General features: G+C 55.8%; 1 protein-coding gene across 1 annotated transcript; it reads left to right on the top strand.

The window, feature by feature from the left end:
- Positions 1 to 13496: 13496 nt before the first annotated feature.
- On the top strand, positions 13497 to 67533 carry PLXNA1 (plexin A1). The gene is made up of 32 exons (XM_080686911.1): positions 13497 to 13629; positions 19064 to 20321; positions 22587 to 22769; positions 34057 to 34197; positions 35120 to 35220; positions 35524 to 35647; positions 35747 to 35900; positions 36238 to 36337; positions 37580 to 37694; positions 40790 to 40990; positions 42845 to 42941; positions 43012 to 43205; positions 43318 to 43469; positions 43552 to 43672; positions 44022 to 44158; positions 45351 to 45518; positions 46106 to 46199; positions 46403 to 46642; positions 46730 to 46873; positions 47193 to 47427; positions 49932 to 50074; positions 51459 to 51715; positions 52071 to 52137; positions 58072 to 58218; positions 58322 to 58481; positions 59293 to 59396; positions 59884 to 59980; positions 60343 to 60533; positions 60652 to 60821; positions 61992 to 62204; positions 62284 to 62434; positions 64162 to 67533. Exons 2-32 carry the CDS (start codon positions 19086 to 19088, stop codon positions 64255 to 64257), a joined length of 5733 nt encoding a protein of 1910 aa, XP_080543037.1. The 5' UTR covers positions 13497 to 13629; positions 19064 to 19085; the 3' UTR covers positions 64258 to 67533.
- Positions 67534 to 69518: the final 1985 nt, after the last annotated feature.

Here is a 69518-nt window from a genome sequence, read left to right as displayed (position 1 = left end):
GGGGGGAGGATGTCAGAGAGCCAATTTGGGCCCAATCCCCACAGGCCAGGCTGAGGGACCCCACCAGTGCGTGAATCTGTGCACTGGGCCTCTAGTGGCTTTATAACAGCCTAAGTGTCCCCAGACAGTAGAATGGGTAGGTGGTTGTTTATTCATACAACAAAATACTACCAAGCAATGAAAAGAACAAACTAGAGCTCCCATAATGACAAAGACGACTCTCACATCTCATGGAGCAAGAAAAGCCAGATAGAGAGGAGTCCACGCTTCTCAGCTTCCTAACAAGTGACCACAAACCAGCTGCTTACACCCACATGGTCCTGGGTCAGCCCTGCTCGGGGCTCACGAGGAAACAGCCGAGGCGTAGCCAGACTGGGCTCCTCTCCCAAGTTCCCCTGGCTGCAGGCAGAGCTCCTTCCCTTTGGCCGTTGCACGAAGGCTCCCCAGTGCCCTGCCACATGACTCGCAGGCCCTCCCTCAACAGGGCACAAATTTCTTCAAAGCCAGTGAAGGTATTCTCATATGACCATGAGAGAGAGAGGTCCCTGACCTTTGACAAGGCATATTGGTTAGAAGCGAGTCACACACTTTTGGGGAGAGTTGCACAAAAGTGTGACTCCCTGGAGGACAGGCCTGCTGGAGTCCATTTCTACCAAGTTTAAGAGTGAGGGGGCAGTATCTTGAGGTAGCTCTTGTGGGATGATCTCCAAAAATCTGTTAGTAACAGAAAAGAAAAAAGAAAGAAAATGAAGGAGCAGGGTGTGCAGTTTGTGTCTTTGGAGAAAACAGAAAGGCAAGAATATCCATGGAATGCCCTGCGGGTGGCTCGGTTGATTGAAGCGTCATCCCGTACACCAGCAGGTTTCAGGTTCGAGTCCCTGTCAGGGCACATATCCAGGTTTTGAGTTTGGTCCCTGGCCGGTGCATGTATGAGAGTCAACCGACCAATGTTTCTCTCTCTCTATCTCTCTGTGTGTGTCTCTCTCTGTCTCTCCCTCCCTCTCTCTCTCTAATCAATAAGCATATCCTTGGGTGAGGATTAAAAAACAAAAGAATATCTGCGGGTGTCTGCATTTGCATGTAGCAGAGTACTGTCTCTGAGCTGAGGGGCCCGCAGGAGACTGAGTTTTCATTGTGTACCCTTTTGTACACTACTTGCATTTTTTTTTATCATGAGCATATATTTTAATAATTAAAAGGCCTGTTTTAATTGTTAAAAAATAAAAAAAAGGTCAGACCTCTTGGGAGGAAAAGGGATCTGGAGACAGCAGCAGCTGCAACAACAGTGGAGTTGCCTCCACCTAACCCCACCTTGCCGTGGAGAGGTGGGGGCTCCATCACCTGAATTGTGGTGGTCAGACTCAGGGACTACAGCATTCTCAGTGTGACCCTGGGCTATGTCACCTTACTTCTTCTTTTTTAAAATATTTTTTATTGATTTCAGAGAGGAAGGGAGAGGGAGAGAGAGATAGAAACATCAATGATGATAGAGAATCATTGATGGCTGCCTCCTGCATGCTCCACACCAGGGATCAAGCCCACAACCCAGGCATATGCCCTGACCAGGAATCAAACCGTGACCTCCTGGTTAATAGGTCAGTGCTCAACCACTGAGCCACACCGGCCTAGCCACCTGACTTCTTCATGCCTGATCCCAGTCAGTCCAGAAAGCCACCAGGTCTTCACCAGCAGATAGGGAGAGAACACTTGAGGATGCACACAGAGGAAGGTGGAGCCAAGAAATGGATGCCTGGTGACATCATTGGGCCCTTAAGCAAAACCTCCCTGGACTTTTCAGAGAAGCAAGTCAGTGAATGTCCCTTTGTATGAAGGAAAGTTAGGTTTTTGTTGAGCCTGGTCCGATTCATGGTTCATGTCACGTCCACTATGATTGGCTGTTAAATATTTTGAATATCACCCCTGGTGTTTGTCCTTGCCTGCACTAGAGGGGTTTCCAGTGAGTGGGACTTGAACCAGGTGACATGTGTTCAGGTCCCAGCCTCTCACTGGCCTTGCTCGGCTGCCCCCTCTTCCTGTGGGACCAGGGCCTGTGCCCTCAGGGCTGATGCCCAGGATGACCAGCTGCATGGCTGGCTGTGGCCTTACCCATCAAAGAAACAGGAGAGAAGGGCTGGTCTCATCCACTCCCCACACATTCCTTGTCAGGGACCCGGTGACACCTCTGCTTCTGACCTGCTGGAGGCACAGGCCCAGAAATGGTGACATCAGGGCCCATGAGCCCAGGGCTGCTCCTGACCAGGCAGGTGGGTGGGTGCTTCGGGACAATCTTCCCAGAGAAGGAGAGCCTGTGCTGTGTCAGGAAAGATCAGCAGGGTGACTTCATGGGGACAGAGGAAAGCAGTATCACGTGCAAAGCTCATGGCAAAGGGAAATCACAAAGATCCCTATGAGGAAGCGTGGAGAAGGCATGACAAGGGAGTGGAGGGGGTCACTGGCAAAGCCAGGGCTGCTGCAGAGGCCTGGCTGGTGGTGGTCAAACTCAGGGACTTCAGCATCTCCCCTGGGCTATGTCACTTACTTCTTCATGCCTCCATTTCCTTATCGGTAAAAAGGGGACAGGCGTAGCCCCTCTGTGACCTGTGATAATGAGCTGAATGAGAGCTCTCTGCCTGGGGGGTGCCCCGTGTTTTCTCTGGTCCTCACAAGGACCCCGGGAGCAGGTGCTATTTGCCACACGATTCAGAAAAGACACTGAGGGATGCAGGTGTAACTAGAGTGGAGCCCAGAGGGACTGGGCCCTGTGTTTCTGCCTTCGAACCCAGGGGAGGGTTTTCCCAGGAGGGGTGTCACAGAAGGGAACACAGAAATTTTAACTTCCTTTTTCTTCTCCACTCCCACCCTTAAACCCACCCACATCCATACACAGGCAATGCACAGCCACAGAGAGGTGTGCATGGGGCAGCCAGGAGATAATGAAAGCTCGGCTGGAATGGCTGGGAGAGGGCGTGTCCCAGTCAAGGCCTCAGATACTGTGGGACAGAGACAAGCTTTCCCTATTGTACCCTCAGAATCCCCCACCAAAACCATGAGAGAGAATAAATGGTTGCTGGGGTTTTTTTTCTTTTTAAGATTTTATTGATTTTTTTTTTTTTTTTAAGAGAGAGAAGGAGAGAGAGAGAGGAGAGAAACATCGATGTGAAAGCAAAACATTGATCTATCAGCTGCCCCCTCACCCCTCTTCCCCCAGAGATAGAGCCCACAGCCCAGCATGTGCCCTGACCAGGAATCAAACCAGCAACCTTTCAATGCATGGGACAACGTTCACCAACTGAGTCACACCAGCCAGGGCTATGGTTGCTGTTTTAAGCCATTAAATGTTGGGGTGATTTGTTATGCAGCGATAGGTAGTGAATACTTCCCACAACCCTTATAGACTGTCTACCTTAGACAGCTTTAGAGCAGAAGTCCATCATAATATAGAAAGATGAGGTCACTGTCTTCATGGGGTGTGCATTTCAGGGGTTATGGATAATAAACAGCTTAGAAAATATCAGGGGATGGGCATGAAGGGGGCCTGATTTATGGGGGGTGGGGGATGGGGCATCTCCAGGATTCTACTTGGTGGCCTCTGTTGCTGCAATGTTCTTCTGGTCTGTGGGGGACCCAGGCAGAACTATCCTATCCAACCAGCCGTCACAGAGGACAAGGGAACCAAAGAGGCAAGCTCTGCTTCGAGAGGTAGTGCCAGCAACAGAGCGGGGCCTGCTGCTGCTTTTGCACGGTATTTTTAAACTTTTGATTTTGAAATAAGTATAATCTTTAATAATGATAGCTTCACAGGAAGTTAGAGACAGTAGAGAGAGGTCTCACATATCTTCGTCTAACCTCCCCCAATGGTTATGTCTTATGTAACTATAGTGCAACATGGACACCAGGGCACTGACATCGATATAACGTATGTGTCTAGTTCTGTGTCCTTTATCACATGTAGATTTGGGTGATCATCCTGTGGTCAAGCTAGAATGCTCTCTCCCTCATGCTACCATTTAGCATCACACTCCCTTCCCCCACCATTCCTCACCCCTGGGAAACTCTAATCCATTCTTCATCTCTGCAGTTTTGTCATTTGGAAAAATGTTACATGGTCACACTATTTGCATTTTCTGTGATTATTGATACATTAGGGCCTTTTTTATTTTTTGCTTTATTGATTCCTTTTTTTTTCTTTTTATTTCTTTTTCCTGACTTCCTGTGAGTTACTTGCGTACATTTTATAATTCCACTTACCTACAGTATTTTGAGAGTATCTGTTGGCATAGATTCGTAAAGTTGCTCTAAGGATTCCAGTTTACACGTGTACTTATCACAGTCTACTGTTTTTAACAGTTTCAGTGATGTGTAGAAATCTTATCTCTCTACATTCCTTTACCCTCCCCCATATATAATATGATTATCTGAGATGTTGCCTCTAACTACACTGAGACATGAGGCAGTGGTATAATTTTTGCTTCAACCATCCAGTGTAAATTCAAAAGCTTTAGAGCAGAAGTCCATTGTTCTTTCTTCCTTCCTGGTGTCCCAACATCCCTTCTTTTAGCATTTATTTTATCTGTTTAGAGAACTTTTTTTAAGCATCCTGTCAGGGTAGTTCTGCTGGGGACAAATTATCTTTTCCTTCATATGAGAATGCCTTGACTTCCCTCATTCCCTGAGTAGAATTTTCCCTAGTCAGAGAATTCATGACTGACAGTTCTTCTTTCAGGAGTTAATAATGTCATTCCATTTCCTCCCAGCCTGCATGGTTTCTGACCAGAAGTCCACATTATTCAGACTGTTTTTCTTTCCCTCACAGGTAAGGAGCTGTTCCTCTGTTGCTGCTTTCAAGGTGTTTTTATCTTTAGTTTGGGGAAGTTTGATGATTATGTACCTTAGCACAGATTTCTTTGGGCTTATACCTTTTGGAGTTCATTCAGCTCCTTGAATCTATAGGTTTATGCCTTTTGCCAAATTTAGGAACTTTTCGACCATTATTTCTTTGACTACCCTCTTATCTCCTCTCCTTCTGGGGCTCTGCCAATGGCAGAAATGTTAGACCTTCTGTTGTATCCCACAAGCTCCTGACACTCTTTTGTATTTTCTTCTCAGTCTATATTCTGTTTTTCAGACTGGGTAATTACTATTATTCTATCTTCACGGTTTCTTTCCCTTCTCCTCTGTTCTGCTGTGGAGCCATCTATTGAGCTTATTCTGCTTCTTAATTTAAAAAAAAACTCTAGCCGAAACCGGTTTGGCTCAGTGGATAGAGCGTCGGCCTGCGGACTGAAGGGTCCCAGGTTCGATTCCGGTCAAGGGCATGTACCTTGGTTGCGGGCACATCCCCAGTGGGGGGCGTGCAGGAGGCAGCTGATCAATGTTTCTCTCTCATCGATGTTTCTAGCTCTCTATCCCTCTCCCTTCCTCTCTGTGAAAAATCAATAAAATATATTTTTAAAAAAATAAAAAATAAAAATAAAAATAAAATAAAAAAAACTCTAAAATATCTATTTGATTCTTCTTTATACTTTGATATTCTTGCTAAGAATTTTTACATTTCCATTTGTTTCAAGCACATTCATAATTGATCATCAGCATTTTTTAATGATGGCTAGTATAAAATCCTTGTCAGAAAATTCCAACATCTTTGTCACCTTAGTGCTAGCATCTGCTGACCATGTATTTTCAAACAAGCTGAGCTTTCCCTGGTGCTTGCTATAATGAGTGACTTTTGATGGGGTCCTGCACATTTGAGGTACTGTGTGCTGAGACTCTGGGTTGCATGTCAATCTTTGGTTTCACAGCTTGACTCCTCAGACCCCACATGTGTAGACAAAGAGGGCACTGCCCATAACTTTTGGGGGTGGCAGGTTCAGCTTCACCACTTCAGTCCAGGGGATTTTAACACAATGGGAAAACCTCGGCTGCTTCCCTGATTCCTGGGGGTTTGATTCTTGGGGCTGTGGGGTGCAAGGGCAGGGGGTGAATTTTCCAGAGGCCACAGCCCCAGAGAGGACTCCCATCCTTGGGAACATCATTTGGACCAAGCCAGAGATTGCAAACTGGAGACCTTGTGGCTGGGCTCTTCTCACTGGTGTGTCTTGTTTACTCAACACTTGACCAAGAGTAGATCCATGCTTTCCACAGTTACCCTCCAGCTCACTGCCCACTCCAGCCCTAGATTCAACCCGCTTTACTCTTTACATCCATCACCTACCTGGCCCCCAAAGTCACTGAGTTTGCAGTCCAAGGGCAAGGTAATGCTGAGCCCCTCCAATGGTCTTAGGAAGTGTCTGTGGAGTGGTGGGTGGGGAAATCTGCTACCATGTATTCTGTGCAATGTAGTGTCGATAGAAGCCTGGCTGCATCCCCAAGGCCAGGGGAGAGCTGGTGACAGACCTGAGCCCAGACTGGTCAAAGCTGGCACCGAGAGGGACAGGTAGCCTGAGGAGGGCTCGTGGGTGGAAGGGGCTGTAGTCAGAGAGGCTTTCTAGAGGAGGGGGAGTTAGGAGCATGGGCCTTGAAAGATGAAAGGTAGAGATGGGGTTACTCCTGGACAGGGCATGGCATGTGGAAAGGCCTTATGTGTGAAGGTATCTTTGGAGCAAGAATCTTTGCATGGAGTTTTGGGGGACCCAAGATGGCAGAGTAGGTGAAAGTTATACTCACCTCCTCCTAGGACCAAACAGGATTTACAACTAAAGTATATAACAAACAACCTGAATAACCAAATGAAGACTAGCTGAACAGAAGTCTTATAACCAAGGATTTATAGAAGATGCCATATTAAGATTCGTAGGAAGGGTGGAGATGGAAAAGTGTTGGTGCTGGACCCACACTTGGCAGTTGCAAATCCAGAGTGGTATCTCAGCTGCAAAGGTCCACCCAAGGAGTGTGGGGTCTCAACGCCACCTGGGCACCAGGGCTGGGAAGAGGAGCCCACGTAATATTTGGCTGTGAAAATCCGTGGGGATTCTGTCTACCAGGGAGAGACAGGGGTCTGCTAGAAACCCATGTGCCTTCTTAAAGGGCCAGTGTACAAAATATTGTTTGTGGCCACTCACCCTGGGCTCCAGTAGAGGGAAGGCAGCTTAGAGGGCTGTGTGAGTTTGGGGACAAGGCTAAAGGGACAGCTGCCAGGATCCCTGTACTGAGGCCCTCACCCATGCTACCCATAGATGCTATTTTTCCAGTCAAGCACTCCCCTCCATACAATAGCAGCCTAAGGAAATACACTAGCCCCAAGCTCCCAACTCCCTGTGGCCCTGCCCTACCAAACTTGTGCCCTGAAGAGGTGTTTTCCGGATGCCACTAGCCTGGGACCAGCACTTCCAACTTTCTTGGAAGCTCCTAGGAAGATCTGGGAAAGCTCTTAGGAAGATCCAGGTATCAGAGAGGAACGAGAAAAGACAGTTCTGTGGCTCTAGGGCAAGGACCATTTTCCCTCTCTTGCTGATCAGTGTCACCCCTTGGCAGGAGATCCCTAGCCCCATCCTCCCAACTCCCTAAAGCCCCACTGTGTGGAGCTCTACCCCGTGAAGGAGTCAGCTGGCTGCTAGCAGCCTGGGCTCACAGTGTAGACTTTCTTGGAAGGCTCTTGAGGTCTGGGCAGACTCAGAGGAGTAGAGACTCAGTTTTGTGGCTCTAGAGCAAGGGCCATTTTTTCCTCGCACACTGGTACCCCCATACCTGTGTCCTCCCTCCACATGGCCAAATCTTGGTCTGCTTTAGCCTAATGAACTCTGCTGGCCTTACCCTGACAACTCCCTAAGAACCAGTCCCATCACAAAGGTCCTCAGTCCCCAAGTGAGTGTTGGCTAACTTTTGCTGAATGGCCTCCGACCAATTACAACTAATGAAATTGAAGAAGTAATAATAATAATAATAATAAAAACTGTCAACGAACAAAAGCCCTAGACCAGATGGCTTCACAGGTTAGTTTTACCAAACATTCAAAGAAGAACTAACACCCATCCTTTTAAAACTACTGCAAAAAATTCAAGAGGAATGAAGACTCCTAAATTCATTTTATGAGGCCAGCATTTTCCTAAATCCAAAACCAGATAAAGATACTACAAAGAAAGAAAACTATAGGCCAATATCCCTGCTGAGCATAGATGCAAAAATCTTCAACAAAATATTAGCAAACTCTATTCAATAATACATTAAAAAGATCATACACCATGATCAATTTGGATTTATTCCTGGGCTGCAAGGTTGGTACAATATCCATAAAGCAATTAACATGATACACCACATAAACAAAATGAAGGATAAAAATCATATGATCATATCAATAGATGCAGCAAAAGCATTTGATGAAATCCAGCACCTATTTATAATAAAAACTCTCAGCAAAGTGGGACTAGAGGGAAGATACTTCAACATAATAAAAACCATATATGACCAATGCACAGCTAACATATTCAATGGGGAAAATCTGAAAGCATTTCAAAAACAAGACAGGGATGTCCAGATTTCACCACTCTTGTTCAACATAGTACTAGAAATACTAGCCACAACAACCAGACAAGACGAAGAAATGAAAGGCCTCCAATTAGAAAGAAGTAAAATTGTCATTATTTGCAGGTGACATTATACTGTATATAAAGAGTCCTAAAGATTCCACCAAAAAAAGTACTAGAACTGATAAATGAATTCAGTAAAGTAGCAGGATACAAAATAAATACCTAGAAAATGTTTACAGTTTTATATACCAATAATGAACTACCAGAAAGGCAAACAAAGAAAACAATCCTATTTACAATTGCATAAAAAATACCTATGAATAAATTTAACCAAGGATGTAAAAGACTTATACTCAGAAAATTATAAGACACAAAAGAAGAAATTGAAGAAGATAGAAGCATATACTGTGTTCATGGATAGTAAGAATATCATTAAAATTTCCATACTACCCAAATCAATCTATAGATTTAATGCAATTCCCATCAAAGTACCAATGGTGTATATCACAGAACTAGATAATCCCAAAATTTATATGGAACCACAAAGGATCCCATATAGCCACAACTATCTTTAGAAAGAATAACAAGGTTGGAGGTATCAAGCTACCTGATATTGACCTATACTACAACACTGTAGTAATCAAAATAGCATTATAGAGGCCTAAAAGCAGGCATAGATCAATTCAACAGAATAGAGAGCCCAGAAGTAAACCCATGCCTATATGATCAATTAATATTTGACAAAAAGGGCAAGAACATACAGTGGCGTGAAGATAGTCTATTCAATAAATGGTGTTGGGAAAATTGGACAGGTACAACAAAAAAATAAATAAATAAACTAGGCCACCTTCTTTTTAAAAAATATACTAGAGGCCCGGTGCATGAAATTCTTGCACTGGGGAGACGGGGTCCCTCAGCCTGGCCTGTGCCCTCTTGCAGTCCAGGACCCCTCGCTTCTTACCGCCTGCCTGCTCGCTGTTCCTTACCGCTCGGCTCACTGCTCCTTAGTGTTCCTTAGTGCTGCTGCGGATGCCACCACCACTGCGCTTGCCAGCCACGAGCCCAGCTTCTGACTAAGCAGTGCTCCCCGTGTGGGAGTACACTGACCACCAGGGGGCAGCTCCTGCATCGAGCATCAGTGTGCATCATAGCGACCGGTAGTTCTGGTTGTTCCCCCATAATGGTCACTTAGGCTTTTATTATATAGATGTTTTTATTGATTTCAGAGAGGAAGAGAGAAGGAGAGATAGAAACATCAATGAGAAAGAGAGTAATTGACCAGCTGCCTTCTGCACGTCCCCTACTGGGGATCGAGCCTGCAACCCAGGCATGTGCCCTGACTGAGAATGGAACTGTGACCTCCAGGTTCACGGGTTGATGCTCAACCACTGAGCCACGCCGGCTGGGCTACACCACCTTCTTACATCATATAAATGAATAAACTCAAAATGCATTAAAGGCTTAAATGTAAGACTCAAAACCATAAAACACCTGAAAGAAAACATAGACAATAAAATCTCAGACATTTCTTGTAGTGCTATTTTTTTCCGATATATCTCCTCAGGCAAGGGAAACAAACGAAAAAATAAAAGGGACTACACAAACTAAAAATGTTTTGTATAGTAGAGAAATCATTAAGAAAATGAAAAGACAACTTACTGAATGGGAGAAGATACTTGCCAATGATACTCAACAGCAGTGGGGGCCCATCATGGGGAGGAAAGAAACACTCGAGTCTACTTTTGCTCAAGCTCCGAGTCACTAGAATGCAGAAGTGGCCCCTGGAGCTGCTCCTGTGTTGAGAACTTCCCCCCAAATCCTGACCAGAGTCATTCCTAGGAACTGTTCCGTGCCACCCAACAACCCCCATGCCCTCCTGAACTGCTTGTCCAACAGAAGCAAAACCACAGAGGAAGCCCAGAGAGGAAAAGCCCAAGCTGTCCACTGACTCATTTACCCCCATGATGCCTGGTGTGAATCCAGCGGAGCCTCTTGCCTCTCCATCTGCATTGGGGCGGCCTCCTTGGAGGGTGCTGTCAGGACACACACACACACACACACACACACACACACACACACTCAGGCATGCGAAGATGAAGAGCTCCCTGCTAAATTCAGGGCAGACGCCCCTGGGTTAGACAGAGCAACGGATACTGTTGCACTGGGCTCATTGGAGCAACAGTTATTTCCCGTTTTCTCAACCAATTGCCTGTTGGGGATCTTCTCCCCATGTTCCTATTGGATTGTTGTTTTTTCCTTACTGATTCTTGGGAGTTCCTTCTATATTCTGGGAGTTGCTTCTATATGCATCTTTGGTCAAATATATGTGTGTTGTAAATATCTTTTCCTACATCCTGGCTTGTCTGGGCATTCCCACTTTTATAACTCTTAATGAATTCTAATTTTAATAAACAAAAACAACCAATTGTAAGGTAGTTAAATTGATTCATATTTTCCTCTATTTTTGATGCTTTGTTGAAGAAATCTTTTCTAGCCCACAGTCATAAAGATAATCTGCTCCATTGTCTTCTGAAAGTCTTGTGGTTTTCTTCTTGGTGCTTGGGCCTATGGCTCTCCTGGAATGGATGCTTGCATGTGATGCTTGAGCGTTGTATAATCAAATTGCCATCTTGGGAAGACCTTGCCTTTGCCATATGGGGAGTGGACAGAGCGGTGATATGAGCCGGAGCAGGGGACAGAGTGGGGATGTATGGGAGCAGTGTAATCGGCTATAATAAGTTTTTGAGGAGAATCCATGGGGTTCAGGGATGCAGGGGCCCTGTCGGGGGGAAGGCTATTCAGGTGAACACTGGGGTTCCTGGTTGGGCAACCATAATATGTGAGGGTGCCATGTTAACCATGAGCTGGCCAGCACCCAGAGTCCAGCATCTCTCTTGAACCACCCCAGGGACAGTGGAGACAGAGGGCTGGACCCCAAAAGTGTGGCCCTGGCTCTTGGGGACTGTTGAGCACAGAGTGAGAAGGAGGGCCTTGAACAGTGCCTGCCTCACTGGCTCCACAGAGGATAGGGTAGCAAGAAGCAGACAGAGAGATGGGGACAGCCCTGGTGCCAACACAGGGATGGACATTTTCTCAGGCCCACTGTGGTGCTAACACTCATTCCTCCTCACCACACTTCTTATGGGGGTCTCCAACTCCATCTCAGGAATGAGGAAAGCAGGGCTTGGAAATAGATGGGACTTGCTGCACATTAACCAACCATGTCAGAATCCACACCCAGAAGTCCACATGGAAGGGAGGTGCTTGGGTCTTGTCTGGTTCATGTGTGTGCAGTGTAGCAGAGTGACTGAGTTGAGACCACAGACTATGGAGCTCGACTGCCGGGGTAGCCTACCAGCTAGGCAACTTGGGCAAATCACTTCATCTCTCCCCCCTCACTTTACTCATCTGTAAAATGTAGCAGAGTCCTGTGTTGAGTCAGTGCTAGATTAGTGCTTATTCAACAAAATAGTAAATAGGATTTTTGAAAAAGATTCTCACCCTCATTCAGGGACATGCAACTTAAATGAAAAACCGTGCACATCACCAGATAGGCAATGAGTGACAAGAGTGGGTGCGGATAGGGGCTACTGGGGCCCTCCCAAAGTGCTGCCAGGACTGCAAACCTAGCTGTCATTTGGGAAACTGTTTTGGGTTATCCACCCAAACTAAACGCACACCAACCTGGTGACCTAACAGTCCACCCCAGGGTCTAACTGCTGCCAAGAGCCTACAAAGATATATCCACAACAGCTCACTGCACAGTGGCCCTAAACCAGGGCGCTGGTCCATCAGCAGAAGGGATGACCAGTACCACATGTAAGGACACTACAAGCAGAGTGAACAAACTGCCCATCAGCAACCCCACTGGGATGGGTCCTCACGGCAGGCTGATCTCGTTTCTGTGATGCCCTACGACAAGCACAGCAAAGCAACAGACCATACTGAAATGCTCAAAGGATCCAAGAGAAGGATTAACCCAGAGATAGGATAGGGGCTGCGAGAGGGGAGGGAGGGGATGAGGCGGGAGAGGGATGAGGTGCGAGGGATCCCTTGGCCAATCTAAGTCCTTACCCCGGGCTGTAGCTGTTTTCTGTGGAGATGACAGCGAGATTCTCACCAAGCATGAGCATGAAGGTACTCTGCTGCTGTCATCCACCAGCTCGCCTTCCCACCATGAGGCTCTCTGGCCCTATCGGTTCTTAGATTTTCTCCTGCGCCTCTCCTCGCTTCCCCTGGGGCATTGTGCTAGGAGGACTCCCCAGGTCCCCACCTTGGGGCGGTTTTCAGAATGTGCAGGCAGCAGGATGAGCCTTGTCACCGGTTAATGCAGTCTGCCCCCATGCTGGGCAGCCCGCGGGAGTGCGGGGGACGGTCCGGGATAGCCCGGATTCCCGTCCCACCACGCCCCCACCTCAGGACCCTGGGACTAAACTTTCCTCCAGGGTCGCAACCACGTCAGTGAATGCGCAGCAGGGAGGGGGTGGGCGGGTCTTACGGCCCGGCCGAGGGCTCCATTTTGCTCACTGGAGAGAGTACCCATTCCACCTAAGAGTTGTGTCGTGGAGGCCAAGAGCCGAGGACACACGGAGCCTCACGACCCTGGACAGGGCGCTTTCCCTCCTCGGGCCTTGGTTTACCCTTCCGGAAACGAAGGTTGTGCTCCCACCCCAGGCCCACGGAGGCCGGGCTCTGTCCCTGGAGACGGGAACTCAGGACAGCCCACACACGGGAGCTACCCGGGACGTCCTGCGCAGCCCCCGCATGGAGCCATTTAAGGCCAGCAGCTGCATCGCTCTGAGAAAGCGCGCAGTGGGCCCAGGAGGGCGCGCGGCGCGGGGCAGAGCGCCCCCTGGAGGCCGCGGACGGCCCCGCCCCCATGCCGGCCCCGCCCCCGCCAGCCCCGTCCCGGCCTCAGGCCGCGCAGGCGCATCGCGTGGTGCTCCGCGGGCGGCGAGATCGAGGCTGGTCTGCAGCCGCGCGGCGCTCGGCGCCCCATTCATGCTGGGCAGCGGCGACGCGGCCACGCAACGGAGCCGGGGTGCGGCGGCGGCCTGGGGCTGGGCGACCTGCGCGGCTGGGGCGGCCCCGCGGCTGGGCAGGCGGCAGCGGCGCGGGCGGCGGGGCGCGGCGATGGCCGGTGGCGGGGCGTGCCCCGGGGCAGCCGGTGAGTAGGGGCGCAACTTTCCCCTCGGCGCGGCGCGGGGGCGCGTGGTCTCAGCGAGGGCTCCCCGGGTGGGAGACGCCCTCGGGCCCGGGGCGGCGGCCTCCGTTGGGCAGCGGCGTGCGACCGGGCGGGCAGGGGGTGTGCGTGGGGAACTGCGGCGCGCGTGTCCGCGTGTCCCTGCGGCTGCGGCCCGTCTCCCGCGTGTGTCCGGGCGCGGCCGCGGCGCCGGCGCTTAGCTCGTCGTGTCCCCGCTGGCCCGGAGTCGGACCCGGCCCAAGGCCTCGCGCCATTGGCCTTTCCCCCGGCCAGGCCCGGCCCGCGGAGCTTCGGGAGGCAGCGCTCTGTGCGGGCGCCGAGGCTGGGGCCGCGCTGCCCTCTCCTCAGAGGCAGGAAAGAAAGTTTGCGGCGGCCCCGCGGGGAGGGCCCTTGTGGGTGCCCAGGCCGCGCCCGGGGCTGGACCGCGGTCGGACATCGGGCCGCCGGCAGGGCCGGGCCGGGCTAGGCAGGCCCCAGCAGGGCCGCGGGAGCCGGAGGAGGGCGTGCGGGGCTGCGCCCCCAGTTGGCCCTCAGGGCCCCGGGGTGGAAGCTGGAACCGCTTCCTCCGGACTCACGACTCCCCCTCCCCCCGTTGCTCTCTCTGGCCTGGGGCACCGGGAGATGGGTGCTATGTCCGCCCAAGGCCCACAGGGCCGCGCACCCAGGCTGGGAGGGGGCGGTCGCCCCGCTCGCTCGGGCCTCCTAGGACTCCCCCCTCTCAGGGCCTCTCCAGGGTCAGCCTGCTTCCCTCGGAGGCTTCCGATTGCTTCCTGAAGGGTCCGGGCCTGGTGTGCACCATGGCTAGGGCAGCGTGGCTGATCGCGGGCTGCCTCTGGGAAGGGGAGCGGGGCTCCAGGGAGTCCCCTGCCTGCTGTGAGATCCAAAGTGCAGTCGGGGAAGGGGGGTGAGAGGGGCTCCAGTGACTGCTTAGAGCCCGGAGCTGCCATTCCTCTTTTGTGGGGTGCTGGGGCCACGCCCCTTGAAAGAAAGGGGTGTGTGTGTTGGGGGTGATATGGACAATGCCTTTGCTCCCTGAGCCTTAGCTTGCGCACCTTCTTCTATGTGCTGGGGCCGGTTTTCTGGGTCTGTGCAGGAAAAGGGGGGTAGGGCTCAGCCTTTGCTCCTCGCCCCTGTGGAGCACCCTCAGTACCCTTGGCTCCCTGTTGGTTTTGGGGTGTACAGGAGAGACCAGGTGTTGCACCAGGCAGCCAAGACTCTGCCCAACCCTTGAGGAGCAGCACCCAATCCCAATGCTAGAGGCAGCCCATTCTGCTTCATGGCCAGGCTGCAATGCAAGTCAGCCTGGGAGGGTGGCACAGATAGGCCCAGCAAGGGCATTTCAGGCAGGTGACGGCATGGACAGAGGTTTCACAAGCTCCTATGTGTTGAGGTGTGTGCTTGGGAGGGGGGGTGGGGGGACAAGTGAGATGCCATGGACAAAGCAGATAACCCTTTTCTGGCCTCCTGTGTCCCCGAGGTCATTGCCTCTGCGTTTGGGTCTGCCAGGAGGAGAGGGTACCACCCCCAGGGAAGGCCAAGTGGTGGGCACTTTTTCTGAGAAGCAGGACTCCAGTGCCCTGTCCAGATCTCTGTAGGTCTTGGTTCCTGAGGGCTGGTCTGTTGGGAGAGCAGGGCATCTCAGGACCACCTCCCGAGGTCCCTGTTAGGGGAGGTGGGGTGGCAGGCAGCTCTTTGTCCTGATTGATAATGGTGAACCACCGGGTAAGATGGCAGTATCGTCTCAGTCCCCTCCCTGCTCCAAACTGTCCAAGCCCCAGAAGGACCCACAGCCGGGGATGTGGGGCTTGGGCTCTCCCTCTGTGAAGAAGGTTCTGAGTGAGTGAGGGTCTTTGTTTCTCAGGGTGAGGAAGAATGGTGGAGGGGCCACTGGGAGAGGGACAGGGGACATTGCTCTCTGTTGCATAGCTGAGCCTATCCTGCCCAGGAGTGGAGCATCCTGTGCCAAGCCTGTCTGCTTCTGTCCTGGCCTCTCTCACCCTTGCTCACCCCCAGTTGGCACACCCTATACCAGTTCAGCTTCATCCTCCCTTCTGGCGCTGACTGGGCCCCAGGAAGCTGCAGTCATTCTCACTGCCCCCTCCAGGAGGTTCCACCCCAGGCCTTTGCTCTTGCTGTCCAACACCCAGGACACCTCCTCCCCCACCAGCTCCCACTGTGCCTGGTCCTAAAACTGGTGAATAGGCTCCATGGGGAGCTTCCCTAGGCCACAGTGGCTGGTTCTGCTCCTTCCCAGCAGCAGGGCACAGCATGTGTGGTGCTCCCTTCCCCTGGCCTAGCATGGTCCTCCCCAGCACCCAGGCAGCTTCGGAATGAATGCTTTTTTTCCTGGGCAGACCAGAGGTATGTGGGAGTCCCAGCAAGTCTGCTGGCTATCCAGATCTCTGTAGGAGCGTGGGAATCCGTCCCTGTCCTGCCTGGACTAGCTGCGTGACCTTGGTCTATCTGAGCCCTGGGCACCCTATCTCTAAGATAGGAGAAGTGACCCAGACATCTTTGCTGGCCCTTATGAGATGGTGGTCATGAGGGACCCATCCCTGGGTCCTGGATCCCCTTTTCCTGGCTGGCAGCCCCATCCCATTGGCCTGTCCCTTCTCTTCCCTTCTGGGCGGTCTCTGTTGTGGGAGAAGAAGAGGGGGGATGAGCCCATGGGGTGTGGGCCCAGGGTTTGGATGGTGGCTTCTTCAGCTGAGTCTCTCCTGTTTAATATAAAAAGTAGGGCCCGTAATTGCATTAAGATGTGTATAATTATCCCGGAGGAGGGGAGAGCCCAGCCCCTGGTAATTGCAGGTCTGCTTTGAACTGATAAACGGTGAGTGATTCATGTTTTCTTTGGAGTTCACATGCACTCAGCTTTCAACCCAGGCCTTGCTGCCACTGTGAGAAGCCTTTTCTCTGATCTGCCTTGGGCTTCTGAGCTGGGGGCAGGGTGTAGAGGGTTGGGGACTCCTCTCCTGGCTGCCAGCAGAGGTCCCTGGTGACTGTAGTTCTTGGGGCTATGTCTGGGCAGAGATCCTCAAGGAAAGGCAGCTGACATCCTGCTAGGAGGGTCCTGCAAGGCAGCACAACCTGGTTTTCTTGCTAGTGGGATCCTGGCTAATGCCTCTCGCTTCCTGAGCCTCAGTTTCCCTACCTGAGCAGTGGGTGTGGGCATTCACTGGGCAGAGGGTATGAGGAGAGGGAGGACAAGGTGAGGGAGCCGGTCCTGCTCTGTCCAGGACCCATTCATTTATTTATTCTTTCATTCACAAGTATTGGCTCCTGGGGTCAGCTTTGGGGATACCATGGCAAATCACAGAGCTAGGCCCTGCTCACAGGGAACTGTCATTCTAGTGGGGAGAGTGTCTGAGAACAATAAGTAACAAAGCCATTAGCAAGTCTTGTGCTGCAAGTTCAAACTGGGTGACTGGTTGTGAGGGAGCACTTGCTACCTTTAGCTAGCAGGTTAGGGGAGGCAGCTGAGACAGAGCGGGGGTGTGGGAGCAGGAGAGGGGACAGCAAGTCCAAGGGCCCAGGGGAAGGCAGACATGGCAGACCTCTGGGCCTTGTCTGGCAGTCAGCTGCCCTGTGCCCAGCTCCCAACATGGTCTTGGCAGAGGGTCCTTTGGGCCTCAGCTTCCCAATCTGTAACATGGGGCTGTCAGGCTATGTTAGAGGCATTCTCTGGGAGCAAAGGATGTGTGCAGCTCTCGCCAGCACCTGCCTGCAGTTGGTGCTCAGCATCTCTGCCGTCATTCTCCAGCCAGGAGTTGGGTGAGAGGCCCCAGCACATCTGGCTGAGCCAGGATAGGGCCCTTGCTGGCATGGAGAGTGTACTCCTGCTGGTGGCACCTTGTGGGAGTTCCCTGACCTTCCCCTCTTACCCATGAGAAAGAAACTGTTGTCATTCCATTTTACAAATGGAGAAATGGGGCTGCATGGCTACAGCAACAGAGTCTGGATTTAAACTAGTACCTGACTGTAAACTTCTGGGCTGGGGGAAGATGAGACTTTTCCAGAGAAAGGGGGTGCCATAGCAGAATTGGGGAGCGGGGCTGGTGACCTTAAATGTGGTTCAGAAAAGTGGCCTGGGCTACTGGCTGGAGACTGGGCTGTAGGTGGACATGAGCAGAGGGGGCCAAGTGCTATGGTCATCCACGTGGGAGAGGGGTGGGCAGATTAGGAGAGATTTAGGGGGTGAGTGTAACCTGGGGATGGAGGCTGAGGATCATGGGCATGCCTGGGCCTGTTATGAGAGTGGGTGGTGCTGGGAGCATGATGAGGTAGGGGAGGAGAAGCGGGTGGAGGTGAGCCTAGGGGCTGGCCAGACTGGGTCTGGGTTGGGGTAGAAGGGCTGAAGGTTGGGGAGAGAGAGCCACTGCTGAGAGATAAGGTTCAGGGAGCCTCTGATCTTTGAATGAATTTCTCTTTACTTGGAGTTGGGTTAAAGGTTTTGAAGGGGAACTCAGGCAGTTCACTAGGGCACCTGGGAAGGGTTAGGTGGGGGGCATCTGGGAAGGGTTAGGTGGGGGACAACTGGGAAGGGTTAGGTGGGGGGGCATCTGGGAAGGGTTAGGTGGGGGACAACTGGGAAGGGTTAGGTGGGGGGGCATCTGGGAAGGGTTAGGTGGGGGGGCATCTGGGAAGGGTTAGGTGGGGGGCACCTGGGAAGGGTTAGGTGGGGGGCACCTGTTGGCTGGGGATACGGATGATAGATGAGAGATGCACACAGCTTGGTTTCTGGATCAGTCTTCAGAGTACAGGGGCTTGAGGTCCAGTAAGGGGCTGGCCCCAGAGCGAGGGTGACCCAGATTGCCCTCTGCCCTCACTGAGAATTCTGCCCGTATGTCCTTGTCTGCTGTGGGGGTAGTGCCTGCAAGTAGGATTGTCCAGGGCCTGCAAGGGAGCACTTGTCCCCAGAGCCTTGAGTATAGGCTATCACCCTGGGAGCTTGGAGTTTGGGGGACTTGCCCCTAGGACATGGGGAGGCTCTGAGTCAGGCGGTGATGGCTCCCAGTCTAGACCCCCAAACCCTTCTCACCTGCTTCCTCGTTCCTGGGTCCATTACTTTCTTCCACCTGGCTGGCAGTGGTAGGCCTAGGCATTCATGGTGCGTGTCTGGTAGCCAGACAGGAGTCCTGTGCTACATGTTGGGGTCACAGGCTTGGTCTTGATGACTCCTGGTGCTCCCCTTGCATTTGCAGGGTTTTAGGCCAGGGAGATGTCCTCTCTGCACCTCTGGCTTCTCCAGGGTTAGATCGTGCCTGTGGAGGTGGAGGATGGGATGCCCCAGCCTAGACAGGCACACCAGAGAGCTCAGCAGCTGGTATGTGGGCGTGTCTGCCCTCTAGGGGTAAGGTCTTGCTTACACTCACACCTTCTCTCACTGTTCTCCCCACAGGGCTGAGGCTCCTGGCCCCGTGATGCACATCCCTGCAGGACCTGAGCACCGAGGCCTGAGGCCCAGGCCTGCCATGCCCCTGCTACGTCTAAGCCCGCGGGTGCTCCTGATGCTCTTGCTGCTGCTGGGGGTCATTCGGGCAGTGGCAGGTGCCACTAGGGCTGGCGGGGGTCGTCAGCCTGTCTTCCGCACCTTCTCAGCCAGTGACTGGGGCCTCACCCACCTGGTGGTCCACGAGCAGACCGGCGAGGTGTATGTGGGCGCAGTGAACCGCATCTACAAGCTTTCGGGGAACCTGACACTGCTGCGGGCACACGTGACAGGCCCTGTGGAGGACAACGAGAAGTGCTACCCACCACCCAGCGTGCAGTCATGCCCGCATGGCCTGGGCAGCACCAACAATGTCAACAAGCTGCTGCTTTTGGACTATGCTGCTAACCGCCTGCTAGCCTGTGGCAGCGCCTCCCAGGGCATCTGCCAGTTCCTGCGGCTGGACGACCTCTTCAAGCTGGGTGAACCGCACCACCGCAAGGAGCACTACCTGTCGAGCGTGCGTGAGGCAGGCAGCATGGCAGGTGTGCTCATTGCCGGGCCGCCGGGCCAGGCCCAGGCCAAGCTCTTTGTGGGCACGCCCATCGATGGCAAGTCCGAGTACTTCCCTACGCTGTCCAGCCGCCGGCTCATGGCCAACGAGGAGGACGCGGACATGTTCAGCTTTGTGTACCAGGATGAGTTCGTGTCGTCACAGCTCAAGATCCCTTCAGACACACTGTCCAAGTTTCCGGCCTTCGACATCTACTATGTGTACAGCTTCCGCAGTGAGCAGTTTGTGTACTACCTCACTCTGCAGCTGGACACACAGCTGACCTCGCCCGATGCTGCCGGCGAGCACTTCTTCACTTCCAAGATTGTGCGGCTGTGTGTGGATGACCCAAAATTCTACTCATATGTTGAATTCCCCATCGGCTGTGAGCAGGCGGGGGTGGAGTACCGCCTGGTGCAGGACGCGTACCTGAGCCGGCCTGGCAGCGCCCTGGCTCGCCAGCTAGGCCTGGCTGACAATGAGGATGTGCTATTCACCGTGTTTGCTCAGGGCCAGAAGAACCGTGTGAAGCCGCCCAAGGAATCAGTGCTGTGCCTGTTCACGCTCAGGGCCATCAAGGAGAAGATCAAGGAGCGCATTCAGTCTTGCTACCGTGGTGAGGGCAAGCTCTCTCTGCCCTGGCTGCTCAACAAGGAGCTGGGCTGCATCAACTCGGTGAGTGGGCACTCTGCCTCCTTAGGGTGGCTGCTCCCGCCCTGCCAGCCTCACAAACTGAACAGCCTTGGCTCCGTGTGACCCCATTCTCCTCTGAATAACAATGTGCCACTTACCCTGTGCCAGGTGCTGCCGCTTGCCCATTGTTTCCCAGAGGGTAGTGGTCGGCCTCAGAGCTTGCTTGCAGCTCTAGGCTGTCCTCTTCCTTTAGGAGGTGTGGGGGGAGGAACAGGACATGTCCTTCAGTCCACAGGTCCCTGTTGGACAGAGTAATGACCACGTGCCTGGCACTGTTCTGGCTGCTTGCTGGCCCCTTCTAGTCTCTATTTTACAGATGAGATCTCTGAGGCTCAGGAGATGAGGCACCAGACAGCATCTCCCCCCACAGTACCCTGTCAAGAGCTCTGCTTACCTTTGTCCTGGGTGCCTGGCCATGTGGGATTTGATGACACCAGCACTGACATTGGGGCTGCCTGAGCACATAGATACTGGGAGCTCAGTAGCTGGCAGCCATAGCTCCTGTCTCTAGGCCCTGATGGGGCCGGCCTGGGACCAGCTGCTTTTGGGGAGCATCTCGTGTGCTCAGGTGGTAGCAACAACTTTTTTTCCAGAGGAAGACACCAGGCTTAGAGGGGAACTTGTTCAGGGTTGCAAGTGAAAGAGCCGGGAATTCACCCAGTTTGGGGACTTCCAGAGCCAGGCCTCAGCCCCACTGCTCCTGCTGCCTGGGATTTGCTGGGTGGCCCAGAGAAAGCCTAACCCCACTCTGGCCTCAGTTTTCCCATATCTGTAATGGGAGTGACACTTGTTTGTCTCTAGGGCAGGTGGGATGGTGAGGGTCCCCTTCTCATGTCCAGTGCAGTGGGGGCCTCATGACAGGGCCACCCTCCACATCAAGGCTCTGGGTACACTAGACCTGTGGTTGGCAAACTGTGGCTCGCGAGCCACATGCGGCTCTTTGGCCCCTTGAGTGTGGCTCTTCCACAAAATACCACGGCCTGGGCGAGTCTATTTTGAAGAAGTGGCGTTAGAAGACATTTAAGTTTAAAAAATTTGGCTCTCAAAAGAAATTTCAATCGTTGTACTGTTGATATTTGGCTCTGTTGACTAATGAGTTTGCCGACCTCTGCACTAGACAGATGCATCATTCATTCTCCCCTTGGTCTTTCAAGGAAGGCATTCTATCTCCATTGTACAGATGGAGAAACTGAGGCTTGGAGGGGCAGTGCCTGCTGAGGTCACACTGTGATTTTCATTCCTTGTGCCCATGGCCAGGTCTGCCCCTTTCCTGGGCATTGGTCCTACTTCCTCATATCCCCTCCAGGACGCCAGCCCAGCCCTGACCTTGCCTCTCCTCCTGCCCATCCCCTTCTGGCTCCCAGCCCTGGTGGCTCTCTCCCTCTACAAACCTCAGACTTGAGCCTGCTACCGAGGGGACCAGCTATCCCCTTTTATCCACCTAACAGCCGTGGGCAAACTACGGCCCTCGGGCCGGATCTGGCTGTTCTATCCGGTTCTCTTGCTCTCCCCTCCGCTCCTTTACTTTGAATTTATATTAGTTCACACAAACACTCCATCCATGCTTTTGTTCCGGCCCTCCGGTCCAGTTTAAGAACCCATTGTGGCCCTCGAGTCAAAAAGTTTGCCCACCCCTGACCTAGAACCTGCCTTGTTCACTCTGCCCTCCTCCCTTTTGCCTTGGAACAGCCCGCAAATTCCCTGTCCTCTGGTCTTCTCTGTAATTTCACACTCAGTCACCTCCTCAGCTGGGCCCCTCCCCTTGCCTTTTGTGTTGACCCTTGTCTCCTCTCTTGAATAAAATCCTGCAAGACAGTATGTTGTCCACAGCCCCCTCCAGGGCTGTCCCCTGCCTCCGTGTGGCTATCACTGGGGTAGTGCGCCTGGTCCCTGGTTGGCTGCTCCCTGACCTTCCCCCAAGCTGCCTCCTCCTTCATGCCTCCTGATCCAGAATGTGTGTGGGGCCTGTGTGTAGTGTGCATGTGAGAAATGGGTCTAGCCCTGGGCCTGCTGGGCCTCAAGGAGCCTTGGTTTCTCCATCTGTCGAATTGGTTCCCACTCTCAGATCTGTGTGGGGGTGCCCTGGGCCACATCCCTTCTGTATGGCCCTGTGCTTGCCTAGGAGGACCCTCCGTGAGTCCCTTCAGTTAGTAGAGCTGGCTGGTCCTGGCTTTGAGGCTCCACTCTCAGGGAGAAGGTGTTTGGGCAGGCTGGGCAGCCTAAAGTCTCACCTCTCTTCTCCCACAGCCCCTACAGATCGACGATGACTTCTGTGGGCAGGACTTCAACCAGCCACTGGGAGGCACCGTTACTATAGAGGGCACGCCCCTGTTTGTGGACAAGGAGGATGGCCTGACCGCCGTGGCTGCCTATGACTACCGGGGCCACACTGTGGTATTCACTGGCACTCGAAGCGGCCGCATTCGAAAGGTCAGGCCTGGGAGTGGAGGTGGGGATGGGATAATGGGGTGGATGGAGCTGGGGGTAGGAGACACCATTGCTCTGTGACCTGGAGGCCAGATCCAATGTATGAAGAGTTGGGGGCGCCGCCCCTGTGTTAGGCTCAACAACCGTGGGGACTCAGACAAGGGGTAAGCGTGGGCCAGGGTGCCTCAGTGGGCCCCTGCCTGCCTTCCCTTGCTCCTCCTGTGGGTCAGTGTTGCATTTGATACTGTAAAGGCTTTGGCTGGACGGATCAGGGTTTGTGAGAGGCCTGGCCATTCCACCATCCTCCTGGGGCCTGGAGATGCTGGCCCTGCTTGCTGAGGATACACGATAACTTGGGAAGTCTGTGTGTATGGGTGGTGGGGGCAGGCACACCTTCCTGGGCCCCCTCCCCTCCTGGGGATCCAGTGTCTGCTGAGGTCGCCCTCTGCTGTGTGGGAGGCCCACCCACCCCCCACCCTTTGAGGAGGCAGCAAGGCCAAGGGCAGGGCAAGGGTAGTGTCCCTCACCCCCACCTGCCATTGGCTGGGTGAGTGGAGTGTGGTGGCTCACTGCAGAGTGACAGGGACCAGCTCCAGGACCATCCCCTGGGCTTCTCAGGACGAGAATGGGGGTATTGTGGGGCAGGGCCTGTCTGGTATTTCCAGGTTTCCTCCTTACCAGCAAGTGTTGGGCTGAGCGGAGCTGTTATGGAACTGGGCTGGGAGGGCTTCCTGGAGGGGCAGGTGGAGTGAGCCACCTTGTGAGTCAGGCTGACTTGGTGGGGCCTGGGTAGGGCTGGCCTGCTGTGGAGGAAGGTCCCAGGGCGTCTATAGGATGGGATGCCTCGGAGCCCAGGGAGTCAGTGCAGGGACAGTCTGGCTAATGAAATAATAGCTGTCCCGTGGCCTCGTGCTGACACAGCTCCCTGCTGTGCACCATGGCTGGGGGCTGGACTTGCCTGTGCTCTCAGCTCCCATGTGGGGTATGGAGGAGAGGTCTCCCCATGTCTGCATGGTGGGAATCATGTTCCACTCCTCACAGACTCCATGACCTCGGAGAAGGGACACCCCCCGCCCCAGCTTTGGGCTGCTGACTGAAGATCACCCTGGGGTGCTGAGGGTTTCTGCTCACAGTGACTGTGAGGCTGAGTGCCTGCCCAACTAGCTAGTGGGGACACAGGGAGGCCAGTGCAGACCCTGCCACCTTCCATGTAAGCCCCTGTGCCCTCGTGTTGAAGGTACTGCCTGTGGCCTAGTGTGGGGCCCTTTCCCTTCCTATGGGTGAGGCCCCCACTCAGCATTCACTCCTTCCTGCCCCAGGGAGGACACACAGGGCTAGGGGAGCAGGGACGAGGGCCATCAGAGCCTCTGTGGGGTGTGTTGCATAGGTTGTGCCAGGAAGGGACCAGAGAACCTCCCCCTGAGGTGGGTGCGTGGGAAGTGCTGGGGAGTCCCTTGGACACATTCCACATGGTGTCCCAGAGCCTGTTACCCGGGGCTGGGAATGCCTCTCTCAGTCTTTTGATGGCTGATGGCTGGCAGGCAGCTGGCTGAGGTACTGTCTATGCCCACAGACCACCCTGCAAGTCTGGGAGAACAGGTTAGTACACCCCTATTCTGCCCACTCCCCCCACCCCATACATACACTCCTCACTCTCTGTGCCCCAGGGCCTCTTCTGGGTGGGATCTGGGTGGGAGCTTTTGAGTCCAGTTAGTCTTGCTCTCCTGCCTCTCTGACCACTCCCACAGAGGAGAAACAGACCCAGCATGTGGACTGTGGAGTTGGACTTGGGCCCATTAATGAGAAGGGGCTTAATTGGGCATTGGAAAGCCAGAAGTCCCCTTCTTCCTTTCCTCACCCCCTCACCCCCCATACCTGTTTTACAGAGCCCCAGGGGTACTGGCTCTTTTCACCCATGGACTCATCAGCTGGGCACCACACACTGCGCATGAATGGACAGTGCCCTTTCTGTATGTGGGGTCAGTCATGTCCAGGCTGTCCCCCCAGTGGTGGCAGTCTGCAAGTTTGGGGATCCTATTGCATTGATTTTGAGGCTCTCAGAAGTGTGCCCCTGCCTCACCCCTAGACTTGCTACCTGCACCCCTTCCATCCAAATGTACCTGCCCCAGGAGAGGGTGGCTCAGTAGGCTGTTGCATTGCTGTTCACACCCCAGTCTCACACAAATAGCTGAGCGTGGTGTGCTCTCGGCTCTCCCCCTCACCAGCTGTGTGACCTGGAGCTGGCCAGTCCAGCTCCTCTGAGCCATGGTTTCCTGAGTGCAGCCTGAGGAAGGAGAGAGGATGTGCAGGCAGGCCAAGAGCGTGGTGTGCTCCTGCTCTCACTTGGGACATGCAGTGAGTGCCTGTGTGCTGGCGTCTCCTCACAGCAACCCTATCATCCGATTGACAGACGAGGAAACTGAGGCATGTAGGTGGAAGTTGCGGGCATACAGGGTTGTTGGCTCCAGGGTACTAGCTGTGACTTCAGCCTCTCTACCTTTGTATGGGTCCCTGGAGGACAGGAAATGGGGGCCCCTACTTCAGTGACCCTCTCCCGCTCTGAGTAAGCCTAAGGTGGCCCCTCTTCCAGGGACACCTCCCCCCCACCCCACCCGCTCCTGCCCTGAGCTGCCAGCCTGCAGGGCTCTTTCTTTCCACAGCCCAGGGCATCAGCTTAGGACCAGGCCGAGCTCCAGCTCCTGTGGCCCAGCCTTCCTCTGTCTGCCTCCCCCTCCTAGAAATTGGCTCAGATCCCACCCCAGGGCACATCTACAGGTGGAGGATAGGAGCAGGGTGGTGGGGCTAGGGGGAAAGGGTGCCCCCCTTTGCTCCTCAGCTCGGGTTCCAGTCCCACTCTGCCACCCCAACTCTGTGACCTCCCCTAGGTTCCCATGCTAAGCTTCTAGCCTTGACCCACTGCAAAGGATGCCTGCTCCCTGGCATATGCCTTCTGGGCTAGGGACCAGCAAGCATCAGCGGAATTCACTCTCCCGCCTCAGCCCATGGGGGTGGCTGTGGTCCAAGGGCTAGGGCCCAGGCAGGAAGGGCCATCGGATGCCCTCTGTTTAGCCCAGCTCAATGCTGTGCCACCTTCCTGCTCATCTACCCAGCTACCTCTCCTCTAGGCCTTAGTGAGGGCTGGGCCCTTCCTGCCCTGGAGGTGGGACCTCAGGCCTGGCCTTACTGTGTGAGTGCAGTGGGCACTGCCTTCCTGCCCTCTGTTCTCACCTCATGCTGAGGCCTGGGGTCCCCACCCGCTGCTAACCCAGGGGCAGTACATTCTATGCTGGACACACCTCTGCCTTCCCCAACCCTGGTCCTTCTTGGGCTCTCTTTAAAATTTTTCAATCCTCACCCAAGGATATGTTTTTATTGATTTTAGAGAGAGGAAGGGAGAGGGAAAGAGAAACATCGATTGGTTGCCTCCCATGCATGCCCCAACTGGGGATCGAACCCACAACCTAGGTATATGCCCTGACTGGGAATCAAATTAGCAACCTTTTGGTGCATGGGATGATGCTCCAGCCAACTGAGCCACCTGGCCAGGGCCTTCTTGGGTTTTAAGAAGCCACTGAAGAGCTCCAGGGATGTGGTTGGCTCCTAGGAGAGACTCTTCCAAATGTATAATATTGTAGCTGATAAATTTAATACTTGCAAACTTCAGCTGGTCAAGGCTTACTGGGGGTGCCCCCTAACTCCCCTCCTTTTCCCTAGAAGTCCTGCCTGCCACCTGCTACCCCCTATAGGCAGCCTCCCCTCCTGGGCTGACATGCCCCCAGAGCCCCAGCCCTGCATATAGCCCCTCCCACCCTCACCCGTTCTGTGGCCTCTGGGGACCTCCTTGGCCTTGTAGGAGTTCCCAAGATAGATCCTGGTTTGAGTTCTTCATAGTCAGCTCAGTACCTGCCCCCTCCCCAGCCTGGTGGCCTTCTCTGACTCTCCCTTTCTGCCAAGTCCTGTGGGCCTGGTGAGGGGTGCCCTGGGGCCAGCCCTGCACAGGCCCTATCAAGACTTGGCTGAGGAATTCAGTTCTACCCTCAGTGCAGCCTTGCCCACTCTGGTGGCTGTGGACCCTGTCTTCCCAAATCTGTATTTTGTGTGCGATCTCTTGATGGTTAAGTTTTGGCAACTAATATACATTTTTAGAAAGTGTCATAGATCAACTCAAGGGTGCTGTGAGCCACCAGTTTGTGGCCTGGGGATATGGGCCATGACATTGTGGGCACCAGGGTACTATGGGTAGGCCTCAGAGTGGGGCCCAAGGGACAGCTGTCCAGGTGGGCGCTGTGGCTGCTCCTGTCCAGAGTGAAGCCCCCTCCTCTCAGGTTCTCAGTTTCCTTCTCTCCACACTGGGCAGGCCCTGCCTCCCCTGGCTGTTGGGTGGCCCATGGGCATGTTGATATTCTTTCCTCTGTGGTGATCCCTGTATGGAGGAGAGACCGAGGGCTATGGCTGCAACACTCATCCCCCAGAGCCTGGGCCAGGCTGGCTGGGCTGCCATTCCTATGCACATAGCCTCACATCTGGAGCTGCCTGTTCTCACCTTGCCCTCGGGCATCACTGCTTTGCCTGTGGTTGCTGCTCTGGGTCTAGACTGCTGGGGACAAAGACACCTCTTACTGGGCCTGGAGAGCTGAGGACAGGGATACCTCTTACCCTCCAAAGGCCTTCACATCTCTAGAAACTTCCCTCTAAATGCCTTTTTCCATTCCCCTGGTCCCCCTCCCTCCCCCCCCCCCCCCCCCCCCAGCCAGGATTCTGAAATTCAGAGAGTCAGAAATCCTGAAAGTCAAGTGGCGCATTCAAGACCTATGTGGAGTGATGGGTAGCAAGTTCCTGCTGCTGGGGTGGCCAGTATGGATCTCTTCTCAGAATCTTTGTGTCAGGTCCTCCCTGCCCTGGGCTGAGAACCTGTTCGGTGCATCCATCAGGGACCCCTGTTCCCCAAAGCCCAGGTCTGTGCAGGAGGCAGGTTGGGGAGCCTTGTGAGGTTGGGAGCAGGGGTGAACAGGGATGTTGGCCCCAAGAGAGATGTTGGGCAGGACCAGGCCCCAGCACTGTTTGTGAGACTCGACCTTGCTGTGTGGTAGCCAGAGTAGTTCTGTGTTATGTGGTGGCATGTGCTCCGCACATATGTACATGATGTTCTACTTTGGGGGCGTGGTGGTGTGTTCCTCGTGGGTCTGTGACAGCAGTGTTGCTTCACGAGTTTCTGTGCATGGCTTCCGTGACCGAAGAGCCTTGTTTCTGTTAGGCTTCTCCCTGGGAGTTGGGCTGCCAGATCTGCTGTGGTTTTTACATCCTGAACCTCCAGGTGTTTTCCAAGACTAGGTGGGGATGTGTGGCAGAGCCTGTCAGGGTGGTTGGTCAGCATGCACTCATGCTTATGCCAGGTTACTGGTCCTGGTGGTGGTCATTCCCCTGGGGATTGTTGGCAGGGAGTGGAGCGGTCCTGGCTGCCAGCTTCCTTGTCTTAGGTGTTTTGCCTGTGGGCCCCACAGGTGTACTGCCCCTGCCCACCAAGGACAGTAGTCACTAGAATCTTTGGGTGGCATCGCATTGTGCCCTGTGGATGTGTGCGTGTGACCTTCTCTTTGTGGCTCCCCTGGTGCAGCTGTCCATGGTGCGCTGAGCTAGAAGGGCACAGGGACCTCTCATTCATCCTACGGGTCTGTCTAAGCCGTCCCAGCTCCTTGTCCCAGAGCACATGCTACATGAGCATTGCTTCTGCTTCCCATCAGGTGGTGGCCAGTGGAGTTGCCCACAGATGTGCATGGAGGATCCTGTATGGCCCAGCACTCCAGGCCCCCTCCTCTTTGTGGGGTCTGGCTAATCAGGCCTCATCCCTGGCAGAGGCACCTGGGTACCTTTGATAAGTATGACCCTTGCAGGTGCTGGCTAGCATTGGCCTCCCTGTGTTCATTCCTTAGCATGTCCAGGGCCAGCCTGGGGGCAGCTTCATGATGGCCCAAGGTTACTGCCCACAATGTGCAGTCTCCCCCCACCCTCCCACCCATGGTAGACTGGGCCCTGCCCTCCAGGACATGTCCTCTTGGGGGTCAGAGTGTGGGAGCCCTGGCAGCACAGTGAGATGGGTACAGAGGCTGGAATAGTCCAGGGGATTGGGAGTCTGCTGGGAAGGGTGTTTGGAGGGAGATAACAGCATGGCCAAAACTCAGGGTACCTTAGTGCATGCTGGGAACTGAGGGGGCCTGAGGAAAAAGAGGTGTCAGGTGATGCCTCAGGCAACTCTCATTCCACATGTGGTAGCCAATTCACTGGTGATCTTGCAGTGGTCAGTGTTGTGGGGGCAGGAAGATATCCCACAGGATTCTGAGACTTTGGAGTGCTGGCCTTGGTGGAGGCAGGGAACCAGAGGATTGTGGTGGCTTCAAGAAAATGGAAAGGGCTTGTGTCTACTTGCTTGTGCTGGGGACCCAGCAGGTGGGGGTAGGGTGGGTAATATGGATCTGTAAGGGCCCTAGCTCTGTGGAGTTCTGGCGTCATAAATGGGAGGGTGGGCAACAAATGCCTTTTGAGTTTGAGATGACATTGGGCCAGTCATCTCAAACTCAAAAGGCATTAACACCTGGTGCCACAGCATCCTTGGTTGCACCAGGTGTTAAATTTCGGGCTGCAGGTGGGCACTGTGACCACATCCCAGCTGAGGACAGTCCCAGACAATGGCGTGTGATAGAAGGCCGTGTAATCTACACTGCCTCCTGGCCTAGCTTTGTGCAGCCTCCACAGCAGCTGCAGATTCTCTGGACGAGCTTTGCACCTCCGCCCTATGGCAGGGTTGAGCCTTAGGAGCCCAGTCTCCAGGCAGCTTCCAGCAGGCTGGCCTCCCCAACTTTTGGAACCTTGACCTCTTCACTTAACTCTGTTAGAGGTGGTTGTCTGTTGGCAGATGAGACTGAGGGTCATGGAGGACCACTGCTTGTGTTGATTGGTCCCTGTTCTTCTCCGTCTGTGAATTGGGAGGTGGGAAAGATAAGATTCCTGGGATCCTCTCCCACACACACTTCTGCCAGGTGTGTCTGGCCCATTTACAGCCATCGGGTCTCTTTCAAATCATGTTTTAATTATTCAGTTACTGCCAAGAGGAAATTGCTAGTTGCTTTTCCAGTATCAAATTCTTCCTAGTCTTTCTGAGAATGTTCCCAGGAAGGGGCCTGGAACCTTACCCCAATCAGAGGAGGAGGGAATCCCATGGCAGCCCATGAGGGGGAAAGAATAGTCCAGGAGCTTGTGTCTGTCAGGGCCTAGCCATTTGGCCCTGATTGGGAAGGAGAGGGAAGACAAGCTCTGCTCCTTGGGGAATCCTTGCACAGCCCCTCCTCCGGCCACCCTCCCTCCCAGGGGGCTGGGAACAGGCTTGGCAGCTGCATCTCGGGAGGAGGAGGATGCCTGTGAGGTCCCAGCCCTGTGTGCTGGCTGCTGCTCCTGTCCTCTGCCTTTCCTCCCACCCATGGTCCTGTTCTTCTACCCCCAACCCCCGTCTGGAGACCAGGAATGAGCTCAGTCAGTGCACCCTCACTTCACAGACATAAGGGCTGCATCTTGGGGTAGGCATAGCAGAGAACTCTCTTCCTTCCTTTTGGGCTAAGCTGGGCAGTCCCCTGCCTCCGGGCAGCTAGGGCGCGTGCCGGTCTTGGCAAGCAGCCTGAACAGCCCAGAAATCCACCCAGTGCCCCCGCCTGCCCTCAGCCTGGAGAATGGGCCCTTTGTTGGTTTCAGGCTGGACAGACAGCTGACCTGGTCAGGCTGTCAGCTGCCTGCCCGCAGCAGTTGGCCAGGGCCATACAGTGATAGGTGCAGGGGAAGCCAATTGGGCCAGCCTGGGCCTGGGGCCTCTAGGGCCAGGGGCCACCCACCTGCCCCTAGCTGCCTCCCCTTGGCCCTGGACAGGGCTCCTTCTGCAGGGACCTGAGAGTGAAAGGGTGAACCTGTTCCCTGGCCCATCTGTGGGGAGGGCAGACGGTGCCCCAATGGTGGTGGTATTAGGTGCTCAGCCCATGATCAGTGCCTTGCCTGGCCCTGGCTCCAAGAGGTGTCTGGTGGTGCTGATAGCCCTTTGCCTCAGCTCAGAATCCAGGGAACTCCCAGTACAGAGGAGTACTCAGGGAAGACTGAGGGAAAGTGGACAAGGCTGGGAAGCCCAGGCAGAGGCTGGTAGCTATGCCCCTCTGGGCCAGAGCTGTGGGTGGGTGGGTGGGTAACTGAGCCAGGTGCAGCCTGGGATGTGCTCAGGGAAGCTGGACAGCATTGCTAAAGCCATCTGGGTAGATGGAGGGCTCCTTTCTCAGCAAGGGCGGGGAAGGGCACTATGACAGAGGGACCTCTATGGCAGAGCTGGATTTGGGCTCTGAGCTTTTTGTGATGGGAGATAGAAGGGAGGGCGGTCGCAGCCAGTCCTGGAAGTTCTGGTGGTCTTTCAGGAAAGGTTTGCCAAGCACAGAGGTGACAGCTGGAGGTAGGGGGGAAATACCAGGGGACTCCGGAAGTCTCCTGTGTGCTCTTGCAGGCCCAGCTGTCCCAGGGTGGGCCACCTCCAAGTAGGTGGCCCTAGAGTGGACAGCTGTGGGTGTGGGTGTGGTGTTGGCATGTGCACTGCTGGTGGCATGTTCCCGATGTCCTGCCAGAGGTCTGGCCCTTGCCTGCCCTGCATGCTCATTTTCTGTGGAATGCACTCCTGGTGGCACATTGCATCTATCCTCCCACTTTTGGGGCAGATGCTCTGTCCCCAAGTGCAATTGACAGTCCAGGGCCTACACAGGCCCCACAACCTGAAAACCAGCCAGGACACAGCACGCATGTGCCCAGGACTGGTCATTCCCAGCTGGACCCCTGACTATCACATGTGTGCATGTAGGGGCCCTGGTGACCCTGGACCATGGCTACTCAGTGTGCAGTGTGGGGCTGTTACCCACTCTCATCTACCCTCTGGCCTGTGGGCTGGGCCTCCCAACACCCTCCTCGCTCTGTGCCCTTTAGGAATGTCCTGTCTCCTTGGGGCCTGCCTGTGTGTGTTTAAGGGCTGGGGGCAGCCCAGTGTCGGGCAGGTGGATAGACAGATGATGTGTTTGCTCCCTGTCGCAGCTGTTGGGTGCCACCTGTCAGAGTCGGCATGCTGCCGGCCCAGGGGCGGGGGGCATTCCAGAACCCATGCCTGGCCTGCATCCCCTCTCCCACCTTCTCCAGGACCCCTGGGAGGAGGCCCAGCTCGCCCCCTACCATGACTCAGAGCTCATGTGCCCCCCTGGATGTGACAGGCTATGCCTCAGCCCATACCCTCATCCCTGAGAGGGAAGGTGGGGTTCAAGAGTATCCCCTGTCAAGGACCTGGGGGCAGGTGTTCCCCAGTGAGAGACTAGGCTGGGGTGTTGGAGGGAGGGGCCGTAAACTTGGCACTGAGAGATGGGGTCAGGCTTGGACTTCTGAGTGCTGCTAGAGGCATCTTCAGGGATGGGGGCAGGGGAGTGCCAGGCCTTGGGGAGAAATCCAGAGTCCTGATTCTAGTCACTTGGGTTAGGACAGCCTGAGCTCAGGGTCTCCACTGGGGCCCTGCCTTGCCCTCCTATTTTGCTCCCTGGCTGCTGTCCAGGCTGGCCTTGTCAGGTCTGTGTAACTGGCTGCTGAGGTTTGGTGATTGCCATGAGGCCTACCTTGTGGCCCCCTTTGGCACACTGGCATGTTCCTCACTTAATCCTCAGAAAAGCTTTGGTATGGGGAAGGCTGGCTGTCATTCCCCTTTGACAGGGAGGGAAACTGAGGCTCAGAGAGGTTCACCCCCCTACCAGGGTCACACATCTGGTGGGTATCTGAGCCAGGGCTTGGGCCCAAGCAGTGTGTGTCCAGAGACTGGACTCGGCTTCCTGGGCCCTCTCTTGTGGCTGATGTCTCTTCTGGGCCCAGCAGCTCAAAGAGCTGACCTCCAGCTCCCTGGGAGTAGTGTCTGCCTGCAGGCCGCCCACCCAAACAGGGCAGGAGGCTTGTGGGAGTAGGCTGGATGTAGGTTGGGGTCCTATCTGGTTTCCACAAATAGGGGCTCTGAGGATGGTGGCCCCCTCACTTGGTATCTTCCTCCCAGAAGCCGGGCTGGAGCCATTTGGGCAGTTACAGGCCCACCCCGGGTTCACCACCCCCTGCCCAGCACTGGGCGGTGCTCTTCCTGGTCTGGTTTGACTTAAGCCTGCCTGCTTGGCTGAGAGGCAGCTGAGAGGATGTGCAGCTGAGCAGAAGTGGGGGGTGGCTCCGGGCTCTCAGGAATGCGGCCTTCCCAGTCTCTCACAGCCAGCAGCCTCTGGCCCGGAGACACAGCGCCACACCCTGGCTGGCTACCCTTGTCCAGCCCCTGTTGGAGCTTTTCCCTGCCCCGAAGCCCACCCCAGTCAGTCAGGCCCACCCTGTTCCATCAATGTGGGGGTGCAAAACAGGGACTGAGCCCTGGCCCCAGCCCTGGCCCTGAGGTGGAGGTGGAGAGGTGGGCTTGCTGCCCTGGTATAGCCAAAGCTGGGAGGGGCCTGAGCAGAGCCAGAAGCTCTGTGCCCTGGGAGCCTGCCCAGACCAGCTGAGCTGGGCTGACGCTGCCCCATGAGTCCCATCTCTGGAAAGCCCCCTGGGTCTCTCTGTTAATTAAATACATTTGTTTGGTAAAAGCAACTAAAAATACTTGTAGCATTGCAAGCTGCAGAGAAGAGCTGGCTAATTAATGCCTAGTTTGTTTGGTATCTGAAATACAACTTCCTCTGAGGGTGAGCCCCAACTCCAGGATGCCCTGGGGCATGCCCCTCACACTCAAGCAGTCTCCTCACCCTCGAGGCTTCAGGGGTCTCACTTCTTAGCCTTCTCAGCTGTACTGGACCTCCCATGCTCCCTGCAGGCCCCTCTTTTCCTCCCTCCCAAATAGCCTCTCCTCTGGGAGGTCCAGTCTGTCCCAGGGAAGGTGGTGTGTTTTCAGGGGTTACCTGCCACCTTTGCATTGGATATGGTTGTGTGGCTCCGTGATAAGTGAAGGGTGGGGGCTGTGGTTCTCTCCAATCCCCAAAGACCTCTACCCCTGGGCTGTGGCCTTTGTTGACTGAAGAAGGGTCTAGGCCAGGACCAGCTTACTGGTATGCAAAACGTCCTGCGCGTGCCACTTGGGTTGAGGTGGGGGCCTCAGCCTTGTTCTTGTAGGGCTTTGGGGGATGGCTAGGGGAGGGACTTGGGACCCCCACTTTATGTGGGTGTAGGACTGGGGCACAAAGACATCGGCACAGCTTCTCTCAGGCCTTCAATGCCACAGATCCTGGTGGACCTGGTCAACCCTGGCGGCCGGCCAGCCCTGGCCTACGAGAGTGTAGTGGCCCAAGAAGGTAGCCCCATCCTTCGTGACCTGGTCCTCAGCCCTGACCGCCAGTACCTCTACGCCATGACGGAAAAGCAGGTGGGTGCTACACTAATAGATGCATGTGGGTGGGCCTAACCTGGGGGGCTGCGCATGGCCGCCGTGGCCCACACTGCCCATGCTGCCTCTAGGTTCTCCTGGACCAGGTTAGGCATTCCCACCCCTCCCTGAGTGACTTCATATCCACAGGAGCAAATATTTGAATGAGAACATTATCAGAGTATTGGGGTCATTGCAGGGTTTGGGGCAGGCATCTGGAGCCCGGAGTCCTCAGACTGTGAACTGGCCCAACACTGGCCGCATGTGCCTGGTGGGGACTTTGGGCAGCAGCCTCTATGGGGCCTGTGGCTGGCCTGGCCCAGCTTGTCAAGGCCATGTGCTGTGTTCCAGGCCTGGCCTGCTTGCAGCCAGCCTCTGCCTTTCTGCTCTGCCTAGTGAACCATGGCAGTTGGAGTGAAGGGGGTTGGGAGGAAGGTGGGAAAGACAAGACCTCTCTTCCTTGACCAGCTCTCACTTCTCTGCCCCTCTCTGGCTGTCTGGTTCTTCCCCTTCTCTGGGGACCTCAGAGCCAAGCAGATGAGGTCAGGGCAAGTGGGGCCCAACCTTCCTCTGTGCTTAAGATATGGGCCAACAAGCCATGGATCCCCTGGAACCTTGGAGTCCAGGCAGATGGGAGAATAACTCTGGCTGGAGCAGTCGGTTCTCTGGATGACTCACCTGTACCACTTGCTCGTTCCCTGGCCATCACCATCCTTGGCTCCCAGGGAAGAGGCCTAACTCAGCCAAGGCTGTGTCCCCCAGGACTGGCTTTTGAATAGTCCTGGCTGGAGGAAGTCCCAAGATGGGGGTGTCCCTGGATTATGGGGTCAAAGGGGCACATGGTAGTGCTGAGGAGGTGAAGCTGGTAAGGGGTCTCTGGGATGGGCCTGGTGGAGCCTGACACAGAGTCCCCTCCTGCCAGGTGACACGAGTGCCCGTGGAGAGCTGTGTGCAGTACACTTCATGTGAGCTGTGCCTGGGCTCTCGGGATCCCCACTGCGGCTGGTGTGTCCTGCATAGCATGTGAGTCTGGATGGGGTAGGGTGGGCAGGAGGGCCCTGATGGTTGTCTCTGCCCTGGGAGGGCCCCAGATGGCCTTGCTGTGCACCTCAGGTGGTCACAGCTCACCTCCGAGCTCCTCTGGGTCTTCATTGGGTTTGGCAGTTTCCTGTGACCAGCTGAATGACAGCCAGTCCAGCCACATCCCAGTCAAGACGGGGTGCAGTGAAGCTGGTGGGCTTCCCCAAGTACAGGTGTTGGCTCTGCTGAGCATAGCCTAGGTGCTGGGTTGCTCCTTGGGCTAAGCCCAGCCTCCTCTGCCTGTAGCTGCTCCCGTCGGGATGCCTGTGAGCGGGCGGATGAGCCTCAGCGCTTTGCCTCAGACCTGCTGCAGTGCGTGCAGCTGACTGTGCAGCCTCGCAATGTCTCCGTCACCATGTCCCAGGTCCCGGTGAGTGTGGCCACTCGGCTTGGGCCGAGGGATGGGGCGGGGAGGGGGAAGAGGTGACAGGACTCCATTCACCCACACCTCCTGCCCTGGGTGCCCTAGCTGGTGCTGCAGGCCTGGAATGTGCCTGACCTCTCCGCCGGTGTCAACTGCTCCTTCGAGGACTTCACTGAGTCTGAGAGCATTCTGGAGGACGGCCGTATCCACTGCCACTCGCCGTCCTCGGGGGAGGTGGCGCCCATCACTCAGGGCCAGGGTAAGTGCACCACAGCTGGGTCTGGGCAGCGTTCGAAGGGGTCTCCTGCTGGGGAGGTGGACTGTTGTTGAGGACAGAGAATGGGTGTTGCATGGTGACCAAGGAGGATGGCAAGGTAAAGAGCAGATGCCAAACGGGAGCAGTGTATAGACAGGAGACAGGTGCAAAGATGCAGGGGCCCACCTGGTATGCTCAGGTGTCCATCAGCCGGAGGGACTGAGGTGCAGCCAGGGGCTGTGTACCTGGTGGTTGGGATGGTCCGTGGTGAGACCATTTCCTGTTCGGGGGTTGCCCTACATGGGTGGTCCTGGTGATTTGAGCATGTGCTGCCCTACAGGAGACCAGCGGGTGGTGAAGCTCTACCTGAAGTCTAAGGAGACGGGCAAGAAGTTTGCATCTGTGGACTTCGTCTTCTACAATTGCAGTGTCCACCAGTCGTGAGTGTTTCGAGCCTTGTGCACGGGCAGGACATGGTGCAGTGGTCAGGGTGGGAGGCGAGTTCTGCTGTGAGAGCAACCCCCTGGACAGAGGGGCCAGATGAACCTGAGGCAGGGGCAGCGGTCAGAGCAAGCGGGTGGTGACCTGCACTGGTTCACACTTGGAGAGTCTTGCTCTTAGCCTTGGTATGAGGAATGGCCTGTGGGCACCAAAGCAAGGCAGGGAGCTCCAGAGCGGGGGGAGGACGCTGCTAGGCTGTCTAGATGGGCAATGGTGTGCCATGGGACAGGCTATTCAGTACCTGCTATTCTGGGACAGGTAGCAGTCCAGGTCCTCTCTAGCTCATGTTGCCCCAGATGTGGATTGGGGGGTAGGGGATGGAGAGGCTGAGGCACAGAGAACCAGGATGGAAGCTTGATGCCTGGCCTTGGAAGGGCCAACATGGGTGTGGGGACGGTTGGGTTCAGCCTCAGCTGTGCCTGCCTTTGTTGATGTGGCTTGGATATCGTTACTACCAGGGTATGACCTCTGTTCTGGGCCGGCCGGGATCCTTGGGGGGCTGCACTCCAGAGCTGGAGGGTATTGAGGGTCTCAGGAGAAGCCCAGTGGCTGGCAGGTTGGTAGGTTCTCAGAGAGCCAGTGGTATATGCCTGGGGGTGGTAGTGAAGGGGGCCACAGAGGCTGTAGAGACGAGGTAAGAGTCATAAGCTATGGGGGCAGAGCACTGAAGGGGCCCTGTCTAGGCTCTGGGGACGTTTCAGAATGACTGGGACAAGCTCTTGTCAGGCAGAGCCTTCAGGGTGGTGGATATCTCCCATAGCTCTATCCACCAAAATTTAAATCTAAGTTAAGACAAGACAGAATTTAAAATGTACTTAGTGTCACTAACACATTTCCAGTGGTAATTGTCATGTGTGTCCTAGTGTGGACGGTGTAGACTTTAAATGTGTCCGTCATCAGGAAGGCTCTGTAGGCTGGTTCTCGGGTGGACTGTCAAGTTATTCAGGGTCTGGGGGAAGAGCAGTGAAGGAGGGAGGGAGCACCAGGCAGTTCAGTGGGTAAGACCAGTTGACAGGGAAGGTCTCTCTGAGCAGGTGGAGGATCAGCCAGTGCAAAGGCCCTGGGGTGGCCCCATGATCAACCACGGGAGGAGCAGCAGGGAGATGCTGTGGTGTGGCCCTGTACGGCAACTGGTGGAGGCAGGTGATGCCTGGCCTCATTGTCCCACTCCCTCCTTGCAGCTGCCTGTCGTGTGTCAATGGCTCCTTCCCCTGCCACTGGTGCAAATACCGCCATGTGTGCACACACAATGCTGCCGACTGCGCCTTCCTGGAGGGCCGCGTCAATGTGTCTGAGGTAAGGCAATTTCAGGGGAGGGGGGGTGCAGGGTTTCGGTGTTGCAACAGAACCAGGTGTCGCCTGCAAGTGTGCCTGGGAGAGCACCTATGGGTAGCTGAGATGCCAACCAAGAGGTCTGTGAGGTTGGGGACATCCTTTATGGCTGTTCTGGCCTGAGGCCAGCCAGTGGCATTTATTGGTGGTCACTGAGTCTCTTGTGACTTTTAGGGGAGCTGCAGAAGCCTCAGACCACATGGGGCACCATGTGGAGAGGGATCTGACCATACAGGACAATGGGAGCCTAGAGTGTCAGGTGTCTGGCTAGGTGGGCCCAGTGCCCTGAGTTCATGTGGACAAGGGGACATGTCAGATTGATCTACAAGGAGCTGGTCAGTTCCTTGGAGCCATCTGAGGTCCTGGGTGGTAATTGATGGTAATTAGGTCATAATTATTTGGAGTCTGAGCCAAGGTACTGACTTCATGAGCAGTATGGTCACTACTCCTGGAACCCAGGCTCTCAGGACCAGGATGGGCAGACCTGGAACCTGCTAGGCAGGGAGGGAGTGGCCAGGGGTCTCCATGTCCAGCCCGCAGATCCAGAGCCGGAACTTGAAACCAAGGCTCTGTTCTTTGCAGTGACACCATGCCTGTTGGTGGGACAGGGCAAGAGGGTGTGGGTCCTGCCAGCCATGGGGACTTGGCCTGAACTTCTGTGAACAGTCCCGGGACAGAGGAAACGCATCACGCACAGGGCCCCTGCCATGCTGTGGGCTTCTCCTCACAGAGCCTTCCCTGGTCACCCCTCACATCACCCTCTGGACCTTTGTTGCACACCATGGGACAAGATGGCAGTGGGGGGCAGGCTGAGAGCAGGCAAGGACTGAGGGCATCTGGACCTGACAGTGTCTGTGAGAGTGAGAGTGTGAGGACCAGGGCCATAGAGGGTGGGCATTGAACTTGCTGGGAGTTGGGCCTGAGTGAGGAAATGGGCCAAGGTGTCCTGGGGGTGGGCAGGGGCCCTGGGGCAGCAGGAAGCTAGTGGGGCTGATTCCAGTGGGGTTAGTGACTGTGGAGTCTAGGAGCCTCGGCGGGCTGTTGTGGGCCTCGATGGCCAGGGGAAATAGAGCAGCAAGTGCAGACCCCTCCTGAAGAATCTGCTCATGCAGGCCGAGCGGGGAGTGATTGTGGGTCCAGGGAGGGTTATTGGGGGATGGATTTATTCCACATAGATGCCGTCATAAGCTGTAGTCCCAGGTTTTATGGGTACATTTATAGGGAGTGTAACATCCGCAAACAACCAATCCTATTGTTTGGAAGAACTTGGGCTCCCAGCCCATGTCTCTCCTTCCCATCTCTTGTTTGGATTTGGCTCCTCTGGGGCCACCCCTCACTCAGGAGCTTGCTCATTCTGCAGTGTCTTGGTTCCCTACCCCACTGGAAGGAGTCCCCAAGAACCCCACTACTTGCCCCGTCCCTGTACTCTCACGTTTGCTTAGGTTGTTTGAAGTGGAAGCCACCAGAGCATGTTAGGGAAGGGCGTTGAGGAGGCAGCTGGTGCAGGTCTAATGCCTGGCAGGGGTCCCATGTAGAGCACCCCTGAATCTGAGTCCACACGCACTCTGAACCCAAATCTAGAAGCTAGGGCTTTCTGCTAGGAATGCTGGGTCTGCCTTCTCCAGGAATGGGAGGAGTGGCCAGCATAGGACAGTCATGTGCCCTCTGTCCTGGTGGCCTCCTTACCAGGAGGGACTTGCCCTGGTCATGGTATCCCTGGAAGTGGAATGGAAGGGCAGTCTCCTAAAGTCTTACTGTGTGTAGGCAGAAGAGTTCTAGGTCAGGTGACTAAAAATCTAACTTGAGTCATATGAACAGTTGTGGCTCCTCACTCACTTCGTAGACTTGAGCCGGCTTACAGACCCAGAGCCCCCTGAATGGGTAGAAATGGGTCCCCTTAAGGAAGAACTCTGGTCCACATTACGCATCTTTCTCCCAGCTCAGCCTGGCCTCAGGCCACTGGTGGTGTCTGAAAGGAATGTCAGAATCCTTTTGATGGCTGAGGTGCCAAGGCCCGGCCAGAGAGACTAGCTGGGGATCACAGGGCCTACACTCTGAGACTGACAGTGGCGCTGGCTTCCTGAGCAGCCAAGATAGTGTCCGCAGAGTGGAGGTGTGAGGTGGAGGAACAGTGAGAACAGTTCTGGTGACCAGGATGAGCCAGGGGTCCAGCAGGGACAGACAAGGTCTAGGGAGGCAGCAGGAAGATCCCTGAGCCTTGTGGCCGGGCTGGGCACCCCTTCAAATGGCAAGGAGAGTACTGGCATAAGTCAGGGCCCCTGAGTGCAGGGCTGGTGGCCCTTGGTACGCGTCACCATCATCTGCCTCTCCCTGGTGGAGATGGGGTCACCCTGTAGACCCAGGGGAAGTGGTCAGCCTGCCTGGTTCTGCTCCCCCAGTGTCACTTACAGGCCCCAAAAACCTCTGCAGAGCCAGGCCTGGGCCCACACTCTGCTGGGAGATACTGCAGGCCTTGGGGATTACGGCCTGTTTTCAGCATCTCTATTTAAAGCCCAGCTCAGTGGCATGCCCCTGGGTCTGTCTCCTCCTGTGGCTGCTGTCAGTGTGCTGCAAGGGAGCTGGGCTGTTGCATCAGTTATTGTTGCCAAAATGCTGGCCCTGGGGGCCCTGGCTGTTTTTCTGCCTGACTATTTTTACATGCTTTCTGGGCCCCCAGCAGAGCTTACAGCCCCAGCGCTCACTCTTGGCTGCTTCTGTCTCAAGGGCCTTTTCAGCTATGGACCAGATGAGACCTCTTGGTTGCTGAATGGTGGGGTCCTAGAACATTAGACAGAGCACACTGAGCCCAGAGCGGGGAGGGCCTGCCCCAGGGCACAGAGTGCAGCCACATAGCCTGGCAAGTGTAGAACCCAGGCTTCCTGCCTCTGGAGCAGCTGGCTGTTCCTGAGGTCCTCAGTCTTCCAGTGTATAAAGTGGGCACAGTGGTGCTTGCCCAGGAGAAGCACGGGCTCTGCACATAGATTGCAGTCAGGGCCACAGAGGGATACACCCTGCTCACTGGCCCCCTCTACGCTCAGCTGAAGCCTTGTCACCCCCAGGACTGCCCGCAGATCCTGCCATCCACTCAGATCTACGTGCCAGTGGGCGTGGTGAAGCCCATCACCCTCACTGCCCGGAACCTGCCGCAGCCACAGTCGGGCCAGCGTGGGTACGAGTGCCTCTTTCACATCCCGGGAAGCCCAGCCCGTGTCAATGCTCTGCGCTTCAACAGCTCCAGCCTGCAATGCCAGAACTCCTCGGTAAGGCTGGTGGAGCTGGCAGGAGGCTTGGGGAACCCCTTCTGCTGGACTGGGCTGGTCACATTCACAGCCTTAGGATCTGCTTTCTGCTCATGAGCAAAAGGATAGGGCACAGCCAGTGTTCTTCGAGCTCCCAAGGTGACTGCCACGCCCCTAAGGCATGCCTGGGTGTGTGGGTGGGGCATGGCCAAGAGCCACCCAGATATTTGGAGGAAGCACATCTCAGAAGTGGGAATGGGCAACTTAGATGTGGCAAGATATGCAGACAGGGCTTTGCGTGGGGTCTTGGGAGCGTGGGTGAGGAGGCCAGGTTGAGGGTGTGGAAACTCCCACATGCTGCAACTACCCAATGCTTCCAGAAGGCCAAGGTCAGGGTGATTTGTGTCCAAGTACTCAGTTCCTTTTACATCTCTTGCGGCCAGACACAGAAACTGTTCATAGTGGCCCATGCGTTTGCATGCTAGTAGGCAGGTGTTGCCCCAGTGCCAAGAAGCAGCCACATTTGGAGCCTTGAATCTAATAGGATGACATTTTCAAAGCTTGTTATCAAGTTTAGTGAATTTAGTAACTGTGATCTCTGTAGAGCCAAAACCTTTCCTTGTGGGTTGAGGGAGTGGTGGTCCCGAGAGGCCTTCTTGCAGCTCTTTCTGTGACTGCTAGCAGGCCTCAGTTTCCCCATCTGTTCAGGAAGAATGTAGTCAGGAGAGGAGGGGTTTCCTGTGGTGGCCAAGGCCCTGTTGGCTTCTGAGTTCTCTGCAAGGCCTGTGTTTGGCCCCCACCCTGTAGAATCCCAGTGTAAGGGCCCCTTTCCAGTGGTGGCAGACCCTTCACCAACCTCTCCTTTTTCCTAGCAGGGTGTGCTGGCGTCGGGGGCGGGGGTCATAACAGGCTCCTGGGGGCAGGTCAGCCAGCTGGCTGGTGCTGGAGTTCCTTGTGCCCTGCTGCCTGTCCTGTCCTTTCAGTTCTGTCATTTCCTTACTGTATCACTGACTCTGCCAGCCACACCTTCCACTTGCATCTCTGTGTGGCTCCCTGGCCTAGCCTTGTCCACCTTCTTCCTCTCTATCTAAGGCCGTCTGTGTGTATGTCTCTCTCTATTTCTGTTTCTTCTCCATCCCCGAGCCTCTGTCACCTCCTTCCCTGCACTCCTCCTCCCCTCTGCCTCTCCTCTCACCAGGCCCACATTTATCTTTTCTGTCACCATTTTTAAAGGGAACAGGAGTATCAGGGAATGTGATAGGATCCAGCTAAATTCATGCAGATAAAATGACGATGGATTGCTCTGGGATGGAGTGGAGGGCCTCCACTGCAGACAGTGGGGCACAGCTGGGAGTGCTGGGCCTGAGCTCCCAGGAGGGGAGAGAGAGGGGGCCGAGCCTCACCTGGCAGTGCTTTTTACCAGCCTATGCCCAGGGCATGGGGGCACACAGCTTGTACCTCAATTCACAGAGCATCCCTGACAGGCATCCTAGGGGTCCAGCTAGGAAGTCCTGAACTCCTGGTGGGGGAAGTAGGGAGGTCATCCTGGAGGATACACGACATATGCTGCTGGGTCAGAGGTTTGTCTGGAGAGCAGGGGCCAGGGCCACTGGGAAGGAAGACCTGGGGTTAGGGGCTTGGAGGGAGAGCTGGGTCTGGCAGGAGAGGATTAGTCCCTAGGTTGGTTGGCGGCCAGGTGTTTCTGTTGGGTACCCAGCTCTGGATTGGAAACACCAGTCTGGACAGGCAAAGCCCCCAGACCCTGCCCCACCAAGCTCGCTCCCAGCATCCAGTCCCCGTGGCCAGGAGGGGTACACAAGCCCTGACCTGCCTCCTGGGGTTTTGGCCTGACTCCGCACTGCATACTGTCCGCAGTACTCCTACGAGGGCAATGACATCAGCGACCTGCCTGTGAACCTGTCGGTGGTGTGGAACGGCAACTTCATCATCGACAACCCTCAGAACATTCAGGGTGAGCCGAGTGGGGTGGCACTGGGGGTGGGGCCGCGGCGTGGCCCAGCTGACTGTGTTTCCCCCTACAGCCCACCTCTACAAATGCCCGGCCCTGCGGGAGAGCTGTGGCCTCTGCCTCAAAGCTGACCCTCGCTTCGAGTGCGGCTGGTGTGTGGCTGAGCGCCGCTGCTCCCTGCGTCCCCACTGCCCTGCTGACTTGCCTGCTGCCTGGATGCATGCCCGCCATGGCAGTAGCCGTTGCACCGACCCCAAGATCCTCAAAGTAGGTGCACCTCTTGGGCCACCGAGGGGAATGGGGTCTCTGACTGCCTAGCTGCCTCCCTGTGCAGCTCCTCATGGCCCTTACTGGCCTCCCACCCTCTGTCTCCCCACAGCTGTCACCAGAGACAGGCCCACGGCAGGGAGGCACCAGGCTCACAATCATGGGTGAGAACCTGGGCCTGCGCTTCGAGGACGTGCGGCTGGGCGTGCGAGTGGGCAAGGTGCTGTGCAGCCCTGTGGAGAGCGAGTACATCAGTGCCGAGCAGTGAGTGCAGCCTGGGGAAGGTGGGGAGGCCCCGATGCCCAGCTGGACTCTGCAGCCTGCTGAGGCCTCTGGTGCCCCATAGGATCGTCTGCGAGATTGGAGATGCCAGCACGGTGCGGGCCCATGACGCCCTGGTGGAGGTGTGCGTGCGGGACTGTTCCCCCCAGTTCCGGGCCCTGTCGCCTAAACGCTTCACCTTTGTGGTAAGCCCCACCCCACTCAGCCTGGAACCCTTTCTTCCCATGAGGCCTCAGGGGGCTGTGAGGCCTGTCTCTGCAGGGCCTGGCTTGGCCCAAAGGCTACCTCAAGTGTGGGGCTCCTTGTCCTCCCATGGGCCCCCTCGTGCAGCAACACCTCTGCTCCTAGTCTCCATCTCCCCTCCTCATCTCTGGGGTCTGACTCCAGGTTCCTCTGTACACTTTGGGCCCTGCCTCTGGGCTCTGTCTGAGAGTCCATGAGCACAGGGCCTGGGCAAAGCTGGAGATGCAAGCAAGCCTCTGGGCCAGTGGGTAGGCCTTTCCTGGAGCTCCAGCAAGTTCCTTCTTCCCATAGACTCCAACCTTCTACCGCGTGAGTCCTGCCCGGGGCCCTCTTTCGGGGGGCACCTGGATTGGCATCGAGGGCAGCCACCTCAATGCAGGCAGTGATGTGGCCGTGTCTGTTGGCGGCCGGCCCTGCTCCTTCTCCTGGTAAGGGGTGTGGATGGGGTTGAGGGTGGGGTGGTAGGTATGGCCCACCTTTCCCTGGCGGTGGTTGGTTCGCATGTCCCCTCCTGTTGCCTGGGAAACAAGGGGAACCTGGAGAGCCTGGCCAGGGTGATCACTATGGAAACCAGTGGTAAGAAGGTTACCATGGAGACAGGCTACCTCAGAATGGGAAGGACAGGTAGGCAGGGCTGGCCGGTGGGCAGGGCCTGGGCTCAAGGGGCAGGCATAACCACCCTGTCCTGGGATTGAGGGATCCCTTGGGAACATTAATAAGTATTTTTTAAAAATTTTAAGAGAGAAAAAATGCTAACAAAAGCCCTGAGGCTTGAAATAGATAATTTTAGATTAGGGATGATAATGGAGCGGCCCTTTAAATATTTTCCTGTGGTAATTACCCGTTATCAGACTAATTATTGGTGTTTGCAGTCTTGCTGTACTCGCAGGCCTGGTGGCAGTGGGCCTCCCAGCTGTACTGAAAGAGCTGAGGAGATGGGGACCCAGGTGCAGGTAGTGACTGGCTGGCTGCCCAGTGGGGGTGACCCAGTTCCCCCATTCCAGCCAGCTCGTTTTGCCTACTCCAGGCCCAGGCTTAGCCCCAGTTTCACATCAGGGGAAGTGTGTGCATCACTCATGTAGCAAGAGTTGGCACTGAGCTTGGCACTCTGGTTCTCCTAGCAGCAGAAGCCCAGGCTGAGTGGAGGCAGTGCCACAGCAGGTGGGAAGGTCAGGGTTCCACAGTCTCTGTCTCGCCAGTTATCCCTGGGCCTCCTTGAGTTCCCTTACCACTCAGCAGCCTGCTTGTGGTGCCTGCCCAGGCTGGGCTCTCAAGTCTGGGCATGGGCATGGCTGGGTCACCTGGGGAATGAGTCAGGATTGCCCCTTAGCTGGTGGGCCGGTCAGATAGGGCCTCGAATATCAAGCAGGGCAGTTTGGAAGGAGAGGGCCAGGATGGGGTCCAAGATAGGCAGATAAGCGCCTGACCCCTTGGAGGGGCTAATGGGAAAGTGGCTGTAACAGTCCTCAGGTCCTGGTGTGCCCCGTTTTACAACTGGGTAGGTAAGGCCTGGGGAGTAACTTGCCCACATGCCTGTTTTCAATGGAACCTAGAAGCTTAGCCCACCTGGGAGGTGAGCTGTAGCACCCACATCCTCACTGTCCCATGGGGCCCCTCCAGGAGGAATTCCCGGGAGATCCGGTGTCTGACACCCCCCGGGCAGAGCCCTGGCAGCGCCCCCATTGTCATCAACATCAACCGTGCTCAGCTTACCAACCCTGAGGTGAAGTACAACTATACCGAGGACCCCACCATCCTGAAGATTGATCCCGAGTGGAGCATCAACAGGTGGGGCTGCCCCAGCCTGCCCTGAGCCCCAGTGATCCCCTCTGTCCCTTGTGATGCTGTGAGGATGGAGCTCTTGCACTGGTTTCTCCTCTTCCTCTTCCCTGTGTGGTCCTGCCACCAAATTTTTTGTTTGGAGGGACCAGTTGAATTTCTGGTGGTTTCCTTACAGTGGTGGTGCCTTGTGCAGAGCTGGGCAGGGTGTGGCCACACCCTTCATATGCTGCCCGGGTCTGTCTCTGTGGGTGGGAGTAGAAATAGCAAAGTTTAAGACTTTGGTCACTCCCCTGCTCTAGATGCAGCAACCTGGAAAATTGTGTTACACAAAAATTTCTCTAAACTCTGATGTTACACTCTTTAAAAAAAAAAAAAGAACAAAGAATAAAGATGTTCCAGCCACAGCTCTCAGGATAATGGATCCCTGTCCTCAGATGTGGTTGATTTAATCTGAATTCTGGTGCTGAAAGATTGTAACCTGCGTATGTCTTCTGGGAAGCTGGGTAGTGTGTCTGGACCCACCTGTTTGTGCTGGGCTGGGATAGAGAGCTTCACCCCATGACCCCTCATTCCCTCATCCCCTCATCTTCTAGTGGAGGGACCCTTCTAACAGTCACAGGCACCAACCTGGCCACTGTCCGAGAACCCCGCATCCGGGCCAAGTACGGAGGTGTCGAGAGGGAGAACGTGAGTCCTTGCCCCTTCCTGTACCCCTCCCCCTCCTCGTGCAGTCCAAGCTACCTTGGCAGTTGCTGTACTTGGAGGCCCCAGGGAAAGAAGCCATTCCCGGCCTCTGGGTGTGCATATGTGGCGGCAGCCCCTTGGCCCTGCGAGGGCCAGGCTCCCTGCGCAGAGCAGCTGGCCCAGTGTCCTCGCTCCTGTGTCCCCAGAACTGCCTGGTGTACAACGACACCACCATGGTGTGCCGGGCCCCATCGGTGGACAACCCTTCCCGCAGCCCGCCCGAGCTGGGGGAGCGGCCTGAAGAGCTGGGCTTTGTTATGGATGACGTGCGTGCCCTGCTTGTGCTCAACTCCTCCTCCTTCCTCTACTTTCCCGACCCCGTGCTGGAGCCACTTAGCCCCACAGGCCTCCTGGAGCTAAAGCCTGGCTCCCCACTCATCCTCAAGGTGGGTCTCACTCAGTGGGCAGGAGTGGGGGTGCAGGTGAGGCAAGGGCCAATGGGGCTCTAGCTCATCCCCACCTTCCACCTCCAGGGCCGGAATCTCTTACCACCTGCACCTGGCAACTCAAGGCTCAACTACACGGTGCTCATCGGCTCCACGCCCTGCATCCTCACAGTGTCGGAGACACAGCTCCTCTGCGAGTCACCCAACCTCACGGGGCAGCACAAGGTCACGGTATGTCCATAGGCCAGAGATCTGTGCCTCAGCCCTGGCTCTGGTCTACTGGGTCCCTCCTGTCTTTGACCTGCTGACGTAGTCCCACCTATGACAACCCCAACTCTGTGACTGAGCCCAGCCCCAGGCAAGCCCTAACTTGGCCCTCATCCAATCCATGTACGCCGGGTGGCCTGGTACCTACCCTGGGTCCCCAGTGCCCCCATCCCCACTGAGCAGTCCAGGCCAGGGGCAGATGCTGTGGGGATCTTGAGTGTGTGGGCCCAGGAGCTGTGAGTGGGCATGTCACCTTCTGAACAGCCTGCACCCTCACCTCCAGGTTCGGGCTGGTGGCTTCGAGTTTTCTCCGGGCATGCTGCAGATGTACTCAGACAGCCTGCTGACCCTGCCTGCCATCGTGGGTATCGGCGGGGGTGGGGGCCTCCTGCTGCTTGTCATCGTGGTGGTGCTCATTGCCTACAAGCGCAAGTCTCGCGATGCTGACCGCACCCTCAAGCGGCTGCAGCTCCAGATGGACAACCTGGAGTCCCGTGTGGCCCTCGAATGCAAGGAAGGTCTGTTGGAGCTATGGGCAGAGAAACATGAGGGATTCCAGGGATATGGGGCATGCTGGGGTGCTGCTACCTTTGAGCCAGGGGCTGTCTGCCTGCCAACTAGACTCAGTTTGCAACATTCTTGATGGCCTCACTGTGCTGGGCTTGTTCCCAGTGAGGCAGGCAGGGGCCTCACTGGGGCCTGGGGCCTTGGGGCCTTAGGGCCTTGGGGCAGGTATGGCTTCTGTGGGGTGCTGCTTATAATGCAGACTCTAGCCATCTGAGCCCATCTTGGCTGTAGAACCTTGGACAGACATAATCGTGGGTGTCTCGGTTCCTTCTCTGTAGGATGGGCGTAGTGCCAATGCCCACTTCACTGGGCGCTATGAGTGTCCAGATGGCCTGTGCAGAGCCTGCAGGGCAGTGCTGCATGCATGCTCATGCTAGCGTGGTGGCTCCATGCCTGTGGCCAAGCATCGTGCTGAGTGGGGCCTTTTCTTTACCCCTTAGCACATGCAGACCCTGGCCTGGGGTAGCCTTAGTCCTTGAGGAGCCCTTTCTCAGGGAGTCAGGCTATAGTCTTCTGAGGATGGGCATGTGTACGTCTTGACCCTGGGGTGTGAATGGCAGAAATCAGGGAAAGTGCAGAGTATGCTGGCTTCCGGAATGTAAGCCTGTCAGGAATCCCTTCATCTTGGGGCTCCTCGCTCCCTGTGGTGACAAGATGGCCATAGTGGGTGAGCTTAGCTTCCCTGCTGTGCCCAACTCCAGCCAATTCCTGATGTCACACCTGGTCACGTGTTCCCCAAGCCTGTGACCCTGAAGCCCCTGATGGAAAGTGGGTGGACCCCAAGGGCAGGTGAAGGTGGTCCAGAGAATGGGGTGGGTTCTGGAGGCAGAGGCCATAGATGTCAGAATTGGGTGAGCAGTGGGCTAGCGGGTCAGCAAGCTGGAACAGAGTGCATCCCCACGGTCTGCCTGTCACTTCCTGATGTTTCACAGGAAGGCCAGTGTGCCCGAGGTGCCATGGCTCATACCTGGCAGAGTTGAGGGCAATGCTGCTAGCTGGGTGGGTGGGACTGAGTACTGGCAGCAGGGAAGTGGGGCTGGGGCTATGGGCGATGGTCTGCACAGTGGTCACTTGAGGGTTAGGTTCAGCTACCATAATGTCCGGCTTCCTCAGGGCTAGGGCCCCAGCAACAGGCCAGCCCCTACCCACTCATGGTCTCGGGCTCTGTGCATGTCTCTGAGCAATATCTAGGAGTCTGGGGCTGTTATGAGGGGTGAACAGCAGCACTGGTGATAATCACCAGTCATTGGATGTTTGTGAGGAGCTAGGCACAATCATAGCATTTTGCTGATATTGATTAGTGAATGCTCACAGTTCTAGAAGGCAAATACTAGCAGTGTTCCTAATTTTGAATGAAGAAAAGGAGCTAAGTGGTAGGGTGGGCCTAAGGGCCTCAGGGTCATAATGAGCCTGTCATCAGGTTGTTAACTTGAATGGGACCAAGGTATCCCTTTGCCGAGTACCCTGCCAGTCCTGGGAGCCTCCTCACTCCCTGACAAACCTGCCTGCCACTGATGGGACATAAGCAGGTGTGCAGGGACCAGAGCAGAGTTCTGCAGGCGGGAACCTCTACTGGGGCAAGGACGGCTGCCCACTGAGGTGGGTGTGCATGAAGCCTTAATCTGCCAGCGTGTGTAGGTGCAACAGCTGGCGGGCACTCCAGGGCAGCCAGGTAGAGATAACCAGATGCCCAGTCCTGAGGAGTTGAAGGCCCAGCTCTCAGTTAAACTTGCCAGCTGTTGCCCAGAGCCCGCCAGGCACTCCTCTATCTCCTGATCAGATAGCTCATTCCTAGGGCTGCTGCAGGGTCAATGCCTCACACCTCTGGAATATTTCCGTCAGGGCCGGCACCTGCCTGCCTTGTTTCTGAGAGAGGCTGAGCCGCCTGGGGTGGGCGGGCAGTGTAGCAGCCTGCAGGCCTGAGCTGTGCATTTGGTGGTTGTCAGTGTGGAGGGCTGGGGGGCTTGCACAGCCCCTGGGTCCTGGCACCTCTGCTGCCCACCATCTCCCTCATCTGGACATACCCCTTCTCTTTCCAGGCGGCTGAGTCCAGGGGAACCAGGGTGGGCGGTGGGTGCCCTCTCAGGTGGCAAAGAGCTGACATGCATTATTACTCCACCCCCACATGCCAGTGTGCGGTATGAGGGGTGAACGCCTGTCTTGGGCCCAGGCGTTCCCTAGTATTGCTGCATGTTGGGAGTACCCCTCGGGGCCTGGGCCTTGTCCAGTACCTTCTCTGCTCTCATCTTGGCTAATCCTGTGACGACTCAGAGAAACAAAGGGATTTTATCCCTGTGTTAGGACTAGGGAAACTGAGGCATAGGCAGGTGCAGTAGTTTCCTAAGGTCACTCCACCAGTGAGCAGCAGAGCTAGGGTTTAAGCCTGGTCCTGAGTGGGGGTCGGGGAGCCTGGAGGCCAGTGGGGCACCTGCCTTGATTCCTGGTCTGGCCATAGCCTTTGCAGAGCTGCAGACGGACATCCACGAGCTGACCAATGACCTGGATGGTGCTGGCATCCCCTTCCTCGACTACAGGACGTATGCCATGCGGGTGCTCTTCCCCGGAATTGAGGACCACCCAGTGCTCAAGGAGATGGAGGTGGGCTGCTGGCCAGGGCTCACCCGCATCCACCCGAGGGGCTCCTGGGGTGCTGGTAGGCAGCTGGAGGGTCCTGATGGATGGCTTGAGCCTGCAGGAAGGGGAGCTGGGAAGCAAGGAGGAAGGTCAGGAAGGGGTCTGGGGTGGGAGAGTCACAACCCAGCAACCCACCCCAGTGACTGGGCTCCTTGGGGCCGCCTTTGTTTTGTGGAGCCCTTTAGTCTGTCTCACATACCCTACAGCTCACCTGGTCTGTCTCCTGGGTGGTTCTGAATGCCAAGCTTCACTGGGCAGGAGCCCAGCCCATGTATGCTGGGAGGTGTGAGTGCCCAGCTGAAATTCTTGTGGCTGTTTGGGGCAGGAGCACGTGACCAAGAGAGCATGGAGGCCATCAGAGCTGGGCTTTTCTCTGAAGATGTCGGAGTCCTGGCTGTTGGCACAACACATCTTTAGGGGCCTCCATGGCAGGCCAGGAGCCCAGTTCCTAGCTGGGAATAGCCAGGGCTCTGCAGATCAGCTCTGTCGTGTTCTCTAGCCGAGGGCATCCCTTCTCTGCACACCTTGCATGTTGGGGGCCTGCTCACCTGTGCGGTTCCATTGGTGGGATGTTTCCTCTTAGACTGAACCTGGAAGGTTTCCTGTCACTCTGGCTTGGGCTCAGGCGTTCCCTGGGATTGCTGCATGTTGGGAGCTCTGTGTCCTCTGTCAGGTCTCTCTCCTGATGTTGCTATCTGCTGTGCTAGTCCAGCTGCTTTCATAGCTGTGACTGTGTGTTCTTCTTGGGGCCTGCCATCCGTCTGCCTGGGCTGGGAGCCAGGTGTTACTGGTGCCTCTGGCACAGCCCAGTAGGAGAGAACCTCCTGCCTGACAAGGCTTGGTACACATAAGAGAGCCAGCCATGCCCTATCCCACCTCTTTTTCACACCTCCCTGCCATGTGGCCCTAATCAGCCTCTTCCTCCACTGGACTTCAGGCATCTTCCATGAAGTGGGGAGGGTGGTTTCTGGGTTGATGGTTGTGGCAAGAGCAGAGTGAAAACATGGATGTTCAGATGGGGTGTTGGGTTGGGCTCCCTCCAACCTGCTAAATAGTGGCAGGAACAGGCCCTCATTCTACACCACTCACTAATGCTGGTATGTCTGGGTCTCTGCCTGGGTGGGTATCTCAGGCAGCTGCCAGGCTACATCCATTCTGCTGAGGACTGTGGAGGCCTGGACACCTGTCAGGGTGTCACCTGCCTCTGAGGCCTGCTCTGTGGCCTTGCCCTGCCCTCTGGCCCTGTCCTGCCCAGAAGGCCTCTTCCCTGCCCGCGCCCCCCCTCCCTTCCCCCCGGGACAGTACTGGGTACCCTGCTGTGGGTCTGAGCAGGCTCCTGTCCATCCAGGTACAGGCCAATGTGGAGAAATCATTGACACTGTTTGGGCAGCTGCTGACCAAGAAGCACTTCCTGCTGACCTTTATCCGCACGCTGGAGGCCCAACGCAGCTTCTCCATGCGCGACCGTGGGAATGTGGCCTCACTCATCATGACAGCTCTGCAGGGCGAGATGGAGTATGCCACGGGTGTGCTCAAGCAGCTGCTGTCTGACCTCATTGAGAAGAACCTCGAGAGCAAGAACCACCCCAAGCTGCTGTTGCGGCGGTGAGCCCACACCTCCCACCTTTAGACACCAAGGCCTGCTGGGTGCTCGGCCAGGGGTGTTACTGTGGCGGTTCTGGGGGAAGCTCCGGCTTCCTCTGGCCACAACTGTTTTTGTTTTTTTATTCATTAGTAGTGGGGACCAGGTGTGTTGGGCATGGGTCTCCACTCTGGGACCATCAGTGCCGGGCCTGAGTCATGCTCAGAGGCCTCCTCTGGGGCTGAGGACTGGGGTCTCCACCACAGCTCCCCAGCTGTGAGTGCCTTTAGTGCTATAGGAAGGGGTGAGGGTGCGAGTGGGCATATTGTGTGGGCCTGGTAGTAGGAGTTATGTCACCCTGCCTCTGTTTGTCTCCAGGACTGAGTCAGTAGCAGAGAAGATGCTGACCAACTGGTTCACCTTCCTTTTGTACAAATTCCTCAAGGTAGGTGGGCTGGGAGGAGAGAACAACAAGAGGGTCTGAGAACAGATGAATGGGTGTGAGGAAAAGAGGAGGCCAGAGATGCACAGTCTCAGCCCAGAGTGGCTCAGAGTGGACTCCCGCAGGACATGCACCCATTGGCCCCTCTCCTGTCTCTATGAGGCTGTCCAGGCCTCAACCAGCTACCTAGGCAGGAGTGGACACCCCAGCTATGAGGCAAGCTGTCTTGGGCCTCACAGCCTGCGTGCAGCTGAGCTGGAGTTTGAATACAGGCCCAGGTCTCTGCACTATACCCATAGCTTGGAGCTAAGGATGAGGGGGGACAACCTGGCAGGGGAGTCCATGTGTCTAGCACCCAGTGCTGGGCCAGCCTGGGGAGACACCTGGGGCCTGCTGATGGCTCCCGTTGTGGGGAGAAGTTGCACAGACAAGCCCCTGTTCAGGCTTGGGAGAGCCCCCCATCCCTAGAAGACAGGCCCTGACCTGTGGCCATCCTCAGAAGGGGTGGAGGCAGAGACCACAAACAGCAGCCCAGGCCAGACGTGGGTCCAGGTGGATCCCGTGTGGGCTGCACATAGAGAGTGGGAGATAGCTCAGACCCAGGCATTTGCTTTCCCTTGAAATCTGAAGGCTTGGCAGACACACTCAGGAGGAGGGGACAGTGAGCCCCACGCCAGGCCCAGGCTGTATGTTCATTCGTGCTTCCGCTCATTTCTCTGACCTCTGTAGACGCTCTGCGGACGGCCAGCATGATGGGCAGTGGAGCCTAGTGGCCTGAATATTCCCGTGATTGCTTCTTAGCCGAGGACCTCTTGTTTCCTGTGTCCTTACTGAATCGGGGACACCCAAGGGGGCCTTCAGCCCTTCACTCAGAATGCTGTTGGGCCCTGGCCCTGGTGGCGTAGAGGTGCCCAGAGCAGAGTCCTGCCTGGCTGGGGAGAGAGGGTAAATAGGAATCGGGACACGTGAAAAGGGGGCAGATGTCAAGGGGTGGGTGAGGTTTGAGGAAGGGAAGGAGTTGCTTAGCAAGGCAGAGGGAGCGACAGCTCTGAGGTGGGGGTGAGGTACTGTGTGGACAGGGAAGACAGGCTGGGCAGGGCTCATCTGGGAAGATCTAGGCCTGTGGAGAGTGTCCAGTAAATGCTGGGGTTCTTGTTATGCTGAGCTGGGAGCCAGTAATGAAAAGTTGTTCATTTCCTATAAAATTCGGTGAGACGGTGATGTATTTACTTGCTCATTGAATTGCACTCTGGAATCAGGAGAAGCAAAGTTTAGAGGACACGAGCCACTGGGTCCGAGCTGCCTTAGCTTCATCGACCCGTCTGCTCCTGAGTCTCCACAGGCGGAGAAAGGGGTCCCAGCTTGACAAATCCAGTCTGAGGCCTGGTGGAGGGTCAGGCTGCAGGAAGTAGGCAAGTGGGGCCGGCGCAGAGGGTTGAAGGCAGAGCGGTTGAGTGGGTGCTGCTATCAGGAAACTGGGTGTTGTGGGCTCGAAGGTGGGGGCCACTTCATGGAGGGTCGGGTCGGGTCGGGTTGCGGATAGGGGGAGAGGAGGCCGGGCCTGGCCAAGGGAGCAGGAAGGCAGTGTTGGAAGCTACAGGCCAAGCTGACTGGCCCACCCTTATAGGGTTCCATTGAAGAAGCTGAGCAGGGCCAAGGTGTGCTTCGATCTGCTCAGAGCACCCCCCTTCTCACAAATCATGTTTGCCCCCTCATGATATGGATGTGTGGGGTGCTGGGCAGGAGGAACTGGCCCAGAGCCATGTGGATCTGCAGGAGGGGTACCCGACACTGGCTCAGGCTCCTCCTGTCTACATTAGCTGGCCACTGACTTTGTGCCACAACTGTTTTTGTTTTTTTTAATGTATACCGTCACTCCTCTGTGTCTGCAGGTTCTATATCCATGGATTCAACCAACCACAGATCAAAAATATTCAGGAAAATAGATGTTACATTGTTACTGACGTGTTACTATGTAGTTAGGCCTATGATGGTTATATATACATTGGACTAGGTACAGACTTTTTTCTTGTCATTATTCCCTAAACAATACAGTATAAAACTATTTCCACAGCATTGACATTGTATTAGGTATTATAAGTAATCTGGAGGTTATTTAAAGTAAGTGGGAGGATGTCTGTAGATTATGTGCAGATACTATGCCACTTTATATAAGGGACTTAAGTTTGCTATGGGGGAAGTCCTGGAACCAGTCACCGTGAGTACTGAGGGATGAATGCACTGTATTATTTCTTTTTTCAGTTTTAGTAAGAAATAATTCACATACATCACTGTATAAGTTTAAGGTATGCAACATAAGGGTTTGATTTACATATATTGGGAAATGATTATCACAAAGGTAAGGTTAGTTTACATCTCCATCTCATATAAATAAATAAATAATTCTCATGATAACAGCTTTTTTCTCCATTGGTCCATACTTTGACTTGCTAGACGTTTTTAGAACAATTTTAGTTTCACAGCGAAATCAAGCAGAAGTTACAGAGATTTCCCATGTATCACGTGCCCTCTTACAGCCTCCCCATTATTACATCCTCCACCGGAGTGGTGCGTTGGTTACAATCAATGAACCTAAGTTGAAATAACATCCCCCAAAGTCCATAGTTCATGTGAGGGTTCCCCCTGGGTGCTGCGCATTTGGGTTTGGACAAATGGTAGTGACTTGTACCCACCATTGCAGTATTAGTAGTTTCACTGCCCTGAAGATGCTTGTGCTCCACCTGTTCACCTGGCAGCCACTGATACTTTCCTGTCTCCACAGTTTTGCCTTTTCCAGAATGTCCTGCAGTTGGAATCATACAGTATGTAGCCTTTTCACTCTTCTTTCAGGTAGTAATATGCACTTGAGGTTCCTCCATGTCTTCCCATGGCTTGAAAGTTCATTTCTTTTTAGTGTGCCATTTTTAAACACCCCAATCCCTGTCATTCTTTACTGTCTTTAAGAAACAAACAAAAAATGAATTAGGAAAGTAACCCCTGTTCATTTTAGCATACCTAAACAGCACAGAGTGAGTGAAAGTGCTGAGCCGTCCTCCCAGTTCTGGGGTAACCACCATCAGTGTTTTGATGTGTGTCCTCCACGCTAGTTTCTGAACTGTGAAGCAGATATCTATAAATAGCATATATAAGAAGAAACCCTAGTGTTGTGCCTTTTCTTCACTATAGGTTCTTTTCGTTTTAGGACCATACGTTTCACACTGCACTGTACTCCCCTCCTCGGACAGAGGTGTGGTGGCCGCCTTTGCAGGTGGTTTTCTTTCTTGTTAACAGTTGCATAATGTTCTCAGTGTGAGTGTTGCGCTGCTGGAGGTGGTGGGAGAGCTTGCGTTTTTCCTCTCCGTGGCCTGCACTGCGGCCAGCATGCTGATCCAGTGATCATTGCTTGCCACGTTAATGCTTAAGTGGATATCCAGAACGATGATTGTAGGTGATCAGGCATGTTCATTTTTTATTGGAATATATGCTGCCAAGTTGTCCTGCAAAGAAGGGTTGCACCGATTTAGTGTTTGAGAATCTTACCCAGGCCTTGGATAATAACTATTTTATCAGCTTTTTTTTTTTTTTTTTCTTTGCCAGCTTGTTGCTTTAATTATTATTTCTCTAATAACTTGGGCATCTTTTTGTTTGATTGGCCACTTTTATTTTATTAATGTCTTTTTTTTTTAAATCCTTAATTGTTTTTTTAGGGTTATTTCTTCCAGTAGTTTATACAGGGTGTTTTTTTTTTTTAAATACAAAGTTTCCATTTTGTATAGCTCCTATGTTGTTCATAGAAATGATTTTTATTTGTGTACTCTGTGAGCGAGGCTCGCACTTGATTCCCCCTCCCCACTCTGAAGTGGAGAAACACTTGTCCTAACATCATTTATAGAATAGAATATATTTGTATTATCTTTGTACTTGAAAATTCATTGGTATTTCTGCATGTTCAGAGCTGGGGCTGGGAGGCATTTGAGGACATCCTTTTCCCTCACTTTATAGGAAACTGAGGCCCAAGGAGGGTAGGACTAGATGGGTCCTTGAGTTCTGGGCCTTCCTGTCTCCTAGCCTTAGATCTTCCATTCCGACTTTGCCCCGTCTGAGCAGGTTTTGCAAGAGTGGTTGGAGCCAGCACTGGGGAGCCTGCTGGCTGGGCCAGGAATAGATAGCCTGCTCAACCTGCGCCCTCTGAGGACACTTGGCATTTGAGGACTAGGCACTTTAGAGGTACATGGATCTGGGTTAGAATCCTGGCTTCCCCATATTCACTGTGTAACCCTGGGCCAATAACTTCTTCCTTCTGACTTTTAAAAATACCCCTTTCTTCTGCACAGTGCAAGCAGGGGAGCCTTTGGGCGGGTGCTTGGTCTGTCCCACAGCCACTCTCTTCAGATGGGGTTTGCAGGAAGAGGCAGCTATTAATTGCAGTGCATCCTAATCTGCACCCATTCTTACCTCCTTCCCTACTGACTTAATGAAGTCAAGTTTGCAAATGAAACATAATTTCAGAGATAGACATGTCGGGGAGTCTAGGGCTGTTTCTTTAATTATTGCAGATGCTAACAAGGTGCCCAGAGCGCCTGGTTATGGGGCAGAGCTGCTGCTTGTGTGGTGACGGAGTGGATGGGGTAGGCCAGTGTGCTGCCTTCTTAGAGCACACTCCTGAACTGCATCCACTGGGGGCCAAGGCGATACCGGAGCCTGTGCCCACACTCGGGCCTTACCTGTGCAAAGGGCACAGCAAGTCAGGCCTCTTGAGGTGTGGCTCTTGCAGTCAGGGCCAGCCTAGGACAGACAGGACTGATGAGCTCTGACGTTGACTGTCTTCACTTTGCTGTAAGGACATGAGCCTCTTCCTTTGACAGCTCTTTTCACTCATGGCATTTGTTGTCCAGCAGTGTCTGGAACCCCAGGCATACACAGGCTCCGTGCTAGGTGTTGGGCTGTAATGTGGGTGAGCTGGCTGTGCTTTGGCCCTCAGGCAGCTTCCACTCCAGCTGGGAGAGGGCCTCAAAGAGAGCAACAGAAGCCGGAGGTTGTAGCAGGGCCCTGATGGTGAGGGCCAGCAGCTTTGGCCTGGGGGAGCTGTTCTGAGAAGGCAGATTGGGTGGAGTCAGAAGGGCCAGTGAAGACCTGAGGAGAGATTGCTGGCTGTAGGGACAGCAGTGCCAAGGCCCTGAGGTGGGACACTAGGTGGTTGGAAGAGCAGGAGACAGCTTTCGTGACTACAATGTGGTAGCTGGGGGCAGTGGTCGGGGTGGGAGCAGAGCAGACCTTCACAGAATGCCAGAGGCCGCCCCACAGCACCGTGGCTCTGACTTCGTGCCCCTCAGTGCTGGTGAACTGCCCTGTGTCGGTGCATCCGCACCTCGCGAGTAACGGAGCTAGGCAGCCCTCTACCTGCAGTGGCGGGGTCCCAGCCAGGAGGGCCCCTGGTAGCCAACAAATCAAGGTCATACCTAGTGATCTATGGCACAGGCTCTGCCCATGTTGTGGTCCATGGGGGTCCAGAATGCAGTGTTGGCACTTCAGGCTCCAGCAAGTGGGGTGCTAGGGCATTGGCTAGGGACTGGGGCAGTGGACCCGCTGAGGCCTAAGCTGGGGAGACTCAGGGCTTTAGTCTTCCTTGGTATGAAGCACACGTGGCCACATCACGTTTTCTCATGTACTCGTGACACTCTTTGCTAAGGTTGCGTTGGGGTTTTCACGTCAACATTCATAGGGGCAGCGGGTCTGTTTAACTTATTCTCTTGCACAGTCTTTGTTGGGCTCTAGAACCAGGGTTCTACGCGCCTTCTTAGAAGAATTTGAAAAGGTTGCTGATTTCTCCTTGCGGGAGTGGTGCAGAGGCACTGGAAGGGTGGGGGCAGGTGGGCAGGGGTGGAAGCCCCTGGGGTCCTGGCTGCAGCCTGACTGCCCACTTGCCTGCTGCCACAGGAGTGCGCAGGGGAGCCTCTGTTTATGCTGTACTGCGCCATCAAGCAGCAGATGGAGAAGGGCCCCATCGACGCTATCACGGGTGAGGCGCGCTACTCCCTGAGTGAGGACAAGCTGATCCGGCAGCAGATCGACTACAAGATGCTGGTGAGCGCAGGCCCAGCGTCCTGCCCTGACCCCCACCCATGCTCTCCCACCAGCCTACTCCCTGAGAGGTGAGTGCTGATGCTGCACCCCTCCTTGCCCCCAGACCCTGAACTGTGTGAACCCTGAGAACGAGAACGCACCTGAGGTGCCAGTGAAGGGACTAAACTGCGACACAGTGACACAGGTCAAGGAGAAGCTGCTGGACGCTGTGTACAAGGGTGTGCCTTACTCCCAGCGGCCCAAGACTGGGGACATGGACCTGGGTGAGTGAGGGAGGGGCTCCATGCTATTTGGCAGTGTGGCCGTACTGAGGTTCTGAGCAGTGGGCCTGCCAAGGTGGCCTCCCAGGTGTGCAAGGAGTGGGGCAGTGCCAGGGGTTGGGTTTAAGGGCTGGAGAAGTCCAAGCAGGGCCTCTTGTTCCAGGCCAGGCACTGGCTGCTGGTGGAGGGTGCTGGAGGCCGTGGAGGGGTGTTGAGGGCTTGCGGGAAGGGATGTAATTCCAATGGCTCTGGATGTGGGCAGGGCAGGGTGGAGGCAGGTGGGGTGGAGGATGGAATCAGGGAGTACACTTAGAGGGCCACCTTGTCCAGGTAAGAGTCAGGGATTGGGGTTCCCACTTACTGGAGGAGGAGGGTGGGCCATCGGAGCTGGGGCAGGGAGTGGCACTGTGTGGCTCATGAGCTGGGCATGTAGGGGTACCCACAGAGCTGAGAGGGGTGGCAGAGGAGGAGCAGCAGGCCTGGGAATGGGGAGTCACACCGTGGATGTGGCTGGAGAGGTGGGGGCACCAACATGGAGGCCTTCAATGCCAGGCTGAGGAGTTGGAAGAGCTTCCTAGAGCTCAAAGGCAGGTGTTACGTGGGGGTCGGCTATCTGGGGCGGGACAGCTGCCGCTGGGGGCACATGCTTCCTGCTCTGAGCCAGGCTGCAAGCTGCTGGGAGGGAGGAAGGGAGGAGGCTCTGCACTAAGGGCACCTGGAACACCGGTGCTCCTGGGCTGAGAGGGAGACCAAGGAAAGGGGGAAATGAGGCACCTGCCTGTGGCCCCGCCCCTCACTGTTTTCCTCTCTTCAGAGTGGCGCCAGGGCCGTATGGCGCGAATCATCCTGCAGGATGAGGATGTCACCACCAAGATTGACAACGACTGGAAGAGGCTGAATACTCTGGCTCATTATCAGGTGACCCTGCACCTCCCACCCTCTGGCCATGGCTCAACCTCTCCTCAGGCTCCAGGGCAGTGCGGAAGCTGGTGTCCAGCCCCTGGTTGTGCATGGGCGGCAGATGTTGGCAAAAAGAGGGACACGGGTCACATGTATTACCTTCCCAGACCCACCACTGGGCCCATCTGGAGGTGTACCAAAGGCTGGCCTGGGTTTGCTCTCTCCCTGCTATGGTCAGGCCCTCTTCACGTGGCCCTTCGCCACTCACCCGTCTGAGGGGCATCCACTGCTTCCCGTGCTCTTGGTCTGGGCATGGCCTCTGCTCCAGCTCAGAGGAGCCCCTTTGCGGTGGGAAAGGGCAGGTGCTGGGTGCAGTGGGCCTGCCACCTGACTGAGACTCAAGAGTGGTGAGGTGACTGGCCTCCAGCACAGCACCGGGAAGGACTGGAGGTGTCACCACAGCTCCCAGCAGTGGGTCATGAGTCTCCCGGCCCTCTGCCCACAGGTGACGGATGGGTCCTCAGTGGCTCTGGTGCCCAAACAGACGTCTGCCTACAACATCTCCAACTCATCCACCTTCACTAAGTCCCTGAGCAGATATGGTGAGAGGTCGGGTAGGGCAGTGGGCAGGGTTCACTGGCCTGGATGGCACGCCTACCCTGGGCCCCTCTGCAGCAGGGCCATACAAAGGTTGGAAGGGGCCACATCACGGCCTGTCACCTGGACACAGCCTTTCCCTCAGTTTGGAGGCTTCACCTTTCCCCTATAGCACATACCCATATACAACTTGTCATCCTCTGTCCCTCACAACCCAGGGAGCGGGGGCTGAGGCCCCTAGTTTTCAGAAGTGGAAACTGAGGCTCAGACAGAGGAGCTTCTAGCCTGAGGCTGCCCAGCCAGGGCCAGGGCAGGGTGTGGGTGCTGGATGCAGTGGGCCTGCCAGCTGACTGTGTGGTGCCTGCAGAGAGCATGCTACGCACAGCCAGCAGCCCCGACAGCCTGCGCTCACGCACACCCATGATCACACCTGACCTGGAGAGCGGCACCAAGCTGTGGCACCTGGTGAAGAACCACGACCACTTGGACCAGCGGGAGGGTGACCGTGGCAGCAAGATGGTCTCAGAGATCTACCTGACGCGGTTGCTGGCCACCAAGGTAGGCCTGGATGGGCAGGTGGTGGGGACGTGGGCGCAGCACAGCCAGCTTCAGGTCACCGAGGAGCTGAGGGGCTGCCAGTGGTGCCCTGGAGCTCTGTGCCTTTGCCTGCCTGCAGGGCACGCTGCAGAAGTTTGTGGATGACCTGTTTGAGACCATCTTTAGCACGGCACACCGGGGCTCGGCCCTGCCACTGGCCATCAAGTATATGTTCGACTTCTTGGACGAGCAGGCTGATCAGCACCAGATACACGACTCAGATGTGCGCCACACCTGGAAGAGCAACTGGTACCTTTGGAGTGGGATTGGCAGTTGGGCAGGTGGGGCACAGCCAGGGAGGCAGGACTGAGCAGCTGCAAGAGGCCTGTCCTCTGGGTACCCTGTTCTGATGGGTGAAGGGAAAGGCTGGCCCAGGTTTGCTCTCTCCCTACTATGGTCAGACCTTCTTCATGTGGGCCTTCCCGATTCACCCATCTGAGGGCCATCCACTGCCCCCCAGGCTCTGGGACTGGGCATGGCCTCTGCTTTAGCTCGGAGGAGCCCCTTTGCTGTGGAACCTGCATGTATGCACACATGGCTCTGTGCAAGGGTGTGAGTGTGGGCTTTGTGTGAGAAATGAAGTTGGTGGACCAGGCCTGTGCCAGCCATTGGCAGTGATGAGGACAACAGTGGTAGTGACAGCAAACACTTTGGGACTTTCACCCCCTCAGGTAGTCAGCACTCCACCCCCAGCACCCACTCCTCAGTCTGGCTTTTGTCTCCCTGAGCCTGAGCATGTGGCCCGCAGCATCTGGCCCATCTCAGAGAAGCTCCTGGGCCTCTGGCCTCTTCCCCCCCGATCCCTGGTAGCCTTTCCCTCCCAGCACTCTGGTCTCCACATGCTGCTACTTCCCAAGCCTGGATGCAGCCCTGGGCCTTGGGCTTGGCCTGTGCGGCCTATGGGCCTTGGAGGGGTTCCATGGGCACCAGGGAAGGAGCATTGTCTGGTCTGCACCATCCAGGAGAATTCTCTGCAATGACAGAATGTTCTAGATCCAGAGTGGTGGTTTTATCGGCCCCGTGTGGCTACTGAGCATTTGATGTATGACTTCTGCAGCTGAGTTTCTAATTTTTAACTTTGTTTATTTCAATTTAAACAGCCACAAGTAGCCCAGTTGATGGCTGTTTTAGGGGTGGCATTTTGGGCACAGAGGTCAAATGTCTGTGGGATGTCCCCTGGAGCCCTTCCTGGGCAGAAGCAGGCTTGTGATCGTGTGTGAGTGCATGTGTAAGCCTGTGGCCATGTGGAGGACTGTCCTCCCGGAGTGTGGGTGGCAGGTGACAGCTCTCACTTCCTGAGAATCCTCGCCCCTCTCTAGGCCTCAGTTTTCCCATCTGCATGGAAATCCATGGTCACTGAAAGTCAGAGCCAGGTCGGCTGGGAGGGGTACTGACCATGCATCTGACCTGCCCACGCAGCCTGCCCCTGCGCTTCTGGGTGAACGTGATCAAGAACCCACAGTTTGTGTTCGACATCCACAAGAGCAGCATCACGGATGCCTGCCTGTCGGTGGTGGCCCAGACCTTCATGGACTCCTGCTCCACCTCTGAGCACAAGCTGGGCAAGGATTCGCCTTCCAACAAACTGCTCTACGCCAAGGACATCCCCAACTATAAGAGCTGGGTGGAGAGGTGCGGCGAGTGTGCAGGGGGTGGGTGGTAGCCGAGGGCTGGGATCCAGCTCATGTACCAGCCTGCCATCTGCCTGCAGGTACTATGCTGATATTGCCAAGATGCCTGCCATCAGCGACCAGGACATGAGTGCATACTTGGCTGAGCAGTCGCGACTACACCTGAGCCAGTTCAACAGCATGAGCGCCTTGCATGAGATCTACTCCTACATCACCAAGTACAAGGATGAGGTGAGCACACCAGCCTTGCCCAAGTTCGCCTGCTTCACACCACCTGCTCAGCCCTTCACCAGGCCTTGCCAAGCAGGGCTCCCTCCCCAGGACCCTTCTGCCAACCGCATCCAGTGCCTGCCTCCTCTGATCTGCTTGCCCATTAGCCACCTCACGTGCTGAGGCGGGGATACAGTGCTGTTTGATTGCCCATCAGGCCTGGCAGGGTCCGGCTGTGCTGCAGCAGGCCAGGGAGCATGCTTCTGGGCATGGGGGCTTGGAGGAGCAGGGGAGCAGATTGCAGTGGCTTCCTGAAGTGGAGAACATGGTTTGGTGAATGACTGTTCTCCAAGGGCCCATTACAACAAGCATGTCAAACTCGCAGCTGGTGGGCCGCATGCCTCCCTAAATAAATGAGGCACGCAGGCCGCGAGTTTGACCTGCTTGCATTACAAGGTGGATGGGCCTGGGCAGCATCTCCGGAGCCTTCCTCCTTTAGCATTTTCTGCTGACCTGGAGTGAGCCTGCAGCAGGTCTCCTTGTCATCTGCTTCACAGAGCTCGGGCTTCCTGGGGAAGGACTGACTCGTGGGCTGAATTGGTTGGGGCACATAGGGCCGGAGAGGCAGGATGGGCATGGCCATTGCTAAGGCCCTGAGGCCAGAGTGGGCCTGGCTACAGGGCCATGGAGGCTAGGAGGCTGAGAGGAGGAGGGAGAGCGGTAGGCCAGGCTGAGGCAAGGGGTCTGTCGCTGGGTGTGCAGGCCTTGGGGAGCTTGGCTTTCTTGTGAGAGAGGCCATCAGGGTTTGGAGACAGAGCTGTGATCTGACTGTCGGGTGCCCAGAGGGAGGGCGAGTCAGGGACCATGTAAGGGCTGGGCCATGGTGGAAGGGATCAGGACTTGCTGATCAGACTGGCTATGGGGTGTGACTCCAAACTCAAGGTGGAATGAGCTACGGGAGGTGGCAAAGTCCAAGGAATCCGCCTTGGATTTTTATTTAAGTTTGAGGTGGAGCTGGGACTCGGGAGAGACTCAGGCTCCAGGGTTAGCGTGTGGGCGTCGGCAGCCGCAAGATGGCCCTAGAGGTGAGTCCAGAGCAGAAAGAGGACAGGCTGAGACTCAGAGCTGGGGCTAGGTATTCGGAAGTAAGGTTGGGCAGATGTCCTGGGCTGAGAAGGATAAGCAGCAGATCCTGGGCAACCCACCTGGGGGTTGGAGACTAAAGCCTGCCCTCCTCAGGCTCATGAGGGAGAGCAAAGAAGCTAGAGGTTCTCTGCGGAGCTGCACTGTAAGGGGCCAGAGAAACAGGTGGTGGAAGGCGACGTGCTGTCAGGCTGAGGGTGCTCCTGCTTCCTGGGGCTCGCAACAGGCTGAGTTGCCTTGCAGGGAGGGCCTCCAGCGGGTGGCGGCATGTCCGTGTCCCCGGTGGCCAGGTGGGGAACTGCACCAAGGGGACATGAAGGGCTGGCTGTGACCAGAGCCCTGTTTGGGGCTGGTGTTTTGGGGGTCGAGTGTAGGAATAGTGACCAGGGGGCAGGGGGACTCAGTCTTCGTACCAATGACCTGGAGGTCCAGGTTCCTCCGCTCACAGTGGTGGAAGGGATGGGATTAGGTATCTGCTGCAGAGCCCTGCCAGCCCCAGCCATGCCACTTGCTTAGTGAGTGTAACCCTCCAGGCTTCTATGAGGTGGTCCCATGTGAGCCCAGCGAGCCCGCCAGGCTCACTAACACCCTGCCTGCCCCTGCAGATCCTGATGGCCCTGGAGAAGGACGAGCAGGCTCGCCGGCAGCGGCTCCGGAGCAAGCTGGAGCAGGTGGTGGACACGATGGCCCTGAGCAGCTGAGCCACCCACCACCACTGCCCAACGGGAGATTAGTGAGAGGGCCGCAGGGTGGCCTCCAACAACAGCCAAAGCTGGGAGGTCCCTGGAGGCAGCCTTCCCCCACGTGTGCCGAGTGCCTGTGTGCTCGGGGCAGGCGTGCGGGCCAGCGTCCTCCCCGCCTCTCTTCCCCCTGGCTGGGGGTCCTGGTTCTTACTGGTGTGGGTGAGACGGTGCCTGCAGCACCCTCCGTGCCCAAAGCTGCTGGCCACAGGGCAGGTGGATTCCAGTTGCAGCTGGAGACCTTGGAGACGCCGGAGACTGTTGAAGACCTGGAGAGTAAGGCTGGGCCCTCTGGGAGGAGGGATGCCCGTCTGGTTGTCTCCTCGAAGCCAGGCTGGCGAGGCCAGAAGGGCCAGGAAGAGGGGCTGGAGGGGGTCAACCTTCTCGGCTTCCCTGGCAGAGTATAAGGGCTGAGGCCTGTCTGGCAGCCTGGGAAGGCTGAATGCCAGGCCTGGCCCAGGTGAGCCGAAGTCAGTCTGGACTGTTGCCACCCACCTGCCACCCTCACGCTTGCTGCTGCACCACACCACCATCCTCCGATTCACCGCGTGCTCTGCGGTGGAGGCAGGAGCACCTCGCCCAGAGAGAGGCCCAGCTCCCTCCTGTGGAGGGGCTGCAGGAAGGCAGCGCTCCCCGCTCCCAGGTGAATTCCAGAAGGACTCAGCGACTCCTTGTGTGTCCTCAGGGCTGTGCCTCTGGGGGCCACTGGGGTCTGGAGCTCCAGTCATGAGCACACATTCCCATTATTTATTCCTCCACTGCATCCGCTCTGGGCAAGCTCTCCAGCATGGAGCTCCTGGGAGCAGCCCGACTGTCCGATTCCCTCCCTGCATCTGTCTCCCCCTCTCTCCACATCCACCTCCAGCGGCTTCCAGCCTGGCATCTCGGCAGCATGCTGGCCCCTCACACGCAATGGGACGTCTGGGGCTATTTTTTGTTCTTTAGGGGGAACAAAGAAATCCTGCTGCACTCTGTTGGGGTGGCCAGGATCATGGCAGAGCCGGCCAGGAACATGGCAGGGTCCTGGGTCATACTCTGGCCTGGCTGGGAGCAGGACACAGTGACCAGAGGGCCTGGTGGTTGGCTCTGTCCACCCTGCCTTCAGTAAGCAAGAGAGAACAAATTTTTAACTAAAACCCTGTACATTAGTATATATATGTGTGTGTGTGTGTATATATATATATATATATGTATATATATATATGTGGCTCTAGCCTCAGTCTCCAGCCCCAGTGGGGTCCTGTATAGCTGACTGGAGGAGGAGAAATTTTACAAACAATTTAGAATAAGAAAATTAAGGCAGTGGGAAAGCAATACCAAATGGTCGTGAAGCAAGTGGCCAGATTCCCTGAGTGGAACACTCCAGGCCTCCACCCCTCGACCTGTGGTTTGTCCTGTTTTTTTTTTTGTTTGTTTGTTTTGATGTATAAAGGAGAGAACTTCTCTTGGCGCCCCACCCCCACCCCACCCCCAGCTTCCAGGGCGAGGGGCTGTGAGTTCCTGCATGACTGTGCTAGCGTTAAGTCTGACTTGATCTTTTTAAAACTGCAAGTGTTGAATACTAGAGATGTTAGACACTTTTTAAAATGTTTTTTAATTAGTCACTTGTGAAAGCAGACAAGCGGCCCCCCTCTTCAAGTTCACTTTTTTGACGGTACTAAAGATTCCCATGGACTTTAAGGGACAGCTAACTGTGGCCAGCGTCATCTTGAGGACCCCGCTAAGCTGCATGGGCCAGGCCGCACACCTCTGAGATGGGTTAAGGGCGGCCCCTTGCGTGGGGAAGCAGCGGGGAACCTGAGAACCTGACTGGGACCGGGGAAAACGGTTCCCCCTCACCCGCTCCGTGGGTAATGAGCAGGCTCGGTCTCCCGCCGCCGTGGATGAGGAGCTGGAGCCCAGGCAGCCCCTCTGACACTCGTGCAGCCCGCGTGGGCTCGTCCCTGGGCCGGCGTGGGGGCAGAGCTGAGGCCTGTCAGAGATTAAGCTTGCTTTTTGGTGGCCACTGCTCTGGCCTGGATTCCAGTCCCAGGTGCACCCTGCTCCTCTCTGATGCTGCCTGGCTGTGCCTGGCTGTGGGCCTCATTTCCTCCAAAGTCTTCCCTGGATGCTGGCTTCCAGTGGAAGCCCTGTTCTTCCAGTTCCCTGCTCGGCCCTCTTCAGAATCCAGTTCCAACCCTTCGTCCGGAGGCCTCCCGCCTGCAGACAGCCCCGCGCTCACCTCCCGAGGCTGCTCCTGGGGAGGGGGAGGGGGAGGGGAGGCCCACCTAATAGCGCACACCTGTCAGGCGCAAGCACTTTAGCAATATCTGTTTACATATGAGCTGATCAAGCTGATTCTAAGCCTGCTGTCTGCTCAGTGCAGCAGGTCCCGCACCTCCCTTCCCGCCAGATCTTGGAGTTAGGTTCTGAGTTCTTGTCAGTGGCTCTCGGTCCTCCAACCTCTGTAGCACCCCAGGCGCTGGGCCCAGGCACTGCACCACCACCTCCCAAGCATTGTCCTGCCAGGGGCTCTGACCCCGAGCTCTGGCACTGGCCTGAGGGGGGGGGGCTGGCAGGAGCCTGGAGATGGAGTGCTACTCTGCAATGAAGGCCCCTGTGCAGGCCCAGATCCAGGGAGTCTGGGCTGCAGCACAGAGTGCTGTGCAGGGACACCGCGCCCCCCCCCCCCCCCCCCCCCCCCGCCAGGCACTGCTGCTATGGCCTGTCCTGCCTCCGGCTGTCCCTTCCAACCTTCCCCACTCTTGTCTCAGGAGTGCCCAGGGACAGCTCATGCCTTGGTCTGGGAGCCCGGCCTCTCAATATACCTCGAGCTTGCCCTGCACTCCCTGACCCAGGGCGGAGCAGCCAGGGTCACCCCAAGATGGAGGGCCCTAGATGTTCCCCCCTCCCTGGTCTGACCTTGCTGAGAGCCTCCGCCCTGGTTCTTCTCCCAGTTCTGGATGTGATGGCTCATGTTGGTGCTACACACGCTAGAATAGATATATTTACAGAGAGATATTTTTAAGATGAAGCCCACAATTAGCTGTCCTTTACCGCCACAGGGCCCCCACCCAAAAGAAGAGCAATCACTTGGCGGCCTGAGCCGCCCCTGCCACTGCCTCTCCCAGGAGCAGAGTGGCTGAAGGGGCGCTCAGCCCACAGATTGTGTAAATACACGGTCATTTCCTATTTTACTGTTCAGATTTAGTACTTGTAAATACAAACATTAAGGAGAGATTAAACATTTTTGCTAAAGCTCATGGCTCTGGGCTTTTCTTGCTGAAAGGGGTGTGGGGGTGGCATGTGCCAAAGACTGCAAGCACATCCTTGCTCAGAAGTGTCAGCTATGCTAGGACTAGGGGCCACAGGTGCCGATTGGCCTCCAGGGTTTCAGCCGCCCCACAGGTGTGCTGCCCCGGCCAGGACTGCATTGCTCCTGTGTGCGAAGAGCCTGCAGGTGTCTGGGCCTTGGAAGCACTTGGAAACCCCCGGAGCCTGTTGTCCAGGGGGCCCTGCAGTGTGCTTTTCAGAGGCTCCCCAGGGTTTCATGTGCAGCAGGGTTGTGGGCCCCTGGCTCAGAGTAGTGGTTCCCTGGGAGCCCTTTAAAATGCGGGCTCTGGTACAGAGGGCCTGGGGCAGTCCCGATGCCTGTGGCCAGCAAGCTCTGAGGACCTGAGGCCATAGTTCTGGGACTCCACCTTGAACAGCAAGGGGCTAACACCGCATGCCCCTGTCTTTCTCTGCCAGGAGCTCTGTTTGGAGCCTTGCAGCCGAGAAAGCCTGTTTGGGGAATGTTGGCCTTCCCAGCACAAGCCCCTATTCCATCCCGTGGAAATGATGGCATACGTCTCTGATGGTGAAGGTGTGGTGCGGCCTTTGCTGGCTGTGGTCCCATTTTCTCCATGGCCAACAGGGATGGCCCTTCCTGCCCAGGGGTCAGATGTGATCATTTTGGATGAAGCAAGCCGGGGTCTGGGGGACACAAGTGTGTTGTGTCCCCAAAGGTCATATCTGGTTCTGCTCTGTACCTGACCTTCAGGTTACCGCCAGGCAGTGACAATGACAGAGGCTGATTGCTCACTTGTAGTTCAGCCACTGTCCAAGCTTGGCCGGTGAGTCAACTGGTTTGGACCTCACAGCAACCGTGAGGTAGGGGTTATTATCCCCAACGTATAGACAGGATGCTGAGGGACACACAGGTGTTGCCCAAGGCTGCCCCGTGGTAAGGGACGGCCAGACTGAAAGCAAGTCCCAGCGAATCAGGAGGGAGGTTCCCAGGGCACCCTGGCAGCACTCTGGCCTGCCTTCCCACAATGGCTCCCCTCCGTGTGCTCTGACAGCAGGCCATAAGTCCTAATACCTCCTGCTCCAAATTGGGCCCGCCCTGACAGCCGGGCTCAGGCATCACGCTCAGCGCCAGGCTCAATCACTAAAGAGAAATCAGTATAATCACCATGAAATTGCATCAGAAGCAAATTTAGCAAATGTGGTCCAGTCTGGGGTGTGACGTGGCCTGTTCCCGTGGGTCGGTCCCCTCCAGCTTCCTGGTATAATCAGCCCTGCCTCAATTACCCTCGTGAGGCTGCCAGGGCCCCAGCCCACCAGCCGAAAGCGGGTGATCATCTCAGCTGCAATCAGCACACACCGTGCAGCGATCAAGTGTAATTATGCAGCTGGCACAGCGCGGGAAGAAGGCAGGCGCCTTCTGATTGCCGACCCCGTGGCTCACCAAGGGAATTAAAACCATCAGCTATTAATATGGGGGCTGTCTGCCTACGCAGGGCATGTGGATGGGGGTGTCTGGGTGGCAGAGGGTGAGGCTAGCCCGCGATCCAGCACCTTCAACTGCATTGTGATGGGACGGCACACGAGCTCTGTGAGCAGGCATCAAATAGTAGGCCAGACTGAATAAACACCAAGGTAACTGCATCTGGGTCAGAAGAAAATATAATCGCATGTGACGGTAGCCAGGGGGACAGGGTAGGCCGCTGGGGAGGCGCAGTGGTGTGGAGACCTGAGGGACGAGGGGGACCGGCCATGGTGGTATCAGAAGAGCGCTCCCTGAGTCGAACGAATGGGGCCTGCCTGAGCAATGGGGCGAGGAGGCAGGGTGGGCACTGTGTGAGGAGAGGCAGCAGGTGTCCAGACCCAGGATGGTCCGCATCCTGGGGGGCCTCAAGCCTGAACAGCAGTAGACGGGCTGTTCTGAGCTCCTTGGGAAGCAAGGAGAGTGGGCTCTG

This window comes from Plecotus auritus, assembly GCF_963455305.1.
Source record: "Plecotus auritus genome assembly, chromosome: 8".
In the NCBI taxonomy this organism is placed as follows: Eukaryota; Metazoa; Chordata; class Mammalia; order Chiroptera; family Vespertilionidae; genus Plecotus; species Plecotus auritus.
Note: the sequence above shows the minus strand (reverse complement) of the source record. Positions and strands in the feature narration are given on the sequence as shown.

Bases quoted from the DNA above. Each gene is read 5' to 3' on its own strand.
- PLXNA1 (XM_080686911.1), top strand. From the start codon at position 19,086: ATGCACATCCCTGCAGGACCTGAGCACCGAGGCCTGAGGCCCAGGCCT. The intron at 46,874-47,192 runs GTATGTCCATAG...CCTCACCTCCAG, and splicing joins CGGGGCAGCACAAGGTCACG to GTTCGGGCTGGTGGCTTCGA. The intron at 59,981-60,342 runs GTGAGAGGTCGG...TGGTGCCTGCAG, and splicing joins TAAGTCCCTGAGCAGATATG to AGAGCATGCTACGCACAGCC.